General features: G+C 42.9%; 2 protein-coding genes and 1 long non-coding RNA gene across 7 annotated transcripts in view; all 3 read right to left on the reverse strand.

Moving 5' to 3' along the window:
* Window positions 1-748: 748 nt before the first annotated feature.
* trabd2a (TraB domain containing 2A) lies at window positions 749-49,908 on the reverse strand. The gene is made up of 7 exons (XM_052051257.1): window positions 49,249-49,908; window positions 46,184-46,744; window positions 19,740-19,886; window positions 19,069-19,243; window positions 6,772-6,862; window positions 5,500-5,772; window positions 749-2,573 (listed from the first exon to the last, which is right to left on the reverse strand). The coding sequence occupies exons 1-7, from the start codon at window positions 49,357-49,359 to the stop codon at window positions 2,384-2,386; spliced, it is 1,548 nt and encodes a 515-aa protein (XP_051907217.1). The 5' UTR covers window positions 49,360-49,908; the 3' UTR covers window positions 749-2,383.
* On the reverse strand, window positions 32,362-32,768 carry LOC127591298 (uncharacterized). Its single transcript, XR_007959846.1, has 2 exons — window positions 32,578-32,768; window positions 32,362-32,479 (listed from the first exon to the last, which is right to left on the reverse strand). It is a non-coding gene; the product is annotated as an uncharacterized LOC127591298 (long non-coding RNA).
* A 10,909-nt stretch (window positions 49,909-60,817) lies between the features above and the next one.
* hook3 (hook microtubule-tethering protein 3) overlaps window positions 60,818-71,632 on the reverse strand; it is a 14,824-nt gene continuing 4,009 nt past the window's right edge. For 2 of the 5 annotated variants that reach the window (XM_052051247.1, XM_052051245.1), the window contains exons 2-25: window positions 71,055-71,140; window positions 70,801-70,873; window positions 70,079-70,129; window positions 69,724-69,856; window positions 69,572-69,639; window positions 69,329-69,391; window positions 68,825-68,908; window positions 68,375-68,437; window positions 66,709-66,872; window positions 66,492-66,632; window positions 66,225-66,312; window positions 65,885-65,998; window positions 65,658-65,768; window positions 65,461-65,545; window positions 65,289-65,358; window positions 64,681-64,821; window positions 64,481-64,568; window positions 64,252-64,283; window positions 64,057-64,139; window positions 63,864-63,964; window positions 63,677-63,781; window positions 63,308-63,379; window positions 62,745-62,881; window positions 60,818-61,442 (exon numbers count right to left, since the gene is read on the reverse strand). In XM_052051247.1, coding sequence (XP_051907207.1) covers window positions 61,427-61,442; window positions 62,745-62,881; window positions 63,308-63,379; window positions 63,677-63,781; window positions 63,864-63,964; window positions 64,057-64,139; window positions 64,252-64,283; window positions 64,481-64,568; window positions 64,681-64,821; window positions 65,289-65,358; window positions 65,461-65,545; window positions 65,658-65,768; window positions 65,885-65,998; window positions 66,225-66,312; window positions 66,492-66,632; window positions 66,709-66,872; window positions 68,375-68,437; window positions 68,825-68,908; window positions 69,329-69,391; window positions 69,572-69,639; window positions 69,724-69,856; window positions 70,079-70,129; window positions 70,801-70,873; window positions 71,055-71,140 — 2,169 coding nt within the window. In that variant the 3' untranslated portion in view covers window positions 60,818-61,426. Of the gene's footprint in view, window positions 62,604-62,740; window positions 62,882-63,307; window positions 63,380-63,676; window positions 63,782-63,863; window positions 63,965-64,056; window positions 64,140-64,251; window positions 64,284-64,480; window positions 64,569-64,680; window positions 64,822-65,288; window positions 65,359-65,460; window positions 65,546-65,657; window positions 65,769-65,884; window positions 65,999-66,224; window positions 66,313-66,491; window positions 66,633-66,708; window positions 66,873-68,374; window positions 68,438-68,824; window positions 68,909-69,328; window positions 69,392-69,571; window positions 69,640-69,723; window positions 69,857-70,078; window positions 70,130-70,800; window positions 70,874-71,054; window positions 71,141-71,632 lie in introns of those variants that run through there. The other 3 variants (XM_052051246.1, XM_052051248.1, XM_052051249.1) reach the window with 3 other exon arrangements.

Here is a 71,632-nt window from a genome sequence, read left to right on the forward strand (position 1 = left end):
TTTCACTACTCAATCGCTTACTTTGCAAAAGAAAAAATATGGGCGACCACTAGCAAAAAAAAAAAAAAAGCCACCTATGAATCAAAGTGCAAACTAAAAATTGACGTTTTTTTCCTGTTGATATAACGAACCAATTAACGTTCATTTCCTGCACGTGTAAAGATCTCTATAGCTGCAGTTTCCTGTTTGTGTCTGACGGATGGACAAGCTGGCAGCAAGAGTTTGAGGCCGGCCACATGCACACATCAGAGGGCTTCTTATTGAGCTGCCTTATCACACCACATTAACCTCATATAAACATGGCATGAACCCGCCTCAGGCCACAGTGGTGGCTTGTGTGGGCAAAATTGCTGTATACCAGTGGTCCTGAACCTTCTTAAAGGTACCGAACCCAAACAGTTAATATGCGCATCCACCGAACAGTTCATTAGTGGAAAATAAATAAATATATACTGTATATATTTTTTACAAATTCAAGATATTAAAAAAAACACTGATGAAAACCTGAAAAAAGTAAATACAATTTCAAGAGACAAGTATACTTTTTTTTTCTAAATTGTACGACGTACAATTACGACTGAGCGGACTAAATTTCCGACAGCACTAATTGGACAAGCAATATCATGTGACACCTAAATTACATGCTTCGTTGAACCCCCTGAGACCGATTCACCGAACCGCTTGGGGTTCGATCGAACGCAAGTTAAGAACTACTGCCGTATACAGTACACGCGAAGGAAGAACAGAATTCAGTGTGGATCTAGATAAATACAGTATTTTATTCTGGACATGGTAACGCTATTACAAGCATCTTTTGCTGTAACCAAAATGCACTTTGGCTACTGTCATTACATTGTCTCAGATCACTGAAAAGCATGTTTCTCAAAATGTCATTATTTTTCTTTCTGACAAAAAGTCTTTCGGGGGTGGGGGAGAGGAGGGGTTACAAAAAAATGGGTACAAAACAACCTATTTGCCGTTTTGCACTCAGGCCAAATCACCAATTTTAAGATATAGTAATTGCTTTGGTACCGTCTTGTGGTACCTTGGTAGCAAGGAACTATGTTGAAGTGGGGGTTAAGCTTAGGCCATATCCCTGTCAAATACAAAAGTAGTATTTTGCCGGCATCTTGTTGCATTTATAAGCAATTATAAACCTTGGGGTTTTTTTGTTTTTTTGGAGGGGGGATTGGTCAATTACTCACAAAGTGTCGCGATTCATGGCACGGCTCTGCCCCCGCAAGTCTCGCAGGAACGAGTGTTAAGGCTAACTTTGGGCTGAGGTGTTTCCTGGGGGGTAACAGTACCGTAAACAAAACAGAATGAAGTATATTGTGATGATTTTTTCTTGCTACAAGCGGTGCCACAAAGTGATGTGAAGCTGCACACGACTGTGGTGAATGTTAATGAGACACTTTATTCCATTTGCACTCTATTAATGAGTTCTTACAAACGTTACCAGCATATCGTAATGATATCGGTTGACAGCATTCTAATAAAAGCAGCAACAAAGGCGAAACAATATGTCGCACCTTCATTTTGCTTTTGAGGGAGGTAACTTGTCATCTTTGTTTTCAACACAAAAAAACAAAACAAAAACATTTTAAGGATACATGCTCTTCACCTGGCGAGAAGTTATAACGATGGCAAAAAAAAAAATATGTGCCAGTAAGACCAGATACTATAAAAACACTTGGAATCTGTCACTCATCTTAAAAGCAAAACTAAGGTCGTTAAATAAATTAAACAAATACATAAAAAAATGTCAAATTGGACACATACACCCAATCAAGTGATTAACGCAGATACACAAAGTCCAATAATATCATCATGATTTGTGGTGGTTCATTCCAGACCCCGCCCCACCCCAAACAAACTGCATATCTATTTATATATCCATATAAACAACATGTGATATTCCTTTTTATTAATAATTCTAAAATACATCTATCATATGAGACAACATATACTGTACATATTTCCCCTGACATTGGCCGTTTGTAACATAGTGTAAGCACAAATTCAGATTCTTCTAAAATGGAAGAATATTTTAAAATCCGGAAACACTGCGAGGCCAGGGGACGTAAGAGCTGATCGATCACACACACACACGCACACACACACTCATGTTGCAGTTGGAACAAATTAGCAAATTTCAGTAAGTGATACGTATTTCTGTTTGTGCTGTCAATCAAAGAAAGAAGCTGATTTAGCATATTTCTGTTTGTTTCATTTTTTTGACAACAGAAACCGCTCAAACACTGAGTTATATTGCCCTCCCAATTCTACGATCCGCCGTTTTGATGACATCTCCTCCGCGCCTTCACCAAAGGAGCCCGTAAGATTTCTCTCGTGCTGTAGCGGGAGCGCAACGAACGCGACGCTAGAGCAACGTGGTCCACATGTGATGGGTGAGCGCCAGGGAGGCGCACAGCAGGAGGAGTGAGCATGAACACAGCGACGAGGCGGACGGCAAGTTGTAATAGTCGTAGTGGTTCAAGTCTCGACCGGGAGGCTTCGCTGTGATGTAACCGTCGATGACGCGGGGGGTTGGCAGCGACTGGGCCGCGGCGCTGTGGTAGCAACAAAGTAGAAGAGACACACAGATGGTTTCAGTTGAAACTCCAAAACGGGGATCCTGAAAATATTGGACCAAAACGTTGTCTGGATCAGTACTTTGAATGAATCCAAGTCTACTAAGCCTTACATATTGTTCATTCATAAAACTACTGATCTTTTCAGACTCGATCAATAGCTTGTTTGACACGACAACATGAACAATGGGTTCTTAAGGTTTCAGAAAAATGTTCCTAGCTAGCTACTAATTGAGACTTCAAGATTCATAAAACTCAACATTTCATGTAACTGCTACCAAAGTTTTTCCTATTGATTTTTGCAATTCGGTTTGAATGTTTAGACAGTGAACACACACAATTGTAAGAAGACCAGTATATGTTTTGAAAATATCGTACGTATTGACTATACATTTCAGTCTTTCTTGGTGAGCTCAATTTGACCTTCTCAAAACTTGGAATGTCAAATGATTGAATACTAAGCTACAAACTACACAAGAGGTATTCGATCCATGTACGGAACAATACACGGGGATGTAGAAAGAGGCACAGAAATGGCCGTCATGGGAATTTTTTGGATGTATTATTTTAATCAAAATTCAGGAGCTCTCAGTGAATGTTCTGAGCTACCATTTCAATGTCAGTGTCAAGTCTAACATGAGGTCGAAGTCGCATTGTACCTCTTTAGACAGCAAATGAGTTATAACTGAATCAACAGCGCCTCCTCTGACTGCAACCTAGTACTGCACTCCGACTGCCCTCACTCCCCTGTTATTTCAAGGCACGATTAATCAACACGGACTTATTATCACGGCCTATCCCTAAAAATGAGGCCCTTCATAAGACCAAAAAAAGTCCTTCAACATTTTTCCTCGATGTTGAAAGTGTTTTGCGTTTTGCTTTCTGTTACCTTAAAAGTGACTTCATTTAAATAAAGAAGAATATTCCAAGTTAACAAAGAAAAGGGTGTCGAAGAGCTAAATTGCATGACTTCATTGTCAATTTATTTTGGATCGACGTTGATCCAGAAAGCTTTTATTTTCATTTCATAAGACTTGTGATTTTTGTTGGACAACTTAGAGATGGCACTGGACATTGATGAAAGCTGGGTTCTGTTGCTGTTGAGTTTTGGACGACCTCTGCCTTTCCCGTTCAGGCACCTGGTCGGACATTCAAATATACAACGATGTCAACCTTTGGACGCTTTTGGCACACGTGGAAACAAACAGTTCCTTGCCTTGCCTTGCTGCCCAAAAAAGACAAGGTCTCTTAGAAAATGAGAGAACCTTTCTGCAGACGCGATGAAAAGAAGCGCTCTGAAATAAATAAACTGTGACATACTGGAGCTAAGTTTAAATTTACTGAATGTCACGAATATGGTGTGTGAAGGACAAAAAAGCAGGCAGGAGGGAGAGGCAGCAGGGGGAACTTGGCAAAATGAATGAATCAAACACTAAGAAACAAAGTCGTGAAAAAACAAAACAAAACCAAAAAAAAAATGACAGATGCAAAAACAAGGTGAAAGCAATACAAACAAAAATCCACGGCAGTCACGCACAGAAGCAACAACAAAAACCATGACCTGACACTGAGTGGTCAGGCCAGGGAGTCCTTTTAACAAACAAATCTCCTAATGACATAACGGCCAACAGGTGTGCCACTGCAGGAAGAGCCCTACAGTGCCACCTGTTGGTCACAAACAGATCTACGACACTGTGCAAGTTTTTGCAATAAAAAAATAATAAATAAAAATTGTGGCATATCATGTCTAAACCTTTTTGCCTTTCACCTTGATTTCATTGGATCATAATCCATTTTCCGCCATTTGTTTGGGAGATATCGTTTTGATGTGGTGAAACCACAGCTTCTTCTCAAAAACCAAAAAAGCCAGGAAAATGCTCCTAAAACATCTTAACTTTACTTATGGGGTAATCATAGAAACCTAAAATGATGGTGGGTTTTTTTCTGACTCCATTTAACATCAATCATCATCATCAGTTTTTAAGTGAGGTTTTGAAATTATTTGTCTTGGTGAAGTTTTTCACAATTACAAAAAACTGGCATTTGACAAGGAGGAGCATGTAGACTTATACTTGATAGATTGACCATTTGAATTGTACGGCCTGTTGTTAATCTACATTTACTCCTTATTTTTTTTTGGTATCATCGTTCCTGTTGACGCCATGAGTGAGAATGAATGTTTTTAGCCTGAGTGTACAACTATGTTTAATTCAAAAGTAAATTCTCACATGAATGGGGGTGAGGGGGACATGGTTCATATTTAATTTGATTTAATATAGCGCTTCAAACAAATGCAACTCAAATTCCTTCTCCCACCCGCGCGCATTGCCGGCATCAGCTCGACAAATGGCTAGATAGAATGTCAGCAAATTAACTTGCGGTGGCCACATGGCTAACCATTCACAAAATACGAGGGGACCACACCTGCGCAGTGGTCTCGTTGTCATCTGAAAGGTGAGCTTGTTATGTTGTCTGGTTAGTCCCTGCCTGAAGCTACGGAGAGAGCAAAACCGGATTCTTCCCAGGCAGCTATTTTCACCTTGAAGTCACCTATACCAGCCAGGAACTAGTCAGGACTCATTTGTCACTCCGGGGCATGTGTGTTCAGCTAGAGTGTGACTGGAGTGCATGAAGTATACGGCGATATGATATGTGGCCCGTTTGAGCCTCCGGCATCACAGCAGGAAGCGTCACTTTTATTCTATGGGGGTTGGGACCTTTCCCTCATTGACTCTCCCATATCAGTCATTTCCTTGACGACCATGATTACCTCTGAGGGAGGTATGTTTCATGGCGTTTGTTTCGCAGGGCACACATAAATAGGGCCCGGAATCGAACCCGTGCCCTATGCACTGTGAGACGGAGGATGGTATCCATGGATTTTTTTTTTTGGTTGGCATCTTACCTCTCTTCTATGCGGACCCAGAGATCATTGAAATGCCTGTGCCTCTGCTTCTTCTGCTTGTTTCTCCTTCTTTTCTTCAGCATCTTCTTCTCCGCTTTCTCCAGCAGTTCCAGGCTGTCCGAAGGCAAAAGCACGTGGGTCAACCGTTCGTCCTGCAGGTACCGGCCCTGATCCTGCTCCCGTTCTGGGAGTTCATGCAGAAAAGGCTCCAGGAAAGAAGACTCGTCATGTTGATCTTCTGGCTCAGTGAAATCTGATGTGAACGAGGATCTCCTTGATGGTTGGAACACAGATATGCGAAGATATGGGTGACAAGTAATGATGGCTATCATTCTCCGTCCTTTCACAAGATATTTTCTGCGATAGCTGCCTTGATACTATGCTATGCCAAACTGCAATAACATGCCTAAACATCAAAGTGGGGCGCTATGCTCAGTCAGGCCTTACCACAACACTCCTTAGGTGGTCGATGTAGCCACAGTGTTGTTAGAGTCTATGAGGTGGAAACAGGAGGGACTATAAATAGTCTGTTTTTATCACACACTTACAACCGTCCCGTCGACACCCGGGAACTTTCTGCATGAGCTGCACTGGCTTCATTTGGTTGAAATATTTACATCGGCCCAGCACGCGGGCCTTGAATAAGCCAAATCGCTGCCTTTGTTTTTTATATTCCATATTCAAAGGGGGGGAGGAACAAGTCTGACTTTTACTCTGTGCTGCTTAAATGTCAAAAAAAGTGTTTAACTTGCAACAAAAATTTGAAAATTTATATTTTACAATTGGACAACAGCTTTTAACTTTTAGCTTCCTCATCAGATTTAAGGCGCCGCAAACCCTTTTGGTATGAAATAAAACTCTCCGGAAATTGTGCACAAAAGACCCCCCCACCACTCTGGCATGATTTAAAGCTTTTTTTCCCCCTTTCTGACTGTTTATATAAACATAAAACATATTTGTAGATCCATGATTCATTTGTGCTGAGGAAAAAATTGCTAGTCATGTTTGAGCACATATGGAGGAAAAAAAACATGAGAATGAATCAGTGGATACAGGCCCGCAGCCGTTATGGGATTATTTGCAGGCAGCACATTTTGAAGAATTCCAGGACATCTGTTTCGGGTCTGGAATTGAGCATGAAAGTTGAAAATGATTCCTATTTGGAGGTCAATCCGCAGAAAATGTTGGAAGAAATATTACTGGCAGGAAGCTGAAACCCGTTGAAGTACGTGCGTACATATGACAGATGGGAAATCGTATAACAATCAGTACCTGTTTATGGACTGCCCGGCCGGGGTGTGCTCCACCTCGTATCCTTGACGACGAAGCACATCAATTACTGTATTGTTACCCAGGAAGTGACCTGCAATCAAAAGAGGAACACTCGTTCTTAACTCTCTTGATGACACTTGCAATTCAAATTACTGTTTAATCTCAAGAGAAAAAAAAGGAAACAGTATCACTGCTGACTTTGCGAGGGAACGGCGCGAGGGGGCATGGTCCACCCTGGATTGTTTACCAGCCAATCACAAGTCACGGAAAACAAACAAAAAATCACACCAAAGGACAAATTAATCTGCCGAACAAGCATGTTTTTGCAAACGTGGAAGGACGCAAACCCCGCAGAGGCCTGAGCTGAGATTTAAACCCAGGACTTTTAGACTATGTGACGGATGTGCTAACCACTAATGCACAGTGCTGCCCGTAGAGTCAATAATTATATGGTCATTTTACCGGTAACATTACTCAATCGCATCAATACACAATGTACGTAAAATATACAGGGTCAGGCAAAACGATTATAAAAGGCAAATAAAGTAAAGAAACAATTTTTCTTTTATTTTTTTGAAAGTACATATAATGCCATTTTTTTTCTTTTGATGCCATTTTGCTTTGTTTCTTTATAATGCCATTGTTTATCATTTTTTTCAGTTGCTGCCGAGAACTGCCAAAAATGCGACTTATACTCCAGTGCGACTTATTTGTTTTTTCCTTCTTAATATGCATTTTTTGGCTGGTGCGATTTATAATCGGTAGCGACGTATAATCCGAAAAATACGGTAAGTAGTAGAAATAAATAAGAATAATTCTCATTAGTCATCCATTTCCCATTCCACTCGTCCTCACTAATGAAGCGAAACAATAGCAAACCACTCGACAGCAATTCCATTTCATTCGTTTTCCAATTCTGTCCTCTTCCTTATCTCTCCTGGAAATCCTTGTCGCTCACCACCGGTACCGGCTCTTCCTTCTCGCTAGCTTCCCTCGTACTCCTTGTCTTTCGCTGACCCGCTCTCCACTAGGTGAAGTGGGACCATTGAGGCTTCAGGTTGCCGTGTCAAGAGGTCTCCATTCGTGACCAAGTGGGAGCCGGGAGCCATTGTTTGGGCCTGCTCAGCCGTGGCACCGGGGAGCTGTGCGAACAATGAGACCCGCCACTTTAATCTGGCCCACAGCTATTGTCAAGGAGTGGCTGTGCACAAGATGCACCACTGGTGCCATGATACTATCGTCCATCTCTAAAATGTATCCCGATGAACTTTTCCCCTTCGTTATTTGCACTAACTTTGATCTTAATGATGTTATTATTTGGATTGCATTTGGTATTGAATTGGTGTGAGCTTCACACCGCGTTCTTTTAAGCAGCGTTAATGGACTAGCCGGTAGCCCGTTTGACATTCTTTGGAAGTTGGAAAGTGGAGCGAGACGGCGCATTGAAGCTGTCCAGCCAGCCGGCGTTTAGAAACATCTCAATGTGATTTATGTGCGTTTACGTCAGGGGATTAAAGGTGGGACAAATGGAGCTGTTCGGCACAATGTCGAGCCTTCGGAAGGGTGGGCGGATTTCCAATCTTCAAAGGGGTAAACGCACGCACGCACGCACGCGCGCACACACACACGCACACACACACACACGCACACACACACACACAAATGTCAGCAGATGCAAATTCTTTGAATGTAACCATCAATTCTATCACCCTGCAAGGCCACAATGTGTTTTTCACGACTAAGGGTGGGAATGCAACAAGACATCATCAAATAAAGTCCTCCATGTCAGAAAAATCTAGTCGTAAAATAATAATAATCATCATATAATAATGAAATCACGATTAAAAGGTTACAGATGGCAGTTGGGTGTTTTTACACCCAGAGCCGTTAACTCTCCGTTCATAAAGAAAAGGCCAAAAGCCGATTGAATGTTTTGACCTTGAAATACTTGACCAATAGCACAGAATGAGGTGAATAAAAGCACAATTTGACATTTGAAAGAGTCGTTTTCCTTATTTTCTTTCTTTATCAATGAATGAATGTTTTTGGAAAAAAAGTGGGCGCCACTTGTCGGCCATTTTGAGAAGTCCACCAAAAGCTACCTGAACTTGGAAAGACCCTTGGAAAACTATCATCTCCCGCACGTGCTCTCATTTGAAAAGAAAAAAAAATAAGATTCAACTAAAACAAGAGTGATGACCACCTCGCACTAAACGATCAAGATGACAGGAGAGCACTGCGACTCCAGCGAAACTCTCAATCTCCCTTCTGACTTTCGGTTTGTAGTCCGGTGTAAGCGCAGCATGAACAAGAACATTCTTCACCCCCCCCCCACGAGATAAGTCAAACTTGGAGCCCTACGGTGCACTAAAGTCAAACAAACAAAACAAAAAAAATCTCAAGTCTTTGATTAGACATGATGGATCTCCCTGAAATCCAAAGCCTCGAAAGTATGCCTGGACTTCTTTCTAAAACGAAGGCCCCAAGAATGACGTCTGGCCTTTGGTGTAGATTTCAAACAGGACAAGTGACCTATGATGAAAGACGGCTCTCTCGTGATTGTAAACGTTTCCAAACTCTGACTTACGACTGCACTGTACTCATTTGTAACGGCAAATTTCTCTTTTGCCTTCTGGAACGTTTCTCGTTGACATCATCCTTTAAAGGACACATATTACAACTTCTTTGTTTCGATTTGTTTTTCACTTTTCCGGTCAGTCAAAATTATAAGACGATATCATTCATCCGTCTTTGTTTTCTCTTTAAAAGAAAGTGCACCGACAAGGATGAACCTGGTGGCATCCGTACCCCGAATCGGTCCTTTCTGCTACTTTTGAGGTCAAATCTAAAAATACAAATGTCGTACTGCAGTTACGCACTTGTGTTCTGCGCTGGCTGAAGTCTGACGTTTATTTCCAAGGGCTTATTTATATAGGCCGATTTCATACATTTCACCTTGCTGAAACGGGCCAAGAACGCGTAACAGTGTACAATAAGTTCACTGTACGTAGGCCGCAACCTTTTGAGAGGCAAAGATGGCTGAGATAAAGAGCAGCAGCGGGACTGAAAGCTCCTATTTTCAGCGTTCCTGCGCTGTCAGCTAAAACGGTACATCGGGGCCATTTACGAAGTCGGCGATGAGCTAATTCACGTTTATTCATAATTCGGCGATGGGACAGACTCATCTGACAGCGGCGAAATGAATTGCCACGACTGCTTGCGCTCGCATAGAAAGCCTTTCAACACAATGACAGGTAAAATATATTCGAACATGTGATAACCCCTTCATTCACCAATAATGCTAACCTGTAATCTGATAACACGATAAACTGTCCACTGTAGCGACCGCTGTCCCTGAAAGGGTTAAAGAGTATTCATTGTCCATATATTTACGTTACAACTTGTAAGCAGCGGACGGCGCTTCTCATAACATGACGACATGTTGGATAAACAAACGCAACAGGCGGCGCTGAGGCCATACTGCCCCGTTTAGCTTTTTCAAGCTGCGCTGAATACACACGTTCCCATCGTCAGTCGCTTCCGGCAGCCCGTTAGCACCATCGCCATGGTCATGTTGGGCAGGAATGTAAAAGTAAAAACATTTGGACTAAAAAGTATCCCACAACAGATTAAGCCACTGTTTTATCAATTGGTTTTTACTCTTGCGTTTCTAAAATTCGACAAAGATCGTTGAAGTCATACAAACCCTGTGAATCAAGGCGCTGACCTGGTTCGGCATGAGTGACAGAGTCGATGGCTTTAAAGATTTTTACCTCGGTGTAAAGACACCCATCGACGTTAACAGCTCTTTGCCAATTTCAGATGAAATCTTAGCGGTCGTTGAGATACTTTCTTCCAAAATTTACCGACGGAGATGCGGGCCCAGCCGCCGGTATAATGAAACGTATTCGATGACATGCGGGAAAGGCTGCGCAGATGAGTGGCTCATGTTAAGTGGTCTTAACCACAATTAAATTACTGTGCGTAAGCGGTAAAATATTATTTCAAGTACTGTAAGACTTTCATAACTTTGCGGTGGTGATCCTTAAGAGTCTCTTAATGTTAATCTCATCATCGTCCTGACAAGAAAATATTCTTTTCCGCTAAGTGGAGGGGGGGGAAAAATGGTTCAAAATATTGGATTTAGTTTAGTGTAGGTTCATGAAGCATTTTTTTTCAGTCATGGATATGCGATATATGCTCAAACTCACTGCCAGCCATTTACCGTAAGTCTTCTGTGGTAATGTACCATGCACTACAGTATATACACTGTATACTGGCCCCCGGATTTTTGACACTGCAGATTTTACTCAAGATAACTTGATTCATATTGCAGTCGTCAGTCCTGCGGTGCCGTCGATTCAAATGAAAATGCTCATTTAACCGCCACGCAGGGGAATGCCAGTCAACAAAATCCTCTTTTAATGCTATAAATTTGAATAGATTGTGTCGAGATGCTGATAAATAAATATATATATATATATATAAATATATATATATTTGAAGCATGGAAGCTCTTGCAACTTTATTGTCGTCATAATAATAACGTGTCAAATGTCTTGTGTAAGTCCGTCGTAACGAATCCAAATTCAACGGCCGTGTCTTTCATGTTAAAATAATAAAAGGAAATTGTACTCTCTTAAAACTACATATGACTCAGTCATCCACTTACGAGTACGGTAGAAGAGCGGAGGGTTGACGTAAAGTCGCCGTGAAGTCCAGTGCAAGGGTGATGGCGCAGATGGAGCCAAGCTAAATGGACTTGTGTTGTTTTAGTGCAAAGGGCCGCTCGGCGCTTCGTGGCAGGACCGCGTGAGCCTTGTTTCACCAAAGTGAAGTCATTATTTCCTCGCGAATTTGGGGCAGTTTCTTCCTTTTATGACTGCGAATCAGACGCAAGGTGCCTTTACAAATACGTGTGATCCTTTTGGTTTGTTTGTTTGTTTTTTTGCATGTCTACAACATGATTGAACTACAGCTGTTGATAAAAAAAACATTTCAGGGAAGAGGCATCATTGGGATTGAATCTGCTTCTTTTGGATTGATTTAGGGCCAAGTTATCTTCTGCTCAATCATCCCAAAGTTGATTTGATACAGATTATAGTTTAACTTCTGTATTTTCGGCACTATAAGGTGCATCTAAAAGCATTCAATTTTTTCAAAAGCTCACAGTGGGCCTCATATTCCGATGCGCCTTATATTTATACGGATCAATATCCTGATTTCTTGGATGCAGTAAAATGTTTCGTTACAGCGGCAGCAGTTGTAAAAGATCTAGATCAAGAAAGCTGTACTGTATTGTATTGTATTCCCTTTAGCGTAGCTCCATTTAGTGGGTGCATAATGCAACCGCAGCCACGATGTAGCTTCTATTCTGTGCGCCTTATGATGCGGCGCACCCTCTAAATGAAAACAGTTTTAAAATAGGCCATTCACTGAAGGTGCGCCTTGTACTACAAAGCGCCTTATATTGCGGAAAATACGGTAATTGTTCTTTGTAATGGATATGTGACATAAACAGTCTATAAAATCTACAAAACGTGATGAGTGATTGAGCAATTACTCAGGCTCTGCAAACCTAAAATTGTAATTAAAACACATTTCCAAACAAGTACTTTTTTTTCCTTGCTACATATTGAACTTCTTTATCAAGAGTTGACGGTCAACTGACAACCGACAGCAGAATCGCAATGCATCAAGGCTTTGTTGTGAACAATATAATTTAAAGTAGTTCCGACTGGTTTCATACTCATGTCCAATTTGTACAGCTCAGGATATTTAGTACCTTTCTGTTAACAACTGCGGAAGATCGGTGTTCTCTGAAAACAGTACAGCATGTGTGCGATGGAATAGTTTGTTTTCGCTTCAAAAAGCTTGAGTTATAAATTGGCGCGTCAACGGTGAAATGCGCAAACGCTTTTGGTTCCCCTGTGAAGGATAAAATAGACTGATCATTCAACTCGTCGAAATAATTTTTCACGGCCACACAGTGAGAAAAAGGCAGCAATGTTTGCTAGCGCTTTCTCGGGATCGGTCCGAATGACTCGCGTCAAATTCATGATGAGAATAAACGAGCACGCAAGAGGTCTGTGGCGCGAGGGTGTTTTCAAAATAAACTCTCGCGCTGAATTTGTGGCAGCGCACAGTCGTGTACGGAATTACATCTGTCAGGTCCGCTACGGTCTAGTCGTTCTCTATCCCTGGGCGAGCCTCACTTCTGCTCTCTTTGCCAACAACTTACGCTGCTCCAACACACCGACTCATTCAATGTGGCCCCAATATCTGATCAGAGGGACATTTTGGTACAGGCGAGCCCTTTGGTCTAAATCAACCAATGTGCTGCCAGCACTAAATGCTGCTGCTGCTGTTAGTCTAATTTTATGTGTAACTCTGCTCGACCACAAACACAAGACATCAAAACAAAATCAAAGAAAAAAAATCAATACATACATGAGTTCAGTGCAGTTCAAATATTCAAAGGGAGTAGGAAGAAATAGAAAAGCATATCTAGTCTTCCCTCTTGTTCTGGTTGAATTACCAAATTATTTCGCGAATACACAAATAGGTTATTCATAAATATATACTGGAACGCATATAAATATATGTTCCAGTATATATTCCAAATAAAACATAAAACAAAGCGCCTCTTTCCATATGTTCAAATAGCATGTGTGAGTGTGACGTGTCGACCCATTATTCAATGTACACGCTATAAATATATATATATATATTTTTAAAAACAAACAAAAAGAAAACACGAACAGACTTTATAAGGCCCTTTATACAGGTCAATATATAATAATATTCATAAACTGAAACCTAGAATAGATTGAGTGCAGTTTCTTATGCCCATCGTGTCTGATTAGCATTAGCATATAGCATAAACAAGCCAACATCAGACACAGCTGTGGGTAGCATGACACTCGTGTAATGGCGCGTTACTGTAACACTAAATGTTATCCTTTTGAAGTTTTATTTTGAGGTGTGGGGGAAATGTACAAAAATGAAAAACCAAAAAGAATTAATCAAGCTGTTACTAATTCAATGTCGCTTCTGAATCTGAAGCCTGGGGTGAATAAAACGCACCCGTGATAACATGTCCCCTCCAAAGTTACGTCTAAAAAGTTTTTTTTCTCTGTACTTTTGTAGAATACACTGCCTCGATTTGCTGGTATACTTTTTTTTTTTTCAGAGGGAAAAATATCGATGAGTAAAGATCCAAATCATACCAGTGAAGCGTAAATGCTTTGACATCCGGGTTAAAAAAAAAAAACAAAAAAAACGATGCTCTTTTGAAATCCTGTTTTTGGAAATCATGTTCTTCCGCTGTACGCACTTAGGAGTGTAATTTACATTGTTCATATATATCTTGACTCTATTGTAGAAGCATGGTGTGTCTTCTCCTAATAAAAGTACTAAGTCAGCGTCGCCGCTGGGCAAGCAGTGCTCATTCCAGGTGCAAAAGGAAATACTGCTTGGACTTGAACAGGGTCAAGGGTGAGAAGTTCAACTCCTACAATAAATCATCCCAAGCTGTAGTAACACGTTTCTATGACCAAAAAAGAAGTGTGCGCTACATAAAATATGTCTTTTAAGTCCATGGATCTTTGACCCCACGAGTTTAAATAAATGTCCATATTTTAGGTGCTGTTCAGTCTAGAGCTTTATAGCGCATTCGTTCTTCAGACGGGCTCATGGGTTTATCACTTCACGAGAATGACCGACATTGATGGTTTTCTTGATAAAATTATGATTTATTTATTATTCTGTGCGCAGCATTTGAAGGACAATTCAGCTTTCATTGTTGATGATCTGAATTGAAATTTGAAGCTACTTATTTATCACTAGGGCAGCCCGGTGGTCCAGTGGTTAGCACGTCGACCTCACAGTGCAAAGGTACCAGGTTCAATTTAGGCTCTGGCCTTCCTGTGTGTAGTTTGCATGTTCTCCCAGAGCCTGTGTGGGCTTTCTCCGGGTACTCCGATTTCCTCCCACATTCCAAAAACACATATGACAGGCTGTTTGACCACTCCAAACTGTCCCTAGGTGTGACTGTGAGCGTGGATGGTTGTTCGTCTCTTTGTGCCCTGCGATTGGCTGACAATCGGTTCAGGGTGTCCCCCACCTACTACCCGAAGACAGCTGGGATAGGCTCCAGCACCCTCCACGGCCCTTGTGAGGATAAAGCGGGTTGGGAAATGGATGGATGGTTGGATGGTTGGTTGACCTACCATGAGAGTTTTCCAAACCTCAAATTAACCTGCTGTGATTAATTTGTACAATTTATTTTATTCCCCCGCCTACTTCCCGAAGAGAGCTGGAATACACTCCAGCACCCCCCGTGACGCTTGTGAGGATAAAGCGGTTCAGAAAATGGATGGATGGATATTTATCACTACCAAACAGAACAGGCCCGGATTATTTTCCACGGGAAATGAAACCCAAGTGATTAAAGTCAAAGAAAATAATAAAATCAAAGTTAGGAATAAAAAATAATAGTAATAAAATGAAAAACAAACACACAAATGAAGTACAAATGTGGTTCAAATCTGATTCTGGGAGCTCAACCATGTTCACACTGTGTTTCAGCCCCAGCCGGTCAGCGTTGAAGCCAAGTGTGTGGTAGGTCGGGTCTGGATTTTTAATAGTCCACCGTGACATGTTTGTACTCATGTCAGCGTCTGCCCCAAACAGTTGTAAACTAGCTGTTTATGAGAGGGAGTTGCTGTGAAAAAAAATAAAGCTCGGTGTTTCTTGACTTTCACACCAGCTGGCGAAGGAGAATGCCGCCCCAGTGTTGTGGTGTTCTGCGTGAAATCACACACGAGGGATTTTTTTTTTTTGACGCGGGTATGTGTAAGGTTTGGCCACAGGATTTGGGAAATGTTGTCAAGGAATGTTCATCTTCATTCGTGAACAATATTTTCATTGTATTATTTGATTCTGCTTGATTGAACTTTTCATTTCTTACATTTGTGTGTTGAAAGAATATGCACATTTTGATCCCAACAGCTGGCCAACCACGTTTCACCTGCCAATTTTGTTTCTTAAGCTCCGCCCAGATTCCTGATTGTCCAAACAATCAAATGCTTCCCTGCTTTTGTACGTGTCTGTTCACATGATTTGTTTTGAGTTTAACTTAAGCGCCTGTTTCTAGTTTGATTTTGTCCTGGTAGAAAAAAAAAATGAATCTTTTTGCTTGAAAGAGATTTTTTTTTTTTTGGATTAATGATCACAAGAAGTATATCGCTCTTGAAAGTTGTCAAAAAATATTTGTAAAAAAATGAATGTTTTAAACATCATGACAATCATCCAAGGTTAATTTTTTTCTTCTTTTCTTTGCTGAGCACTTTTGCGACACACAGGCTTTATTTGAAGAGCAACTTTTTCATTTTTGGGGGGAGCTGGTTAATTTTACGGATCCGAAGCGGACGTTTTATTAAACAATAAGAACATGACAATATAACAAATGAACAATTGTTTTTTTTTATATATATCACCAAGAATTTGGACCCACTAAATGTTGTTTCATTAGGTCAACTACAATTCAAAACTGTTTGACACCCCAAAAAATATGCGTGTTTTAGTTTTTGGATTAGTTTTTTTGATAACTACGACAACCTTATTCATGAAACAAAATTTCTCATGGAATATGCCTGTTGCCGTGTTACAAACTATAGTGACCTGTTGTTTCGGTCAGATTTTAGTTGGTGAAAGTCTTCAACATTCTTGGTTTAAAATGTTCTTGTTACAGGAGGGTAACATTTTTTTTTTATGAGAGTAGAACGATGATGTGTGATGAATAAGACACACTGGATCCAGTTTGGCAAGACGTGCCATGAGAACCATTCATCCCGCCTCCTTCAGAAACCTCAGCATGTGAATATTTCTTTCCAGTCGACTCAGATAGCATCTAGGCAGCAACAGTTGGTCCACTTCCCTCCGCTGCTGCATCACTCATCGCGCGGCGTTGCGATTTTGCCGCAACTGGAGCGTGAAGATGAAGTTTTAGATTGTGGTTCTCCAAGGAGCATTTTGTTGCCAAATATATTTCATTTGTCACTTTAACTGTTGCACAGCTGTCATTGGGTGGTACTACTGCACACTTACATTACGGAAAGATACTTAGATGTCATGTCTTTGTTTATCGTAGTTACTTGTATTTGCGATACTAATGTAGCCTGTACGACAAACACACTTGACCAATAAAGGGGATTCTCATTCTGATTCTGAAATGCACTTGGAAATTCTGTCCATGTTACCAAAGGCTATTTTTTCAAAAATCTCTTTACTTTGTTATGGGTGTGAATTAAAAAAATGGAAGCAATTTTCACAATAAAACAATTTGAATAATCCACAGCCTAAAACTGTGGTGATCAGGGACGTGGTCACGGATAACTGGTGAGACCTGTCCCTCAACTGATTGTAACAAGGACGTTGAGCATGCCGTTATAATGATCTCCGTTGTGGTGTGTGTGTGTGGGGGGGGGGGGGGGGGGCGCGAGTGTGTGCGTGTGTCCTTTGACCCCTCTCGCTATAATTAAGGACACATTTTATCCTAGTTTGTCTTCGGTGTGGCTTGGGGGAGGGGTGGGGGGTGGGGGCTGAGGTGCATGAATATGCTTGCATGCGAATGTGTGTGTGCGTGTGTGTGCGTGTGTAAGTAAGTGAGTGAATGCACCCTAATGTGCCCCCATCCAGTTTCTACTCCACACTGACCCAAGCTGCCCTCCATTTGTCTAAAACTAGTGCTTCTGGGCTGATTGGTCATATCACTTTCACTCACCAGTTCTCTCTCTCTCTCTCTCTCTCTCTCTCTCTCTCACACACACACACACACATGCACGCACACATGGTGAGGCAGAACCCTTGGAAAGGTGCATCCTTGGGGACTCGTCGTGAAATGAGCTCTCGTGCATGTGTGTGCGCGCGCGCGTCTGCTTTTGCTCAGCTGTTTCCTGCCAGCAGCCTGCGAAGGCCTCTCGCTTACGCTTTCGACTCAGTTTGAAAGCTGTTTTCTTGACGACGGGAATGACCTAGTGAGAAACTCCGAAACTGTGGACGATGTCATGAGGAGAGGAAAAAGTGACAGCAAAATGGATGGCACTAAAATCCGATCCTCTCCCTACCACCGAGCGTACGGCACCTTTAGAACAAACAACATGTTGAAACGTTCTCTCCATTGCCTTCCAGTGCGACTTTCTAATTGCCGTGTAAGTGAAAAATGTTCAGGTATAATTTCATTTCATGTTGAATAAACATGACTTTTACACGTGTGATGTTTTTTTTTCCGCGCGCGTCGTTTGACTCTGAATGCTGCCTTTTTCAATGCTTACGATGTGGAGCCGCAATGATTGATGAATTTGAGAGTGAGAATTTAAACATACTTTGCTCCAGTACACACCTTATTAAAAACAATAATAATAAATCCATAATAATCTCTGCACTTGACGACCACATTTTATGACAATATAGCGAATCCCAAATTATTCATACCCTGGACAAATTTGTGTTCATGAAATGAAAGTGAAAAAAAAATTCTAACATATCATCAGATTTTTGAGGATCTCTTGCATACTCAATTTAGATTAAATTTCTAAAACTGGGCAGCAGGTGGATTTTTTTTTTTTGGTCATAGCTAAAAATTACATTGCATGGTAAAAGCGCTCATGAGTCCAACCTCAGAATTTTTTTTAAATAAAATAAAATCTCAAAATAGCACATCTTGACCTGAAACTTGTCCATGGAGCAGGCAGCCCGAAAACCTGCATTCGTAAATGATTACAACCCTGCGTTGTCCACTTTACTAGGCGGGATCAATACTTTTGCAACCAAAGCAACAGGTCTGCTCACAGGACAAAGGCAGTCTAGTTTAGATACACATCAGCCAATCAAGGAACATGGGTGTAAACACCAACTTGAGCTTTTATCTTCTGTCTTTCTACATCCTGACTCACATCTTGTCTCTTATCAGACTTAACAGCTTGTTGTGTAGTTACGCAGCAATTCAAAGAATTGAAGTGACGTTTCTGAAGCATTGCAAAAGACTTCAAACAGCCACTGAGCACAGTTCATTGGGGGGATGAAAATGGTTTAATGGCGCTTCTGCTTTCAAGAAAGGACAAATACACTTTGAATTTATTTGGACTCTCAATATTTCTCTTCGTCAAAGTGTGCTTTGCAAAAATATGGAAGTGATGCCGACGGTATGTTGAACCTAGTTGAGCCTCTGGTATTTTTGGTTTGATATTAAATCCAGAACACTAGCATTGGTTCGATCATCCAAATGACACCAACCTGCTCCAAAGGCAAAGAAGAAGATCTTGTCCGTGTTCTCTTCCAGCAGGGCTTTCACCCTTTTGCCCATCCGCTCGTTCCGCTTGTAGATGAGTTCCTGCCTGAAGTAGCTGTCTATTTCCTGGGCGGTCACCTGCTCGCTGGGCGGCAACGTTACATTATTGAAGTTTGGGACCTGCCATTGACAAGGTATTGATTGAGAACTTATTTTTTTTGAAGATGCCAAGTGTCAAACAATGAATCACATTGCACTCAATTTTTGAAATAAACTGTGTGATTATTCAAGATAACGAAACTGCCCAAAAATATGGCGCTCAGAAAATCTGGCTGAAATGCAGCTTTAGAAGGAGATTGGGGGGGGGGGGGGGGGGGGTCAAAGTAGGAGGTTTGGTGGGATGGAAAGGTCGGGCAAAGGGGTTAAGGGTTACTACCAAAGGTCAAGGGCCGTGTCATTGCAACACTCCATGGGGTGAAAGGGTCAAAATGACTCTTAGCCTATTAGCGAGAGGGAACGTCGCTTGACGATCATATCCGAGCAGTGATCCTGAATCCGAAACCAAACTTCTTTCTTGGTTAATGCATCCCCCCGCCCCCTCCCACTCCACAAAAAGAATGGATTACCTCATCATTAACATAGAAGCAACTTCATTGGTCAGGGAAACAAGAGTCACCTGTGAGGTGTCACGGTTGAAGATGATGGAGTTGAGGTCTCCGCAGTTGTAGTGCCTGATGAGGTCTTCTGTCGTATATGGGACCTGAAGGCTACCGGCCCTTAAAGACTCCTGCTGTAATAAAGTCTGGTTGAGGGCAAAGATCACCTAAAATGAGAGGAAGAACAACAATATGCTTAGGTTGTTCATTTCCACCCGTACAGATTTGTAGAATATGAGAGATTCCAAATAGTGGATGATGAAGAAGAAAATGAGCAAGTATGATCTTGATGTTCTTAGACCAACATGAATGAGAGCACTTGCCTTTGCCATTTTCCATTATATGACTTCAAAACTCCCAATTTTGTGCAGCCATCGCACAGCAGGCTACAGAAAATCACTTTAAAAGTTTCGAAATGCTAGAAGTCGCTATTAGGTACGCTAGTCAATCATGACCTCCTCTGGAAAAACGACAACAGAAAAGTCCGAATTTCACTACAGCACAACCTAAACCAGTGAGGTTGCATTATTTGACATTTAACCAAAAGTCCCCCCCCCAAAAAAAAATTGTTTTTGAAGTCACACAAAGCTTTGCAGTAAAACTAATGAGAGAGCGTGGCAGCCTTTACAGCAGCTCCTATACTTTTTGTTCTTCCACTTTCTTCCTTTCATAACTTTGCTGCTGTAAATCGGGAATTTCTCCATTGTGAGACGAATAAAGCTTATTTTTCTTAATCTTTGGCCTGCTATTGCGCAAGACCTCAGGGTCGCTCATATGACCTCACATCAGGGAGCATCAGATGATTAAATCTGCGCACGCTTTGTTTGCTCTTGATCTTTTTGTGGTACTGTTATGACACTGAATCTAGTAAAAAAAAAAAATCTAGACTCAGCAAGTGGTGTTAAAAGATGAGCCACAAGAGAGAAGAATAAACACCTTGCGGGATATGTGGTCCCATTCCATTCAAACGAATAATGAATGTCAGGCATTTGACTGTACTGTAGTTTTATTAGATTCTGATCACGATTATAGGGTCAGTGCGAGAGATTTGTAATGGTAAACCAATCGCCCCCAAACCGGATATTCAGTGAGAACCAGACAGCCCGTAACCTCAACATTATGAGCTGCTAGTGAGCGATGGCAGTCAACCAAATCTGGAGAATTATACCGAGGAATGAAAAGCCATGTTGATGAGGTGATGGCAAGTGGTGATTCTGATCAACCCCGAAGATTTACTTAACAACTTCTTCGTACGACAGGAGCAGTTTGTCCTGCGAGCGCCTTCACACTCGATTGCCACAGAGAGTCAGCTTTTGTGTGAGCGTGAAATCGGCCAGTGCTTGGTGAGAGGACCCTGGCGAGCCCGTCACCCTCTGATCCGCGCTGCGGGGAAACGCACAAAAAAACCCAGGCACAAACACTGAAGGTTCGCGGGGGGGGGGTGGGGGGTGCGTCCCAGCCCCCCCGTCTTAGATCGACCGAAGCCACCACTCACCTCTGCGCGTGGTCTCTGAGCGCATCAATGTATCAAACTCTCAGAAAGAACAGGAAAGGGACGTTGGTAGGAACGGCTCTTCAAAGTGAAGATGTGTGTATGGAATTAATACTGTATTGGCCCGAATATAAGACTGTGTTTCTTGCATTGAAATAAGACTGAAAAAGTGGGGGTGGTCTTATATTCGGGGTCTAGACATTATACCCATTTACGACGCGAGATGGCGCCAGATACCATTGAAGCGAATGCTGAACTTGACTCCCCAGGCCAAAGCGAACTCCTGTCAACTCCGTCTTATATTCGGGCCAATACGGTAATAATAATAACCTGGAACCTGATAAGATGATCAGCTGTCCACTGTGGTGACCGCTGTCCCTAAAAGGGGTCATACGATGTGTCCACAGTATGAATGAATGCTGATGCAATTCACTGCACTGTGCATACCCTTACGCCAAGCAGGCCGACCCCAGCGTCTGTTTTGTTCGTGTTACGGCCCCCGAGGTCCTCCGATGACACTTTTCCCGCTCGGCCGCCCAATTGTGGGAGCCTTGGTATAGCGGCGTTGAGGAGGGTAAGCATGGAGCAGATGCCTTCTTGTCAAGGGACAAAGAACCCCTCCATCACCCTGTCCTCTCCTCTCCTTTGCGCTCGCTTTAGGCTTTCATCAGCCGCGCATCAAAGTGGAGCTCTGCATATGAAAAGGGCCCCCCGTTTTTATGCCACGCAAATTAGCCTATCGCCGCCCCTCCCCGACTTTCACAATAACACCCTCACATCTGTGCCCCGTCCGTGAAGGAAGGCCCTCATCTGCGGCGTTTCCACTCTCTTTTTCTCAGCTCTCTCCTCTTTTCTCCACTCGCCGTGCCTTTCAGCCCCTTAAATTACGGCTGTGAAGGGAGAAGGAGGGCGGCAAGAGGGGGTAACCGGGAGGGGTAGGGGGGCTCAATCTTGGCCAGATAAAAAGGATGGCAGCTAAAAACAGGGGGACGTTTAGAGAAGGACTGAGATGCAGAGGGGAAGCAAACAAACATGAAAGTGAAGACGGATACAGAATCCGAAAGAAAAGCTGAACGAATGATGTCTTTGTTTCTGCCGGTGATTCTTCTTCTTGTTTTGGTGCACTCTGGGTCAGTGGGTGCACTTTCCCACTCCCGCTCCTTTCATCAGGTCCCCCCACCGTTTCTTCTTCTCATCCGCGTTTGCCCCCCCCCCAGCCCGCGCCCCTCCGGCATCCACACACAGACACACCCCTTGCTGATATCAAAGCTAACGGAGCCAATGAAAGTCAATAATTGTCCATTGTCATGGAAATGCTCCCTCTTGTTGAGATTGAGTGGGGTGGGGAGTGTGCATGCACCGCAAACATTATCACACTCGGATTCCCACATGTGGAGATTTGGAGTGCTCAGTAGTTTAAAAAATATATCAAATAAAATTGGACTCTTGCCACTCTGTCTCTAGAGTGTTATGATTTACTTTTTCTTGAGAAGAGATTAGCTCCCAGTCTTCATTCTTCAGTCGGGAGTTACAACTATATTCCTTCATAGCATCTTAGGCTTCCGTTTATCTTCGTATAAAGATCTACAGCCTTTCTCCGGGGAGATGAAATACAGCCTGCGAGAACCTGAACCGATTTTGCAACATTTTTAACTCGTCATCCTTTTCAAGGTTCTGAGCGATCTAAAAGCTGTGCCGACGGCTTCTAGCGGGAGGCAAGATACATCCTGAACTGGTCGTCAGTCAACAGACCACACAAATAGACAACAATGCAAATGCGACACTGAAAGGTCAGAGGCAGTGTTAAGCACACAACCATAGGAATGCACTCATCAGATGTTCCGAGACATTCCCTGGAAAAGGCTTTTGCCAATACCGAGCACTAAACCGGTGTTCGTGGGTAGCTGGTCTTGGACTGTTGAAACCATACTTGCCGTTGATGGTAATTTGGAGATGGGGCGCTCGATCAGGCAAGAGAATACAGGAAGACTCCTTTGAGCGTTACCAAGAATTAGGCATTTTGGCTGTCTTTTGTAGGGTATGCCCTCTTCCATGACATAAAAGAGCCATTTCCCAATGACAAATGATTTTCCTTCCGATTCTGATCTCATCAGATGAACTGTAACCCTACTACAGAAGGTTCAGGAAAGTATCTGAGACGAAATCACAAGAGCGAGAAATGACTTCAACTCGGTTACAAAAAAGATACAAGCGCTACGGAATATCAGATAAGGATCGGCGTTTTGGCTCCAGACATACCTCTGAGTGATATCATCAGTAAATTATTAGTTGGTCCGCTCGGCTCTAAAACATGAAGTACTGTATGGTATCATCAATTAAGCAATGGGACTGAGGTTTCCACAGCAGTGGCCTTAAGACTTCTTTGTGGTTTCTCGAACCACGCGCTGCGATCGCTGTGATTTTAAGAAGTGGATTAAGTCATCATGTCCCATAGTCCGAATCCACTTGGACTATGGGACTTCAACCCTTCCGGAGACAGCGGTTACTACAGTGGACTGCTTACCGTGTTATCAGGTTACAGGGTGCATGAAAGGGTCGTATTTGTCTGGATGGTTCGGTGGAAGGTAGTCAAAAACAATATTTCTCCCTTTTAGGTAGTTTGGCCAATTCTGCCCGTATATTCTCGTATTTACACATTCACTGTCATGTAAATGTATTCCAAAGAGCCCCAAGATATATTTTGAGTTCCTCAAAAGTTGATCAATCATCCTCGTGTCATGCAATTTCCACACTGATGATACTGTGGGTGAATATGTGGTTTGCCGTGAGCTTCAGCTCCTCATTTATCACGGTTTCTTCGACGGATTGACTGTGGCAAGAGAAGCTAACGGCGATCCCGGGTCCAAGTTTCATTCAGCAGCTTTTTAACCGACACCGTGCACTTAAACGCACACCCATCCATCACCGCGGCGCAAGTAAGCTTTCGCTTTTCCGCTGAAACCTCAGCTTTTAAACACTCACCCGTATGTAAACACACACACTTGTCTGTTTAACTTTGCGATACTGTTTCCACACTTTATCCAACATCCTTTCTAATCTCGCTGCCTCGCCTCCCCCTCCGCTCTGACCAACACGTTCCCGCGATGATTTCATTCCTCCCCTCCTCTACACCCTGCCCCCCCCCTTTGATCGAGCACGTTCCCTCTCTTCCCGCTCGTCATATGCCTCTTTCCATCCATCTCTCCCCCTCCCGCCTCGACGCTTTGATCCTCAACATCCCCTCTATCAGCCAGCTCTCTTAAAGACGTGACCCCTGCATTCCTCGGGTCACTAATGACCTCCTTGCCGTGCTTGCGTGCGTGTGTGTGTATTTGGGTGCGCAAATGTGTGTACACCTGTGTGAGATTAGCTCTTTGCTCCAAGTGTACATGTAGTCCACCCGCATATATGTTACAGCTTGTGTATGTGTGTCTTTTTAAATGTTTCAATATTGCGGATGATTGGCTGACCCCCGCGGAGCCAAAGGTGGACCTGCTTTTTTGTATTTAGCTACAGTATATTAACTTTTCACTAAGGAAAAACTTGTTTCCGTGACAGTAGATTATGCACAACTCTTGAGCAACTCTGAGATCCCTGAGCAACAGAGTTTTTGTGATTTTAATTTTGGGAAACTGATGGTCCAGTTAAAATGCATATTTCAGGAACCTAAAATGTCCATCTGTCCATTCATTAACCGAGTTGCTGATCCTCACGAGAGTCGAGCGCACGCTAGAGCCTATCCTCGCTGTCTCTAGGCAGTAGGCTGAACTGGTCGCCGGCCAATCGCAGGGGTGCACATAGATGAACGACCATTCGTGCTCACAATCACACAATTCATCATAATTCAGAGAGCTCTGTAACCTACCGTGCATGTTTTTGTAACGTGGGAGGAAACCGGAATACCCGGAGAAAACCCACTCGCAGAGAAGGCGTGAAAGCAACCTGATGCTAACACACAGGTGAATGCTGAGACAAGCATTCACACAATTGCTCTTGTGGCTAGATATAGAAAGAAAGAAAAAATAATTCTGATCTTACATGAGAAAAATGAACTTTATGGAAGGCAATAAATACTTAATTGACTTCAATATCTTGTTTGATTATTAGGTCAACAAACTTTAGGTTTTTTTTTGTCCACGACTACGCTGTACAATAAATAACATATAATAACAACACATTCACCATATTAATGGATCTGTCCCAGAACTGTGACTCGCCTGTCGATTTTAACCATCCGCGTCAATAAACATGAATGTCAGCGTAAACTCCCTCGCCAGTCTGTTTTGCCTTCAATGAAGGGGAACATTTTAGCCCCTGTTCAAAAGTGACCCCTGGGCCCTCAGTCAAATATACAAAGAGTCCAGTCGTCCTTTTTGCCTTCTCCCTGTTACCATTTCTTTCCCTTCATCCAAAACCTAAATTCTCTCTCTTTCTTTCTCTCCCTCTCCCATTCTCGCTCTCTGCCTAAGTCTCTCACCCTGTAAAAACATTCTCGCAGGGTGCATTTACCTTGGTGCCCTGACGCAGCCAAAATATTTAGGCTGTCACGGGGAATCAGCCTCAACCCAAATGGCTTGGAGGTCCGTGTGTGTGTGTGTGTGCGTGTGTGTGTGTGTGGGTGGGTGTATTGGGGTTTGTGTTAATTGAAATGCCAAAGCCCCAAACCAGCCTCTCAACACAATCGTCCCTCACTTGCACCCCAAAAAAGCAAAAAGTTTCCAGTCTTTCAAATATAAAACATTTCCGATGTGACGGTTTGTGCATTATTTTTGTTTTTTATTTTGTTGGTCACACTCACTAAAAATGTTGAATAAGGCACTTTTGAGGCGAGAAAGAACACTCTTCTGACCTCTTAGACTAAACAACGGAGGACCGGCAAGTTAATGACAGGGACACTAATAGTCATGGCTCGACTCATACTGTGGTCTCCTGATATTGCGCTGAAGTCTCGTATTCGTAATATAGTTGAACCCGCGATGTGAAAAGTCAGTCTCGAAAAATCACACACAACCTTGGCACCTGTCATCACTATCGTGGAAGAGACTCGCTTAAACCACAGAAACCGATTTATTCCTCAATGCGTATAATTCCCGTGCTGGTTCACATCAGAGCACCGAGACGCGGTGCACACGTGTCCGCTGAGCATGCGAGCGACAAAAGCTGTCAGTAGAAACGGTGTGCCTTTGTGTCTCGCTCCATAATTTTGTGAATGGCAAGATTTCACAATCTTGCTATTTTTGTTTCACTTCAAGAGTCCAAAATGCTCTTTTCAATAATATTCTGATTTACAGTACATTGTTTGTCGATTAAGCGGTAAAATCCAACTGTTTTAATCCATCGCAAGGGGCGGTGCATCGCGCCACTTGCAGTTGACTGAAAAATGTTATCACAGTGCCCAAAGGCTTACCTTGTCAACGTCACAAGACAAGACCCAGAAAACAGGTGAGCCATAATTGGTCGTCACCGGAGATATGAGGCATTGTGATGTCATTTTCAGTGGACGGCAAGTGGCCAAACATACGGTCACCGACTGCCAACGGCTGTATTTTATTACAATGATGGTCGACACGATAGCATATTAAGTCTTTTTTCTGGTATCAGATGCGCCACAGCCTGAGCAAAACTGTGTGTGCCCTTGGTTTGGTTACAGTGTCAGAAAATAGCACAAACCTTTTTTTGACTGACAACCCAACTTCATGAGTGTGAGTATTCAAAACACCCATGAGCCGACATAAATACAGGGAAATTTTAAAAAGGCCAAAAGTGATACATTTGGGTTTAAATTCGCAAAAGACAAACTTTGGAGGCATTTGCGTGGTCTAAATTTTCACAAGTTGTGAATTACAGTTATTTGAGATTTTTACCGGCTAAAAAGAGTGAGAAAAGCTGTCATCAGCGATATAATAACATATTATAAAAGGGAAATGTGTGCCTTTTAGATGTGCACGCCTCATAAAACGAGTGTTAGGATCCCCATATTATTTGTGTGCAGCAACACCAATTGACTGGCATAACGTCGCAAACGCCAACAATTTTTCAGAAAGGCCCAACACAAAGAGCGCTACCCGAAATAAACGTGCAACCTTTGGCTCTGCAGAACAGATAGAGACAGAAATAATCATAGCACAAAGCCAGACTGCATAAACCGCTTGGCCGCACTTGGAACAATCCAAGCTTAATCAACTGCACACGCACCAAAACACGTCACTCCAACATGCATGCAAGCATGTTCCATCAAAAAAAAAAAAAAAAAACACTGACTGTTTTTTGTCGATGCACAGCTTTCCGCCACTGACCACAACCTCTTAACCGCACACTCGCAAAATGGGACAAACACCCAAAAATGTTAAATTGGTCTGGTTGAACAAAATGTCTCATCGCAATCACTGATGAAGCAAAAAGGACTGCCAAAACCGTGTCACCTCCTTGCTTGGGAATTTAGTTGGCAACGCAAGATACACTTTCGGAATAAAGCATTGCGAGCGAGCGAAAAATCTAACTCGTCGTAACGTGAAATTGTGGGCCGATAATCGGTGCTGTGAACCAAAAAAAACCTCCATATTCTCGTTTCACTGGGTGCATTTTTTTTGTTGCTTTTTTTTTTTTTTTTAACGACAGCCCCAACACAGTCATGAAAACTGAAAAATACTTTTAACGTTCACGGTTCAGCAAGACTAACCGGTCATTTTACAGTTTTTTACCATGACTTCAACATTCTCACTGACCTGGACTAAGGAACACAAACCATATCACAAAACATGGTACCGTATTTTTCTGATGTTAATTGGCAGTTTTTTTGCCCGGAATTTCCGTCCGGGGGTAGCGAGTTATGTGTGAAATTATGAACATATTATTATATCATTACCCATGTTGTTTTGACATTCAATCGCAAGAGGGCGCTCTATGCCTTTGTCAATAAATCGACGATGCGTCTGGCTGAATCGATTTAGAAGATGAAGCGCCGCATCTTCGAGTGGGCGGAGCTGTTTAAAAGTGACACAGTGGATGAAGATTTCATTGGATTTTGTGATTTGGAGTGACACTGATGGTTTGGAAAACTTGTTAGCATGTTCTTTATGCTATAGATATCTGAATAAGTCTTGATATGCTACGTGAACAACCTCCCCTAGTTCTCAGTTCGCTGTTGATACGTCATATAAGGTTAGCATATCGTACACTTATTCAGCCTGTTGTTCTCTGTTATTTTTATTTTAAATTGCCTTTCAAGATGACATGTCTGTTCTTGGTCCTGATTTGATCAAATAAATCTCCTCCAAAAATGCGATTTATACTCCAGTGCGATTTATATGGATTTTTTTCTTCTTTATTATGTTCCGGAGCAATTTATAATCCGGAAAATACGATACTCACTGTATAAGAGGTCAAATGTTTTCACAGAAACATGCAGAAGTTTGCAGATATCTGAGAATTCACAGTTGTGCATCCACTAATATCTGTCAGTCTAGCGCTAGACTACTGTCAGGGATCTTATCTCAGGAAGTTAAAAATGTGTGGCCTTTACAGCTTCTTCTCAAGGATTTGTAAGTAATTGTTTGGTTGTTGTTTGTTTGTTTGTTTGTTCTTTTTAAAGGTGATTTGTTGGCAATGGGAATAGTCTGACACAAAAATGCGAAAAGCTATTCATGTCTAATGTAAGCTACCCGCTTGGCCGAGTGAGCTAACTTACAGATAAGCAGCCCAGGTGCAACTTTGCAGTTTACGGTTAAAAAGAAAACATCATCCTAAATAGAAGATGATGCTTAAGGCAACGGTGGATTTTACTCTTAAAGATAAGGAAAATTGTGCAAACATTTCCAAGTCTGGTCCAAAACATCTGCGGCAATGCAACAAACGTCTTCCTGTGTGGTGCTCCCATGTGAAATTCCACAAAAGCCACCAAAAATGTGCACTGAACACATAGGAGGTTTATGGTTAGTTAAGTGCAAATACCATCGTGCAGCTAAACATATTTACATACACTCACACTTCAGCATAATTCAATGGGAGCCAAGAGAAGAGCTGGAGCAACAACAACAAAAAAAGAAGAAAAGTGAATTATATTGAAAAATTTGTAAAATTTGACCCTGGTAGATTGTCATTCAAATAATAGTCATGATTAACTTTTGCTCAACCTCATAAAGTATGAAATTCTAAAACAGCATTGAGAATAAAATAAACAATGTTACCCCCAACTAGAATAGAAACAATATTTTCTGTTTAAACAAATTACAAAAAAGGGCTGCTGCCACCACAATTAAACAAACAAACAATCAAAAAATCGACCAAATTAATCAAACCAGGTGAGTTTACACAAGGCAGCAGAAACTGTTCAAGCACTGTGTCGGTCGCTTGCGGACAACTTTGGCTCAGGGTCCCTCGGCTCAAATCCAGCGAGGTTTGGCTCCTTACCGCTAAGAGCTGAAGAAGCTGGATGTAAACCAGACCGGCAACAAACAAGGCCAGTATGGAGCGGTCCGAGCAGACGTGGAGACATTTATAGATTCAAACCGCAGTGTCAGGTTAATGCTCATTTGAAAACGAAAACCTGTCAAAGAACAATCCTCAACAAATATATTTTTTGGGTACATGTTGAGCAATTGGGGAAGCTCTTTATCTAAAAACAAAAAAACAAAACAGCTTTGGTTTGCCGATTAATTTTGGTTTGTGCGCTTCTTATTTAGGGATTTAACCAGAAGCGGATACTAGAAGATGCCACGTGTCGCTTCACCACTTTCTTTTGTTGCCGCGGAATCTTTGAGCCCTTTTTCATAAAGACGTCTCGCTTTCCAGCATTTGTGGAAATTGCCTTTGATTAAAGAATCCAGCAAAATGACACACTGTACTCCCCAAACTATGTGTACTTTGACACAATCAATCACACGACAGATAATTAGATGTGTAGGTGACGTCAAGGCTAGCATGTGGTGTGAAAAATCTTGAGGGCAGTGGCAATTGTTTTCAAAACAATTCTCTCTCTCACAAGAGGCTTACTAGACAGATTTTTAAAAAATACACATCATTTGATCATATCGAACTTTATCAGGTGGCCTTTGATCAACAATTCTGACATCTGATTCCTTACTCCAAATTGTAAATTATGCTAGTTTACATCTTTAGCCTCAGTTCTGTGCGTACACCGCAGATTGCTTCTTCTACCTTTCAACGGCGAGTAACCAAGAGCTTAAACAGCCCTGAGTAGGTCGGAGGAAGCGAAATTTGCACTCGCGTGTCGGAGATCCTATTCTGTTTTTCAAATTCCAATTGGAGTTCTTGTAGGCTAAAATATCCCCCAAAAAAATTAGGCGGACAGAGATGAAACTCTTGAGATGTTCTTTTCTCAGTCGATCCTTTCGTTTTTACATATTCTCAATCAGGTTGCTTGACAGGTCGTTTTGCAAATGCAGAGCTAGTGTCCAGTCATGTGACAGCCTGGCTCTGTTCTGATTGGTCCACGGGAGTCAAATCTCCCAAATTGCTCCACTGAATTGGTGAAATGTTGACTGACCAACCACAGAAGATTTTGTAGACAATAACAACTAGCCGAACATTAATAAATAAATAAATAAATATGAGTAGCATACCGCGTGAAATGTCACAAACTTTCATGATCCGGGGTTACCATGGCAAAGACGGGAGAACACTACTTGCCGAATGATAAGCCTGCGTTCAATGAAAATGATTTAGAGGACAAATTATTACAATGCTGCTTTACGACAGTCATGTTCTAATACTGTGTACTCAGCTTTTATGTTGCACAACTCATAAGAATTGTTTGTTGCCTTTTTGTCCTCAAGTAATCATTTCATGGAGCTTTGATGACAGGAAGTATAAACTTTCCATCTTTAATTAGAGCACAGCCTGTGTTTGTCCACCGTGTCCGTAATTGCGAGTGTGTGTTTATTATTGTTTGTGTCTGGGCAGGCATGCTTGTTTGTGCACGTGCGCATTAATGTGCAGTTTTTCATCTCGGGTTGGGGTAATTACACATGGGTGGGTATGTGTTAGGAAATGCTTTCCACGGTGCCCCCTCACAGTTTGCTTAGAGCCACTGGTATCATGTCACATGACGGTGCTTGATTTCCTCCTTTCTGTTGACCAAACATTCCCATATTAGATGTCAGCCACTTCCTCTGACATATCTGCCCATCACTCAGGATACCCGACACCAAATTCGTATTTTTCTTATCCTTTTCCTACCTAAAATAAAAACAAGAAACAACAATCATTGATTTGTTTGCACCTTTGCATACTGATAATTGCTTCATTTTATGCCCAAATTCAACAACGCAATTTTGAGTACATACAAATACAGTGGATAAAAAAAGTCTACACCACCTCCTGTTCAAATGCCAGATTTTTGCGCTACAAAAAAATGCGACCAAGACAAGTGATATCAAAACTGTTTCCACCATTCATGTGATTTGTACAACTTTAACAATTGTGATATGACTGCTTTCAGAATTAACCAATCACATCTAAACTCATGTTAAATGGGAGTCAGCACAAACCCTTCACTATTTCAGCTGCCTCTGGTGAACCCCAAAATTAAACTCAGCTGTTCTAGTAGGATTTTCATGACATTGTTTTTCTTTTGAACAGAATCCTGAAGTTTTGGGGGCTAACACTGACTTTCTATTTTGAACTGTTCACAATTTGTTCCACCCTGTCCACGGTTCCAGCGGAAGAAAACCAGCCCCTGTTCATGATGCTGTAACCAACATACTCAACTCTTTTTTTGGTCATGAGCAGTGTTGGGATTTTATCTTTTATACCAGTTAAGGCCATAAAGTTCAACCTTGGATTTTGTTATCTACAGCATAATGTATAAGAGAAAAAGGCCCGCATGATAGACCTCCTTACGACGCATTTGATCGATACCGATCTCTAAAATGAATTGATGCTCTGGCTTGTTCGTGATCTGTTCATATTTCAAAAAGCAACATATTAAACATATTATTTTACAACTACAGTGAAACTCCTCTATAACAAAATCATGTTTGCAGCAATACATTTTTTCACAACAGGGGGTTTTTCACTGTAGCAAATTTGAACTCAGATGTAAACACACACACACATACACACACACAAGCATCTAAAAGCAGCCAATACAATCGGAAATCTACAGTGAGGTAAAATCTTACAATTTCCGATGAATGTAGAGATTCATCTGTGCTCATTTGAAATAAATTTAAATTCAAAGACTGCCTCCAGACCGACAACATGGATGCACGGTTCCATACTGGGACTACATTCCTTTAACACCGCCACCTTTCAAACGTTATTTTTGATCAAGCCAGTCCCATGATGTATTGTTATAATTATTTTGTATTTAACTGATTCAATGGCAAACATTTTCACTAAGTCACTACAATTTTAGAGCATTTCTGACTGATTTTTCCAAGACCCACCGAACATTTTGTTCTACGATGACACTGTTCAACAGAAAATTGTAATCATAGAGAGGCATTTATGTGTCCCTTCATGTATTTTTTATTCATCTAAAAGTGTCTTATTTTTTTCCATATTTTTAAGATTTTTTTTTTATTTTTCTGTTAAGTTGAATCAATACCAGCGAATTTTACCATGCATTGTAATGTATAGCTACGAGGTCAAAGAAAAAAAATTTCGCCTGCGGTTGAACCCAACCCTTGAAGGAATGCATAAAGATTTTTTTACACTAAGGGGTATTTTCGCCCATGTAGGTTTCGTTGTAGAGGAGTTTTACTGTACAATCTGTATCTGTCAATACTGATTTGAAAGGGGGATGACAATCATCAAAATAATATCTGATCAACCAATAAGCAAAAAAAGGATTATACAAGCTGCTTTCAGTGCAATTCTGCCGACTTCATGTTAGTCTTGTCAGAGGACACAAACCAACCTAGTGAGGCTTTTACAAGCGCTTGACAGTAAACAAACCCACCAACCTGACTTTGGCATCGTTTTGGCATTTCTGCTCGGTAAACTGCAGAAATCCATACAGTTTATACATGATACTGTGTAAATAAATGTTTGTTTGTGTTGAAATAGAGCAAGGAACAAACTCTTCGTATGTGTTTGCTTTGAGATTAGTGCTAATTTTCTTTCCAGTGCATGTCCGCTGCAGCGACTGCAGCATGTTTTGTAAATGTTTTCTGTGTATTACTGTAATTGCCCGTCATGGCAGAGTAGATGTCTTGCGTTTGAACGAAATAAGATGCGTCAGTAGGGAAACTGGCTTTGACTTGACTACATAAATTAAACTAATCCAGGAAAATTGATGACAAAGCAGATGCAACATTTTAAGTAGCCCGTTTACCGGCTCATGAAAAAAATCCTCCCAAGGGCAAACAGGTGCAGGAAGAAGTGTGCAACATTGCAGGATATTTGAGGCCTTGCCATTAAAATACGAAAAGCTGAGCGTCAACAAATGTATTTAAGAGTCACTGTCAGAGCGACCCTCCTCATATTTAATTTTTTGCAAATGAGTGTCTGTTACAACGTAAGAGGCCATTGGAGTCGTGACGATGCTCATTTCAATGTGTTTGTGGCCCATCAGTCCTCTATTGTTATGTAAGTTAAGATTTTTACAAGCTGAATGTGACCAAGAGCCTGGGGAACAATTGTTATGACCAAGTGAAGGCTAATCAGCCGAGAATTAGCATGTGACAGAACAAATTACATCCTTAATGTAAACAAACAAAAAAATACATTGTTAAAGTTTCATTTAATTCTACTTGGAAGAGATGTTTACATAAGACAACAGGATTTAACCTTGTTTTAATGATAGGCTGGAGGGAACAGTTCTATGGTGTTATTAAATAAATTATTTTACAAAAAGTTGAAATCATCTACCCCTCCGTGAGTCGTCACCCCTCCGTGAGTCGTCACCTTACCGTGGTGGAGGGGTTTGTGTGTCCCAATGATCCTAGAAGCTAAGTTGTCTGGGGCTTTATGCCCCTGGCAGGGTCACCCATGGCAAACAGGTTCTAGGTGAGGGGCCAGACAAAGCACGGCTCAAAAGACCCCAATGACGACAAAAATAAATGGATCTAGGTTTCCCTTGCCCGGACGCGGGTCACCGGGGCCCCCCTCTGGAGCCAGGCCTGGAGGTGGGGCTCGTTGGCAGGCGCCTGGTGGCCGGGCTTACACCCATGGGGCCCGGCCGGGCACAGCCCGAAGAGGCAACGTGGGTCCCCCTTCCCATGGGCTCACCACCCATGAGAGGGGCCAAAGGGGTCGGGTGCAATGCGAGCTGGGCGGCAGCCAAAGGCGGGGACCCTGGCGGTCCGATCCTCGGCTGCAGAAGCTAGCTCTTGGGACATGGAATGTCACCTCTCTGGCAGGGAAGGAGCCCGAGCTGGTGTGTGAGGCAGAGAATTTCCGACTGGATATAGTCGGACTTGCCTCCACACACAGCCTGGGTTCTGGTACCAGTTCTCTCGAGAGGGGTTGGACTCTCTTCCACTCTGGAGTTGCTCACGGTGAGAGGCGCAGAGCAGGTGTGGGCATACTCATTGCCCCCCGGCTCAGTGCCTGTACATTGGGGTTCACACCGGTAGACGAGAGGGTTGCCTCCCTCCGCCTTCGGGTGGGTGGACGGGTCCTGACTGTTGTTTGTGCATATGCACCAAACAGCAGCTCAGCATACCCACCCTTTTTGGAGTCCTTGGAGGGTGTGCTGGAGAGTACTCCTGCTGGGGACTCCATTGTTCTGCTGGGGGACTTCAATGCTCACGTGGGCAATGACAGTGATACCTGGAGGGGCGTGATTGGGAGGAACGGCCCCCCCGATCAAAACCCGAGTGGTGTTTTGTTATTGGACTTCTGTGCTCGCCACGGATTGTCCATAACGAACACCTTGTTCAAACATAAGGGTGTCCATATGTGCACTTGGCACCAGGACACCCTAGGCCGCAGTTCGATGATCGACTTTGTAGTTGTATCATCGGATTTGCGGCCGCATGTTCTGGACACTCGGGTGAAGAGAGGGGCGGAGCTGTCAACTGATCACCACCTGGTGGTGAGTAGGCTCCGATGGTGGGGGAAGATGCCGGTCCGTCCTGGCAGACCCAAACGTATAGTGAGGGTTTGTTGGGAGCGTCTGGCGGAATCCCCTGTCAGAAGGAGTTTCAACTCCCACCTCCGACAGAGCTTTTCCCATGTTCCGGGGGAGACGGGGGACATTGAGTCCGAGTGGACCATGTTCCGTGCCTCTATTGTTGAGGCGGCCAATCTGAGTTGTGGCCGTAAGGTGGTTGGTGCCTGTCGTGGCGGCAATACTCGTACTCGCTGGTGGACACCAGCAGTAAGGGATGCCGTCAAGCTGAAGAAGGAGTCCTATCGAGCCTTTATGGCCTGTGGGACCCCAGAGGCAGCTGACGGGTATCGACTGGCCAAGCGGACCGCGGCTTCGGTGGTTGCCGAGGCAAAAACCCGAGCGTGGGAAGAGTTCGGTGAGGCCATGGAAGCCGACTTCCGGACGGCTTCGAGGAAATTCTGGTCCACCATCCGACGTCTCAGGAGGGGGAAGCAGTGCACCACTAACACTGTGTACAGTGGGGATGGGGCGCTGCTGACTTCGACTCGGGACGTTGTGAACCGGTGGGCAGAGTACTTCGAAGACCTCCTCAACTCCACCAACACGCCTTCCTTTGAGGAAGCAGAGCCCGGGGACTCTGAGGTGGGCTCTCCTATCTCTGTGGTTGAAGTCACCGATGTGGTTAAAAAGCTCCTCGGTGGCAAGGCCCCAGGGGTGGATGAGATCCGCCCGGAGTTCCTCAAGGCTCTGGATGTTGTGGGGCTGTCCTGGTTGACACGCCTCTACAACATCGCGTGGTCAACAGGGAGAGTGCCTCTGGATTGGCAGACCGGGGTGGTAGTCCCTCTTTTTAAAAAGGGGGACCGGAGGGTGTGTTCCAACTACAGAGGGATCACACTCCTCAGCCTCCCTGGTAAGGTCTATTCAGGGGTGCTGGAGAGGAGGGTCCGTCAGGAAGTCGAGCCTCAGATTGAGGAGGAGCAGTGTGGTTTTCGTCCCGGCCGTGGAACAGTGGACCAGCTCTACACCCTTAGCAGGGTCCTTGAGGGTATGTGGGAATTCGCCCAACCAGTCTACATGTGTTTTGTGGACTTGGAGAAGGCGTTTGACCGTGTCCCTCGGGGAGTTCTGTGGGGGGTGCTTCGTGGGTATGGCGTACCGAACCCCCTGATACGGGCTGTTCGGTCACTATACCACCGATGTCAGAGTTTGGTTCGCATTGCCGGCAGTAAGTCGGAACCGTTTCCAGTGGGGGTAGGACTCCGCCAAGGCTGCCCTTTGTCGCCGATTCTGTTCATAACCTTTATGGACAGAATTTCTAGGCGCAGCCGAAGCGTTGAGGGAGTCTGTTTTGGGGGCCTCAGTATTACATCCCTGCTTTTTGCAGATGATGTGGTGCTGTTGGCTCCTTCAAACGGGGCTCTACAACTCTCACTGGAGCGTTTCGCAGCCGAGTGTGAAGCGGTTGGGATGAAAATCAGCACCTCCAAATCTGAAACCATGGTCCTCAGTCGGAAAAGGGTGGATTGCCCCCTCCGGGTCGGGGAGGAGATATTACCCCAAGTGGAGGAGTTTAAGTATCTTGGGGTCTTGTTCACGAGTGAGGGCAGGAGGGAGCGAGAGATCGACAGGCGGATCGGTGCAGCGTCTGCTGTGATGCGGACGTTGTATCGGTCTGTCGTGGTAAAGAAGGAGCTGAGCCAAAGGGCGAAGCTCTCAATTTACCGGTCGATCTACGTCCCAACCCTCATCTATGGCCACGAGCTATGGGTCGTGACCGAAAGAACGAGATCCCGGATACAAGCGGCCGAAATGAGTTTTCTCCGCAGGGTGTCCGGGCTCTCCCTTAGAGATAAGGTGAGGAGCTCGGTCATCCGGGAGGGGCTCAGAGTCGAGCCGCTTCTCCTCCACATCGAGAGGAGCCAGATGAGGTGGCTTGGGCATCTGATTCGGATGCCTCCTGAGCGCCTCCCCGGTGAGGTGTTCCGGGCATGTCCCACCGGGAGGAGACCCCGAGGAAGACCCAGGACACGCTGGAGAGACTACATCACCCAGCTGGCTTGGGAACGCCTCGGAATCCCCCGGGAAGAGCTGGAAGAAGTAGCTAGGGAGAGGGAAGTCTGGGCTTCCCTGCTAAAGCTGTTGCCCCCGCGACCCGGCCCCGGATAAGCGGTAGATGATGGATGGATGGATGGATGGATGGATGAAATCATCTTTTGTGAGCCCATCCTTAAGTGAGTTACTGAGTGAGCGAGCGAGTTAGTTGGTTAGTCAGTCAGCTAGCGAGCTAAGTTAGCTAACTAGCTAACCGACTAGCTAGTTAGCCCCTTCGTGATTCATGGTGAGTTCATAGTGAACGACATGAATTGTGTTTTAGTTGATGCGGTTTTGATTGTTCTTAGTTTTGTCATGCTTTCGCTGTTCCCACGTGCCTATTTGAGTTTTCTCTGGGTAATTCAGTTTCCTCTCACATTGCATAAACATGCAACAATACTACAACATAAAATTTCCATTTACCGGTATCTTATTCCCCTTAAATTCTTCACATTGCCAAATTTTCCCATTATTTCCCAGTTGGAACTTTTCCAACCCCTGAGTTTTTACGAATGATGTCATCGTATTATCCTGCAGATGACTTTTGTTTGTGCAAGGGGAGTTTTAATCTTTACTGTGGCACGAAGAATAAATATGTCTAAGCACAAAAACTGTGCATGTTGAAGGATTTTGCTGCAGTTCATCTCAATACGCAAACTTCAGAGTGAAAATAAAGTTGCTCACTGAAGATGACAAGAGCAGAGACAATGATCTGGCCAATTTGTCACATCCCACTTAAATTCCAGTGGCTTTGCTTTTGGCTGCATGCGCAAATATGAGCCGTTGGGCCATTGTGCCATCACAGACTGGAACAGGATGTGATTCTTTTCAGTGAGATGCAATCACTTTGGCTGCCCGTGTGTTACAGTGAGATACTGTCATCGTGCCAGCATCACTGTAGATCTACAGCACGCTCTTCCGGACACACACACACACACACACACACACACACACACACACACACACAGGAGTTCACACGCTCACTATTTGCTGAGGGGTACTTTGCTCTGTCGGACAGCAATTGTGGAGAGAAGGAAATCGTCTAGTACACCTGCACAAATGAACATTTGCCCAAATGTTGTGAGCTATTTGAATGTGTTTCGCTCTCATGTAATGATTATACACTAAGTCCATTTTGATTGTGAGGTATAAATATGACTAAATCTTCATACTTCACACAGGATAGCCTAAACCCCGAATTTGAACTCCAAACTGCAGAACTTTGAGGCTGACATGCAAACCGCTAGATGACATGCTAACCGCTAGGCACCAATACTTCATTGTTGTCTCGAATGTAACTGGGGTTTTTTTCTTTACAAATGTCACTGATAATGTTACCCATAACATCAGTTGTTCATGTTTGTCCTAAATGCCACAGGGTTTTGCTGCTCATTTGTATGCATGAGAAAAAGGTATGTCTTGCCTTGCTGTTTGGCAAAATTCAAGTATAGAAGAAAAGAAAACATTATAAAAAATGTTTCTTTTGGCTAAAACTTGAGCAAAAGAAGGAAGATGTTTGTACTAAACTTAACTGGAATGTCATTGATAACACTCCTCTATGTCCTACTGGTTGCTATTTTACAATGTCAAAATAACTGACTGCTGTGTAATAGCGTCAGGACAACAGCCAAGCTAGTTGACATTAACAGCAGCGCTGCACTTGGAAAATAAGCAATGAGAGCAGTAAAGGGATCTCAATTGCTCCATCACATGTGCGCTACATTCGTGAATGATGCATTATTTTCAGCCAACCGACCTTGTATTACTCACAAGTTATGAATCTGGGTTTTGTTTGGATTTCATCAGACCTTACTTTGTGAAAAGATCCAAAGCTGTGAAGCGTAACCTCATGTCAGAATCGAGCAAGTAACATCATGACGCCTTTTAAAGACGCTGATGGAGTCACGCCTTCCCTCGTTAATGACTCTTCTTTAGATCCAAGACCACATCTCAGTTTTCTGTGCCAGTCCCTAGTAGTCATGAATGGACCAAATGGGCTTCAATCATTCCTCATAGAACTGCATTCATTCCGGCACCATGTCCCATTGCTCCCAATGATGGTAGGAAACAAACAACACTTTCATTAGCAGGTCTGCTTCAGTGAAACGTGGAATGTTCCGTGGCTTTCCAACAACACGGACACAGAAAGGAGGCCTTCATGCGCCCATTGTTGTCGTCAACAAGCTCACTTAGTGTAATGGGTTTGGTGGAGCCCACTCTTCGAAAGACAAGGGGCACAGTGCACAAATAAAGGGCAGTCATGCTTACACAGATTAGAGATCTGGGAAAAGAGAGGATCATTTGTTGTGGTTCAAAGTGCGAGCGCTCAGCGGATTTTGTTGATTTTCAGTAGACCAACTCAAAAATAGAAACAAAGATGGAGCAACAACGAATAAAATGTCATTAGGGATCATTTGGGTCTTAAAGAGCAGCGCAAATAGACTGTAGGCCAGTGAAAGGGTTGTTCTTATGTCAACTGTCTTTGGGTCGCTGGTTGATGTCAAATCAAGAAGCTATTCTAATAATTGTTAAGCTGTAGCACTTTGTAGAAAAATGGCTTTTTGTTGTACTATTGTATATTTATAATTATACTTGTAATTTGTATCTCCATGGTAGCTTCCAGAAGTGCAATTATTATGATGCTATATGTGGATTTAAGTGCAGTGATCGATCCGGTCAATCATGGTTGGCAGCACCAGGTGGCCATTGAGTGGTTCATATCCTATTTGGCAAGGAGATTTATTTTAAGCTATCCTTGTTTGCACCGAGTTTAGCGCAGCTCCACTGCCGTAAGGTGTTCCACAGGGTTCAATTCTGGGGCCTCTTCTGTTTTCATTGTCTCTGCTCCCTTTGGGTTCCATCTTAATGAAACATGGTACAGTGCACTCCGCTTAATAGAACACGGTTAATAGAGTAATCCGCTTAATAGAGCAAAAGGCTCTGGAACGGATTTGCCTAATGCAATTTCCTATAAAGATACTCCGCTTAATAGAACAGGCCGTAAGCAATGAACATTGTAAACTAGTGGTTTTCGAAGTGTAGCTATCGCGATACTGTACCACTATCGCGAGAAAACGCGGTAGTTCTAGCCGTATACAGTAACAGGTAGCACGCGTCACTCCACACATAGACACACGCACGTCACAATGGCTTCAACTTCATTCAAGAGACGAGAGAGAGACGAAGTGTAGCTATTGCGATACTGTACCACTATCGAGAGAAAACGCGGTAGTTCTAGCCGTATACAGTAACAGGTGGCACGCGTCACTCCACACATAGGCACACGCACGTCACAATGGCTTCAACTTCATTCAAGAGACGAGGGCTATCACCTGCGGATAAGAAGGACATACTCAGACGATGCGATGCATTGCCGGATTCTCAGAAGGTACGCCCACGGTTTCCAGGACTTCCCTCTTATCCAGCGCATTGAGAGGGAAGTCAACCGCAAAATTACGGACTCCTGTTTATAGACAAAAGTAACGAAATTTTTCTCGTGATTTGAGATGTTTGACTGAAGTTGATTAAAGTTGTTGTTTTGTTGTTTGATTAAAGATATGGACGTCCACAGTCGAAATATCTCTTCTAACTCGTCAGCAGGGGTTTTTCTGCGTGCATAACTTGGTCGTCGACGTGTCTGAAGGTGTACCTAATAAAGTGTCTCCGGTTAATAGAAACTCCGCTTAGTAGAACAGAAGCGCTTCGGCCCAATGGTGTTCTATTAATCGGAGTGCACTGTACTTCCTTCCACTGCTATGCAGATGACTATCAGATCGATGTTCCGCTGGGCAAAAAAGATGCTTTCTCATTGAGGCCTTTTTTATCCTGTCTGTAGGAAACAAAGGGCTGGATGGTACTGAATTTCTAGAATTTCAATGAAAGGAAAACTGAAATATTAAGCTGGCCCCTTGAAGTCAGATGGGCCTGGGCTTACATCAGACCGCCGCTGATTAGCCTAAAACAACGAGTGGAAGGCAGTGCCAAGTTGTGTGGTGTGTTTTCGTGTTGTCAGCTCAGCATGGAGGTTATTTAAAGGACACGAGAATTCATTGTTTACTCTTCAGGAGATTTTGTGGGTTTAAATGCAATGAAGGCTGTGATTACACAGGGTTTCAAATCACCCTGCAGTGAGTGTTACTGTAACATAATTATTAGCAGAGAGTTTTATTGTCATGTAATTAGGGTTCTGTAGCTTGTTAACTAGATTGAGGTGGAAAATTGGTTACAGGAGAAGGCATGTGTGTTTCATTGGTTTTCATATGGGTCAGTTGGACACGTTTGTACTATATATCCGATGAATGTGAACTCACGAAAGTGTCGTAGGAAATTGTAAAAAGAGAAACAATGTTCAACATCATTATTTTAAACACAACAAAGTGAACTTCCTGTGCTAAAACATTTGACTTACTGCTATTTGAAAAAGTGGTTTCACTGAGGTGGGTCATGCGTATATTTGTTAGTGTTTGAGGAGTCGTGTAGTTTTTTTTCAATTATTGGTCACACTTTGCCTGAAAATTGACTCACAATACAGGTTATGCCAAGTACATATCTTATATACAAAACTGCTTCTTGATCTGTTGGTTCTGGTTTTTAATGTCCAGGATGAGTCAGGTCCCTGAGGATGTCATTTGCCTTCCTAAGTCAGGGAGAACTGAAGGGTTCCACCAAGGAAAGGAGCAGCCAGTAATCATCTGGGCTGTGGTGAAAGGCTGTCTGCCAAATATTTGATAATATGTGCCCCTTTTCATCTAAGTGAAGAAGTAGATCTTCATCATCGTCGAAAACGAGACGCTAAACTAAATAGCTGAAATGATAAAAATCTTTCCAGAGCTACAATGAACTTTCAAGTACATCTCCTCCAAAAGTGATCTCCACGCAGGCGCCACATGTTGACCACAAAGGCTGTCATTGGCTGCTTCTGCTTTCTTTTACAAGTTCCTGAGATTGTTGTGGAGATTGTTGATGAAAACAAAGTTGAGGAAGTGGAAGGAAAGACCAGCGGTCTGCTCCATTTGTGTAACACGCGTCTCCGGAGCAATCTGCGCTGTAAACCATCTGACCCAACAATCTAATTTGAGGGAAAACAGCCATTATTGCACGGGGGGAGTCTGAGTATGGAGGTTGTTATTGAGTTAGCATTCAGCAGCATGTCACAAAGTGAAATAAAACAGTTACAGCAGGGATGGGGAACAGGCCCATGGGCCGCATGCACATTTTTTAACAAACCCCAAAAATTATTATTATTAAGAATACTGCTATACATTATATATGCATTTTTCCATGAGACAGGGAGAAATGGGGTAGGGGGTGGGGGTCCTGTAAAAACTGTGATAAATCAAAAATATTAAAACAAAATATTTTTTTAAAGATCCATATTTATGTACAACCTGGGTGAGTTGATTTTGCGAAAAATGTACAATATGAGTCCTAATCTTGGTTTCTTGTTCAGCAGTTTTATGCCGTCCTTGAATTGTATTTTTTCATGCAAGAGACCCCTTTACACAGGGGGCGCGGAATGGTTGCTTTATCCAAAACAGTCGACATGGATTTGAAAGAAGATAAGCACAAGATATATACTGCTGCAAAATATGAGACACATGTAAAAGCGGTGAGGGCGAAGACTTCAAAAAGGCTGCATATACATGCTTTTCATTCATTGGCACTTTTAACACAACATGCAAAGCACATTATCGAGCTGTGGTCTCTTTCAAAGACGCTACAACATGTTGCATACATCCCAGAGATAAATGGTGATCCGGCTAAAATAGTGGAAGCTTAACATAAAAGATGCAGTTCAATTGCAAATGATGTAATATAATGTAACATTTACTCATTGCTTGTTGCCACCAAGGATCAACAATCAAATGCTGCCAGGTGGTTTGGCGAGGAGAATTATATAGTGAGGGGCTAGAAAAGCCCGCTTTAAAATAACAACACTTAAAGCTTCTGGGTGTTAGCGTAAATGGTTGTGTATAATCCCCTCAGCTCCCAACCAGCATTAGCTGAAATTCCTCAATAATAGGCAGCACGACTCTGGGGGGACTCATGCCTTAGTGAGATGTTTGTAATACTGGAAAGGGTCAGTGAAGGGCGCAGACAGACAGGCAGGCGGACAAGGAGGCTCAAGTGTGCTTCTGGTTTGGGGAACAAGGTGCCTCTTCTTTTTTTTTTTAGAGTGATTTCAGACCTGAACCATTTAGGATCCATTTTTCCATCATAACAAAGGACGTGGTGGAGCGGGGCTGAATGTTTGCACAGCTGATTATTAACACCGCACCTCGTTCCACTCAAACAAGCCAACGGGAGCAAGAGGGGGAAAGTGGCAACTCCAATCCTGTTGCGGCTTAATCCGTGTATTTGGTCTTTGTCAATTATATTGAAAGTCCTCAGGCGATATCGATTTGTGAGCGAGGCCTCGCCTGCAAAGACATGTCGTCATGTGTGAAAACGTAACAAATCTAGAGAGTATAATAATATTCCCTTCATTCATTTCTAATCCATTTATCCTCACCAGGGTCGTGGCTGCACTGGAGAATATCCCAGCCGTCTTCGGGCAGTAGGCGGGGTACACTCTGAACTGGTTGCCAATCGCAGGGCACACAGTGATGAACAACCATTCGCACTCACACTTACACCGAGGGACAATTTACGGTGTTCACTTAGCCTGCTATGCATGTTTTTGGAATGTGGGAGGAAAATCCACGCAGGCACGGGCGAGAACATTCAAACTCCACACAGGAAGGCCAGAGCAGGAATCAAACCCTGCACCTCGACACTGTGATATGATCATCACTCCACAACCGTGCCGCCCTCTGGTGATAATGTTGATAATGTATTAATTATGAATTTTTCCACCAATCTAGACATTAAAAAGATGAGACAGCAGTTTATCTCAAGTGCCAAGTTGCCCGGTTTGAAGCTATTAGATATTAAACACCAGGACACCTGAACAATGCCTAACACCTCAAAATATGGAATCCCCCCCCCCCCTCAACCCCCCTACTCAAGTCAAGAGAGAGTCTGATCAAGACCTGACGATTGGGTGCACTCAACTCCCTCAACAAGTGAACCCGTAACATTAGTTCTCCTCACCTCGGTTTTCAGTCTAATTGTTTTGGAGTGATGAATCCTGATCAGACTTGTTACCAATGGTCGGCTTGATGGAAATAGCTGCAGCTAGCTTAATAGCGTGACACGATGGCAGTGAGATACTGTCACTCTCTACCGACCAATTACAGAAGTTAAAAAGGAAGGTGTAAAATCCTCCCATCTGAACCCACTGTATTGTTTGAAAGGAGTGATTTTCTTTCTGTCTACTTTACAATATTTACCGTATTTTCACGACTATTCGATGCACCGTACTGATGGCCGCAGTCTCATTAATGGGTGACATTTCTGTATTTTACACATACACAGGACGCACCGTACTAATGGCCGCAGTTTTACAGTGGTAAAACATACGCCAGCTTAAACATACGGCATGCATGCGCGCACTCTAACACGTTAGCTTGAAGCATACGGTAGCATGCCAAGACATACAGATAAGCTAAAAACACGTTGTTAAAAAGGCAACGAAAGCAGAACTGAGTTCGGGTGTATTTTATTTTGCCATCGTACAATGTTCTCACGTTTTTCGATCAATCATCACCCAGAAATCCATCAAAGTCCTCATCCTCTGTATCAGAAGCAGAGGACTGCACATCTCAGTTGTCAATGAATGCATCACATGCTAGTGTGAGTTGCTACGCATTGCCGAGCGGAAAGAAGGAGTAGCAACAGCAAAGTCAACATTTCTCTCGTGTGAAGCTTTCCCACATTTGAAAGTAAAGAACAGAGCGAAACATGGTGGCAGCGCGTGTGTGTGTAGAAAGAATTGAACAATTGTGCAAGTACCGTAATCCATCAAAAACGCTGCGTTCCCTCTCGTTGTTGCGTATTGTGGCGTAACTCGCCAAGCGCTGCCTCTCACTCTTTGTAAAGTTGTGTTTGCCACCGATCATCCATTGATCCAATGCCGTTCGCAACTTTACTTTGAACGCCCGGTTGATGCCAATGTCCAGCGGTTGGAGTTCTTTAGTCAAGCCTCCGGGAATAACGGCAAGCTCAGAGTTCATTTGCGTGACTTGTTTTTTCACCGCTGCTGTGAGATGGGCACGCATGCCAAAAGCATAACCGGTGGCTTTAAGTTTGAACTGAGCTTCGTAGGCGTGTCTTTTTGTGGAATTTATTTTCAGGGGTTCTTAGAAACCAAAACCGGAGTTGTTTTGCAACAATGCACATTGCCACACTCTATACAAGTGTTGGTACTGGCTTGAGGCGTCCCTTTAGCATCCACTTACACGCCCACCCTTCACCATTGGCGGACTAGCTTGCCTGTCCTCTATCTCCCTCTCTCTCTCTCTCTCCCTCTCCATATATGTATATATACAAGCCCACCCTTCCCTGATTGGCCGACTTCTTTCCCGCATGCCTGGCCACAGTCACTTCCGCTTTTTCTCTATATAAACAGCGTGTCGGCTGTCAGTCAGATTTTGGAACTCAGCGCATATAAAGGACGCTCCGCACTATAAGGCGTCCTGTCTATTTTGGAGAAAATTTAAGACTTTTAATGGCGCCTTATAGTCGTGAAAATACGGTATTTATTTCCCCATTGGGTCTAGCGCCACACTACACAAGCTAACCAGACTGCGCTGTGACTCATTACCAGCAAAACAGTGCTGTGCAAGTAAACAGTGAGACAGAGAGATCATGTACCAAACTGGTCTCAATCCTACTTCTTGGTTGAAAGAGTGACTTATCTAGGCAAGGATTTAATATCGCAGAGGAACCGCTCCAAGCGGCTGCTCTTTCACACTCACCTGGGAGAAATTGAGGCCGTTGAGGGGATGACACTGTTCCTCCACCTTCTCCACAGCTCCTGTCCTTTTCCTCATCCTCTCTGCTTCCTGTGCCAGGTACAAGTCCAGCACCGGCACGCCTCGAGTCTTAATGTCCGCCTCAGTGAGCGAGTTAACCATCAGCATGACCCAGACAGGCCGCTTCCTCTCCCAGTTTCCAGCGATGGCGTTGAAGAGGTAGTCCGCGTAGAGTCCCTTCCCTCTCTGATCTGGCGTCATCCATGAGGGCATCATGAGTTTGACATACTCCAGGTGCCTCTTGAGTCTGCGATAGATGTCTCTGGGTAGAACGTCCTGCAGGTTCTCGCCCTGAGGAAGCAGCTGGCAGCTGGTCAGGGCCGAGATGGTGTAAGGATCAGTCAGGTCGAGCTCAAAGTAGACTATGTTGCTCTCCTGGAAGGCCTGCTTGGAGTTCTCGGGGATGAAGTCCCACACACGAGTGTAGGGAACGTGGATAGTGCCGTAGAAATACGAAGGAGGGTCCCGTTTGATAGTCCACAAGAAGGAGTTTAAGTCAGTTTGCTGCAGGGGAAAAAACAAATATTTACCTGGATGGGATAATACTTGCAAACATTGGTAGTGTCGTGGTTCACCTCACCTTTCACAATTAACAATTGCCATGAGATTCATCAAGTCATCTTAATGTCATCACAAAACAGCGGTCCTGGACCATTTTTGCCCCACGGACCGGTTTAATGTCAGACAATATTTTTAGGGACCGGCCTTTAAGGCCCGTTAAGGCCCGTTAAATACAACAAAAAAATATGATATGACCTGCATGAAAACTGATATTCCAGTGGTTAGCACGTCGGCTTCACAGTGCAGAGGTACTGGGTTCGATTCCAGCTCCGGCCTCCCTGTGTGGAGTTTGCATGTTCTCCCCGGGCCTGCGTGGGTTATCTCCGGGTGCTCCGGTTTCCTCCCACATTCCAAAAACATGCGTGGCTGGCTGACTGAACACTCTAAATTGTCCCTAGGTGTGAGTGTGAGCGTGGATGGTTGTTCGTCTCTGTGTGCCCTGTGATTGGCTGGCAACCAATTCAGGGTGTCCCCCGCCTACTGCCCGAAGACAGCTGGGATAGGCTCCAGCACCCCCTGCGACCCTAGTGAGGATCAAGCGGCTCGGAAGATGAATGAATGAATAATAAACACGAATTATGACACGAGGAACGTCCTATCTGGCCACAACGCCCTCTCGTCGCTATGGTAACGTTTACACGTTCCTTCAATATAAGACACCGTAAATACAAAGTGTATATAAAATACGACTGACCGCCGCTGCATCTTATGCAGAGTGGGCTTGGTACGCGGGAATCTCCCGTTGAGACAAATCTGTATTTTATCAAGTCAAGTCAGCTTTTATTGTCAAATATGCCCTATGTGTAACATACAGCACTATTTTAAGTAGAATTCTTGATACTGTCGATTAAATGTAGCCTTCATTCTCTTGAAAGTCTCCTGTCTAGGCCTTTTCCCCTTCCCAAAGACGTTTGTTTTCGACTCACTATGCTAACTCGACTCACTTTGCTAGCTTCGGGGTTTTTGGTATAACCTATCACGTGACCGAGAAGCGCGCCTTGCCCACCATCAAGAGTGACATTCTGTAAATGGATGTAACAGAATCCGGTAATTTTTCAAAATAAAATATCTTCCAAATTCCGAAATGAATAAAACGGAAGTAATGTAAGTTATTTATTCTTTCTGTGCAGCCCGGTACCAAATGACCCACGGATCGGTACCGGTTGGGGACCGTCGCTCAAAAAGACCCCCTCAGAAAGATGGGGCTCGTGGTGGGAAATTAAACAGGGACAGGTCAAATGAATTGGGAAGGTGACTTTGGCACAATGTTGTTCATCTCAGCCAGGAAGTCCCAGATGATCAGGGTATTTTGAACAGGCATATTGTAATGGTGAAGCAGCCACAAGTTTTCCCATCATAATTCCAGTCTGCTCGCACACTCGTCCGGCCTGCACCTTGACAAGGGAGAACTCATAGTTTGTAGCTTGGATTTAAAATCTAGTTTTTGTGACACTAGTCCTTGAACTTTTCTGACACAGCCCAAACATATTTTGGGATTGTAAGAGGAATACGGGGAAAAAAACAAAACAAACAATACAAGACAGGGAGAACATGCAAACTCCACATGGCAGCTGGAATTCCAATCCCAGACCGCAGCGTTGTACTGCAGATGTGATAACCACTAACAATATGCCTAGAAGTTCTTCAAAAATTCTGATGCGACAAAAATTAAAGTTCTGAACATAACTTTCACTTCTCAGCGTGCTTGTTGTTTAGTGACATTTCAATCAACAATCGAATTACCATTAGAGCAAGCCAGCAGTTTAAAAAGAGAAGTTATTTCACGCCTTGCACATCAAACACCAGAACTGTCTGACACTTACCCCAAGAGACTGTTTATTAGCCGAGTGCTAACAGAGCCATAATGACTTATTAACAGGCCACTTGGGAGCAAAGTGTCAAACAAACAATACACGTGATGTCACATGATCAGACTGCGGATTAGCCGTCTTCATGTTTCTGGATGGATCTGACTTGCAATAATAAACTTGAGACTGATAGTAGTCTGAATGTGTATACAGTAATTGATGGCTTTCTTACTTGTTGAGCAAGTATTGCCGTTGTGGCTAAAAGTTCCTGGAGTGATGTATTTTTTATGAGTCTCAGCTCTTTAAAAATAAAAAAAATCTGAGACATTTGTGGGGAAAATTAAACACATTTGAGGAAAAGGTCATTATTTATATTGCTGACCTAGCAAGTCAAGCCTTTTTGGAAATGTAGATAAATTGCGGGTTCGTGACACTATCGAAATTATAAATCAAGCATGAAAACAGAAGCAACAAAGTTGGTGAGTCAGTACACAAACACAACTGCAGTGCTGAAAATGAATTATATTCTGCATCCTATATTCATTAATCATAATAATAACAATCAATTAGGTGTATGTTTTGCTCATCTTCTATCGATCTATTTATCTGTCTATCGATCGGGCGGTAAATCGGACTTACTTTCTTGTTGAGCTCACAGTTGCTTGAGTCCGGTCTGATCCTCCACGGGTCGCCTCGGACCATCAGAACCAAGCGGCAAAGGATCAGTGCGCTCAGGGTGCCGCGCATCATCCTGACTTCCTCCTCCCCCCAAAAAAGAAGTATTCCGAACTATGCCACTGAAGGCATGGGTGAGTTGGACCGTGCACGGCTCCAAGCGGCCACGCCAAACAGAGCGGTCACGCTCACCCGTTGAGCCCGCAGTGGTACTCGGGTGGCGCAGTGATGGTCATTTGGAGAGCTTTTTCTTTTGCTTCCACGTAGGGGGGTAGGGGGCTCACATCACATCGTCTGCTTGTCGGGAGCTCCCTCCTTGCTCCTCTTCTCTCCGCGTGGCCTCCTCCTGCGATCCAAAGTTGGTGCGTAAAAACAGGCAGAATCACGCGTGCGTCACAGTGGACCAAAGAAAAGTTCGTGAATGAAGGCACAACCCCCCCAAAAAAAGTCTCACTACGGCTTCACTGATTTTATTTGCATCTGTGTGAGTGTGTCCACATCTCCGCTGAGTACGTGTGTGCGCGCACACACATCTCTGCTGTCAGGGGTCTACCCCCCGTGTCGTTCTGCAATCCGCCCACTAAACCCCCTTACGCACACGCAAACACACGAACACACCCGCTAACCTTACTTTAACCCAAGTTCTCAGACCCCTAAAATTTAATGATTAACGTGATAGGGACGGTGTGCAAACAGATGTATGCCCCCCCCACCCCACCCACCGCACGTCCCGCCAACCTGGAAACTTTCTCTCCCGTCAATGAAGAAAAGATGAGAACGGATCAATCAGAACACACGGAACAGACGCAATCGTGTGATGCATAAATGCATATTTGGTGTCACTTGTATGAAGTCGCAGGATGCCTCGCAGGCAAAGACGAGCGGTGCCAGTTGAGATGCGGAGGTCCGATTACCATCGTGTCGGACAAAGTGAGCGACATTAACATGAGAAAACGTGCAATAACGAGGCGCTTTGCACTGCAAATTCATGAAGACGGTGGCAGACACTCAATTATTGCGCATTCTGTAATGCAGTGACACTCACAAAATAAAATTAAAGAGGCTGGCAATTCTAGAAAAACAAATTCGCAAGAACTTGCATTTCCTTCCATGGATGTTATTTTTTCTTGTCATCCGTTATACGTGGCTGACGCATTTTGCAACTTGACAAAGGATATAAGTGCCAGGTGAAGTCTAATTAGGGCAACTTTTTAAACGCTTAAAATGAGAATTTAAAGGTTGCAGTGGACCGCAATTTGCCATGTCTGCTTAAAGCTCCCCCTTGTGGACAGTTACTTAATGCGAGTGACGTTTTCTTCGCCCCAGGGAACTTTGGAGCTTATCAACTACTCTACTTGATACAACTGTTGATTGTATCCATTTTCATTAAAGGAGGGAGAACGTTTGAGCATGGGAGCAGTATCAAAATGACAGAAAAGAGACATTCAAACTGCTTGTAGTGGCATATTTGCAAGATGTATAACACATCGGCCAAGCTCGGCTCTATAAAGAAGAATTTCCATTATATATTATTTGGCCTGGTTTCATCTTCCCAATTTAATTCCCTTTAAATCAAAGACCTGGTTCAGCAACTAGTTTTCATAAGTACACGACTATTGGCAACTGCTTTTGTTAAGATTCAAAATTCGAGTAGCTGGTGAAAGGCACCGCAACATCACAGCTGGAACAGACAATCAAAAATGCCCTTTTGCAAACAAAAATTTTTAAATTAATTTTTTAAAGCTTTTCAAGCATACTCTAGACCCAGTCAATGCAGGATACACAGTCTATAGTGTCTTTTACAACATTTACAATTTCGTGTGAACTGTATTTGTGGCTACAAAGCAAAGCGTGGAGAGTCCCTGTCACTGTCAGGTAATGCGTGATCAATCATTGCTAAGAGTCTCTCAAAAGAGCCACATAGTTTACTTATTTCGTGTGTTCAAATAATTATTTTCCCCTCCTTGAGCTGCTTGGAAAACTGTCATGCCAGGTTCATGATTGGTGACACAATCATGAACCTGGCATTTTCAGCGTTGTGACATTAACAATGAAAAGAAAATGTTTTTTGGGGGGTCCCTCCAGCTACAAGGACAAACAGGCTTTGATTCATGTCATACAAATTGTATAGCAGTCATGCATATTTTACATTCATGATCGATGCAAATTTCACGAGCAGGTCAGGGATTGCGAGGAAATCCAGAAGCTGCGAACCCACTCTAAGGTGAACAATTCAGTAAATTCACATGTTTCATGTCAAAACTCAGGCTCGCTTGCTTGTGGGTGATTACAGCAGACAAAATGTCACTTTGGGCTTTGACCGAAAGTCACATGGAACAGCTGCATCAGAGGGTAATTATAGCAAGGCGCTGGCTGTGCAAAAACACTGTCAACGTATCACTACCGACGGTCCAAACGGTAGCATATGAAAAGTAAAATGAGCACCCATCTGAAAATGTAGCCCCAAAAGCTTCAAAATCATATCCATCTCAAGTCTTTCAGCTGAATTGGAGGCAGTGTGTTCAAAAGTCCACCTTGGCTTTTATGACATGACTGCTACGGAGACCATCTGCACATTTCCACATTAAAGTGACTGTCCTATAAGCAAAGATCAAATGGAGCTTCAGAGGAAACCAGCGCAAATATCTCCTTCTGCCTGCCTCCATGGGAGAGATCTTCAAAAGGCTCGCACGAGATGGAAACTGGCACACGTTTCATTTTATACGGGCCGGGAAGTGGACCTATTTGATCCCGTCAGACACAGGTGACCCCCCCTGCCCCCCGCAGCATTCGATGCCATGACAACACAAACTCTTGATGCTTAATAAGTGAATAGTTTCCTTACATCAGCTAATGAAATGAAAGAAAGTGGCCCGGTGGCAGCGTGTCGGCCTGCGTGGGTTTTCTCCGGGTATTCCGGTTTCTTCCCGCATTCCCAAACCATGCATGGCAGGTTGATGGAAGACTTGAAATTGTCCCTGGGTGTGATTATTAGCGCGAACGGTTGTTCGTCTGAGTGTGCCCTGCGATTGGCTGGCAACCAGTTCAGTGTGTCCCCCCCTCCTACTGCCCCAAAGACATCTGAGATAGGCCACGTGAACTTTTTGAAGATAAGCGCATCCGAAAATGGTTGGATGGATGAAATGAAAGAAATGTGCCATACCAATCTGTGGCTGCCATCCTCGTGGACTAGTTTGTAGGACTTACATATAATATTTATTCATATTCATAAAAGTGCCTCACATTGTTTGACAGCATTCCATTTCAGACAGCGTTCAATTTAGGACCAAATATGGAGTTTTCTATCTTTGCATGCTTGTCATTTTTGTGGTAGGACTCCATCCAACATATTTTGATGTTGTTTTTAACATCTTTGTAAAAAAATAAAACGGTCTAAAACAAAAGCAGCTTTCCAACTACAGTCATGTTAAATTTAACTCTTTGAGGGACAGCGGTCACTACAGTGGACAGCTTCTCATGTTATCAGGTTACAGGGTGCATGAAAGGCTTAATGGAAAATTTAGCTTTGATTTCTGTTTCAAAATAACAGTTTCCTTGTTTGTGGTCAGATTGTGAAAATAATCATAATAAGAATAAAATTGATTTTTTTTTTAATAAGCAAGATGTCCAAGGTGTTATTTGTGGTAGAACTCAAGCGCCTTGAAAAAATGTCATTAAAAAAATTCCAAACCTCACACGCGGAAAAATTATGCAAATCAGGAAATGTTTCGTGGCAGCATAGTGAACCAGCGATTTGCACATCTGCCACGCAGTTCTGATATTCTGGGTTCGAATCTCTCTGGCTTTCCTGTGTGGAGTTGTTTTTAAAGATTCTTTGTCACGTTGCGAGGTGGTGGTGGACCCCAAAAAGCAGACAGGAGGAAGGAGCAGGGTGTGCTTGACAAATTGTATTAAACATAGAGCAAACAAAATCCAAAACCAACAAAGTCCAAAGTATCAAACAAAAATCATGACTGAAGATAAAACATAACAGCAACCAAAGCATGACTGAAACAAACCTGATTGGCGATTGCAGCAAACAAACATGACAGTAGCGCAAGAGCAAACAATGACCCAACACTGAGCGTTCGGGCTGGGAGTCCTTTTAAAGCCGCTAATTATCTAACGACCAACAGGTGTGCAGCTGCAGGGAAAAGCCCCACAGTGCCACCTGTTGGTCACAAACCGAAACATGACATTCTTCAATCCTCCATAGGCGTGAATTGCCATTTGTCTATACGTGCGACGGACTCCACGGCATTCCGGATGGTTTTACTCTCCAAACCTGAAACTAGTCAAGTTCAAAGAATTTCCTGTTCGTTCCTCCTGTGAAATGATGAAATAATTTTTTCTTGACATATTTTTTTTCAATGTTGATTAATCGCCCCCCACCCCAAAGCAGAGTACCCAGAATAGCAGTCAAACAAAGCGAGAGATGACTGAATGTGTTTCTGTGGGCAAGAACCTAAGATTCCTATCTCTTGATAACACTGTTGATATGTCTGTACGCACTCCCGTTTGCGCATTCCTAGTTTGCTTTTTATGATCCTTACAAGTGACCACATGACGACATGACTTGAGCAACGAGAACAAGTCTCTTTCCAGTAACAACAGCTCCACATCTTACGAGTCAGTCCATTATAGCTGCTTACATTTTATCGAGCGTGTCCCGCTTCTTTCACGGTGCATTAAACTCTGATTGAGAAGCCCGTAGCTGGGGTGCGCGCGGTTGCTTGGCCGCCCCAGAATACCCACAAATTTGAAATCAAGAGGTCCCCAAGCTATTGTCCAAATGTATCACATTAGCAGGGGGAAGACGGCGAATTACAATCCGGATAGTTTTGGAGGACGCAAAATGAATACACACATTTGGGAATGATGAGACATGAATTCTTGGCAGCATTACTGATGGAATGAAATGAAGGCAAAATGCCAAATGTATGGGTCAAAGAGTGAGCCTTTGCGGCATAACCCTTGCTGGAAAAACTCGGCTTGTCATCATTGGCGACAATTTCCGCGCAAGCAACCCGCAATGAGAATCAGCAATAGATACAAGATGAAGAATGAGATGACATCCTACAAAAAGTGCGTGATGCGGCTGGTTCGGTTTCGTATTCCGATGTGTCTTTCTTGATTTAAAAACAAACGTGACAGTAAGAACCAGAAACCAGACGCTTCACAGTCAGCTGCGATGGAAGTGGTTGGGTGACTACAGTGTTATTCACGGCATCAATGGCAGGGTGGTGTTCACGATATTTAAAAAAAAAAAACATTTACGGGAACCCACCATATCCCTGAGGCTTTGTGGTCTGATGCACGTGTGCCACATACGCTAGGCATACAATGGTTTGATCCGGGCTTATGTAGTTAATTAGAGCAACCTACTAGAGCTAACATGGCAACCCCCTTCAATCTGTGTTTTGTTGTCGCTCTTAAAAAACATCCACATTAAATTGTGTTTCTGCGCCGATGGGCAAAACAATTCAAAAATCAACATCAGAAGAAACCTCATTCAGATCAGGCTGAGCGCCACCTCACGGAAATCCTTTGGGAGAGTGCGAGCTCCCAAATCGCATCCGATCTGGCTCTTGTTCCGCTCCACATCGCAATCAGAGTCTGTAGCTTTGCCCACAAGTGATGACCACACATGTCAAGATTTACAAGCAAATATTGAACAGGTTTAACATTTACTGTTGTCGGTTCTAATTATTTTCGGAGCAGTCATTGGTCAGTGTAACGGCTCACTCTTTAAGAGACCTTTTCTGTGTGTCTGTGTGTGTGTGTGTTGATTCCACTTTGAAAGGCTGGAGCCAATTAAAGCCAATATCAACCCAATCAATCCGGGCCGTTCTCGCAGATGATTGCCTGCCCTTTGCCATCTTGAGCTACGTATCCTGAATTTAGCGCAGATGACTTTCAACGTGCTTGCAGTCAGTCAGGCCTAAAAACAAAACACACGGGCTTTATCCCCTAATCAAAGATTATTATTGTGCCCACGTGTAAACTAAACGTTCATCAAACCGTAGATAAAACCCCCCACAGTGGCTCGATGAAGAGTTTCACGTTGGTCTTCAAGTACGACAAAGAACAATCCATTTAAAGCCAGCGTTTTGGTGGTTGAAGCGGACAAGCCCTTTCCAATCAAAACCTCTTTAGTCTTGCCACAAAATGCGCTCATATATTATGATTGGCACTAGAGTCTGCTCGTCCCTACGTTAGCTGTTGTTAATCAGTTTTTTCGACCAAATGTTTGCTCCGTGGCTCCTGTTTAAAAGTCTTGGACAGATGATGACTTAATATCGGGTTTTATCATTGCAAAGCATGCAGTGCACTTTGGCTTTTATGTTTCTGCACAAGCCATTTGTAGGTGCAATTATAAATTCCACCGGTCATGTCAAGCATTTCAACCAGAATATGCAAAATGATTTTAATAAACCGTCAACATTGTTTAGAAGATGGACCGGTCTATCCAATCTATTGAAAAAAGAAAGTTTATTCCCTCGCAAAAATTGCGAGATGACGATTTTTTTTCATGCGCGCACTTCCGGGTTATTTTCCGGGTAACAGAAAGCAATAAAGTTCGAACGTCTTCACCCATGGGCGAGTTTAATTTAATTTAACTTTGAAATTGTCTTGAAATACAAAGAAATAAAAACTGCTTTTGATCTAATGCACCATTTCCAAGTAAACGAAAGAAATCTGAAGCGTACTTACGTCTCTCAAACAAAGCTGCTCTAGCCAATTTGACCCGGAAGTACATAAACGCGCATTTTAAAAAAAGCATTGCCGTACAAAAACAAAACAAAAACGGCGTTATCTCGCATATTTTGCAAGGGAACTCAAAACTTTGCTAGAGAAGTACAATATATTTTTCCTCCACGTCACCTTTAGTGCTCGGTTGAAGAATAAACAAAAAAATCCACATTAGAACAGTAGACTGCATTGTGGTTCCACCACATACTGTAATATTGTGTAAGTGCATTGAAGAGTGTGATTGGATGTGACACAGAACACACTTAGCCATGAACCCGAAATGTGTTGAAAGGGCGCATGAATCATTCATGTTATCTTTGTTTTTGTTTCTTGCCCTCGTGCTTTTAATGGCGAATTTATCAGCGTACCATAGGGATGCGAACGTGGCAGCTGCGCCTCACTTTGGAAAAATCGTACCGCTTGTTCTTTGTCAGATCATCATATCCCATCAACACCTTTGCTCGAATGTGTTTGCACAACGGGAGGGATCGAGAGAGCGAGAAAAAAAATGAAAGGGATTCTTGTCATGAAAAGAACATCTTATCCCAACTCGACCTGAGCGCGCCTTGTCGTCCCCGGCGGTTGTCAGTCACGTCCTCCTGCTTGGCTTGTGCTCTCGGAGGTCAGTAGAATCCGAAGAGGCGCGCCTGTCTTCCGCCGTGACTCCGACTGTGTCAACAAACCGGGCGCGAGGTTTAAATTTCCCTCACCTGCACCTCTGTGAAGCTGCGCCAAAAAGTATTCACGAGCGGCGGCGGTGGCTTGATTCACGACCGGAGTGTTTGTGTTGGAGGCAAAGCTTTTTTTTTGCGATCAAATGTGTGAGTACGTGTCAGATGCAAAGTGCTGAAACATCATTTCTGGGACTATCTTGATTGTGTGCATCAGTTGAGAGCGTTGTGTGATCACGCCACGAAGGCCACGTCGTCGGCCAAATGTTGCGTTGAAATAATAGAAGGCTCTCGTTTGCTCTGATTTTCTTCCCCGCGGAATGTTTCAGTAATTACTTTGATATTTGGAAAGAGGAGTGTTGAAAAAACAAGAACATCTGGCATCCACCCTACTTTTGTCTGAACGATCAAAGCCGAGATTCGGAACGCGACAGTTTTCTGGGTGTTTATGTTCGATACGTCGGTCAAAAGTGTCAACGCTTTTTTTCCTTCTCAAGATGGATTTTGCAGTATTTGTTCACACCTTTTCATGATTGTTTTTTTTTTTTTGCTATTTTTCTTGGTTCATCAGAACTGCTCAAAATTCCACAGGTGGGGCATTCCCAAGATGCTTCTTTTCTATAAGGCTATGCAATAAGATGTTTTTCGGATGCATTTAAGTTACCTTTTATTGACAAAGATGTTTTACGTCGCAAAAAGCCTTGCTTACACGTTTAGTATTATAAAACCCATTTCTACGGAAGGTTTCCCTTTTGAAATTTTTCAGAAATTGGGCAACCCAAGTTTGCGGGAGTAATTTTGGGAAGAGCCGTTTCTCGTCCAGCATGATTGAACTCATGTGCACAAAGCAAGACCCCTAGAAGCCTTGTAAATGTTCTTCTGAATGATACAAAAATAATTCTCAGAGAAGAGTCAACTGTTAGACCAGCTCCATATTGGCACCCGCAGCGGCTCCTCTTGTTGTCAGGTTGAGAGGGAAGAAATTTCATCCGACAATAAAGTTGTACTTGACTTGATGTTGTCTATCATTTTCGCTTTCTGTTAGATTATTGGTGCAGTGTCCCAATACTTTTGTCCATTTTCAAGCATTTGGGCAGATATCTGGCAGTAGTGAAGTGACAATGGAACACACAGACTTTTGTGGTACTTCCAGTAGCCACTTAAAAAAAAAAAATTAAATGAGAGGCCTTGAAGGAAACGTGGCAGCGGTTCTGGTCACTTTATTTATATTTGTTCCTGTCTGCCTGTGGTGTCTTCACGCGCTCAATAATTGTCTCTCGCTGTCATTTTTTTTTCTTCTTCTGATGAATATGCTGATTCTCTGTGGCCTAAACGCATTTGGAAATGAGACAAACTGTAAAAAGATGAGGCCTTTAAGGTTTCCGTTATTGGATGGAGTCAGGCATCATTTCATGCGTCACTTGATATCCTATTTTGGGGGGAAAAGAAAAAAAAACTCCATTGCCTGAATTATGCCATCTTCCATCTTGGTTTGTATGACTTCTCTTTAGTCGTAAAACAAAACAATGGATAAGATGGAGTTTTGTGAACTCTCAAATATTTCATTTTTAAATGCATATTTTAAGTACCGGTATATTCAACTGTATTTCAAATATATTGCTATCACAAAATAAATATGTGGCAATTAAAAAAAAATATACTAATTATTAAGCCTTGTATATGCATACCAATTTTCAAGTTCCAGGGAAACCACACATGCTGAGAAACAATGGGACCAAGTGAAAAAAATGAACTTATCTGGTATACACATCCTCTTTTAAATACATATGGTACATCGCTAAACTCTCCAACTTTAGCCGATCAGCTAAAGGGGAGTTTGTGAATGAATATGTGAAGTAAGACCCATAACAGACAAGCACGTTATATTTTAATATAAGCTTTATTTTACAACGTCGTCTTCAAAGTTGATGGTATCTGAAGCACATTATCAGACCACTTTTATCGCCCTCCCTAAAAAAAAAAAACAGCCTCTGAGGCCCCTCTGTCTTCAGTTGCAAGATGTGACTGTGCACACAGTTGCGTTTGCATATGAGCAATAGAAAACTTGGCAAATGGAAAGTTAATTTCAACTTAATTTTCCAAATGAGTAACACGCGCACACACACACACACACAAATAAAAACACAGCATAAATGTTCTACAGTCTGACGGGGCAAAAGGACATTTCTTCTCTGTACACAGTTTGCAGTTCAGTAACATGGAAAACCACACCGGGTGCTTATTTAGCTTGTAATTATTTTGTCATCTGCTACGTTAGCTCAATTCCTAAATTGAGACAAAGAATTGGATTATCAAGCACCAAAGATTGCCTCACTTATAGCCCGGTCGGCCAAATTAAGTTGCTGAGGTCTGATTGCGTCATGTAACATCTTTCCCTCTGTATCATTATAAAGGTGCATACAAACAAGGAGACGAAACTGATCGTTTTAAAACAATCCGCCTGATCTTCTTTAACTCAGCTAAATCAAAACCGATCTCGGTAGATGGAACCTGCAAAGTCAAACACCCCAAAAGTGGCGCAACGTGGGCTTCAAACCAAACTATTCTGGAAAAAAAATATGCCACAAGGCAAATGTACCAAAATGGTGACGATAACCTTAGAAAAAAATGGCCTGGCTGTCTAATAAAATAGCAGGATTACAATGATTCAAATCAAACCACAAGTAGAACACAAACTAATTCCGGCGATAGAACACCACACACGGTCGTATAATGAACAGGAAGGCACTATTCATTATGTATCTTGTCAAAAAAAGTTTTATTTTACAGAGGTAAAAATGTTTTTGATGTTAGAACGTTGTTCAAAACACTTTCAAAGAAATGAACCACATTAAGGGTGAGAATGCGTTTTAGACTTTGGACGTTCCACTGCATTTTCTTGAATCCACTTCCTCTTGACTGCAAAAATGACTGTTTAGCGCTAATACCGCAAAAGACCATTTATTAAATTCCCACGGGAGGGGAGAGAAAAAAAAAGCCACACGAGTATGAAAGCGTTTCATTTGGAGAATAAGGGTGAATCCAAAACAAGTTCATCAGAGGTTTAAAATGTGCTTTTCTTGTTACAAGATTGATTTTTTTAAGACCTGAGACTGTGTCCTCCCGGTCAAGAAATAAAAGGGACACACTGTTCGTTGGGTCTGACAGTTCAGTTTCGTGTCACGCCATAAAACGAAGACCAAGGACTGCAGGAGACCGCCTCTTTGCTTTGTAATTTAACGTTATACGAATTCTTTATCAGTGTAACGTAATACTAACACTTCTGCACAAGACACCAAAGAATAAATAACCTTTGCAGATTTTAAAATGAAAAAATAAAAAAATAAAACAAAATGCACTGCATAAGAGAAACCGTTTTCACATGATTGAGTAAAATAAGGAAAAGGCCATCATCCACCTTTGCTTATAATCAACGATGAATCCGGAGGCGGTTAATGGTCATTTCCTATAATTTTCTTTTCCAAAATGACCCAATAAAAACTGATGTCTCAGGTCGGCTTGCACACCGCCTTCAAAAAAAATCAGCGCACCAGTAACAAAAGGCACTCAAGTGGAGGATTCACCCATCTCAAAGTATGCATTGATGCTCATAACGTGCATGTAACCAACCACTTTAAATATGCTGACATATCAAGCCCCGCAAATAAAAATATAAATACGCATTCAAAATGCTACGCAAAATGTATAATATGAAGCTGCGTGATAAAAGTTGACTTATGCTCATTTTGTCATTATTACTGTATTGTAATAAATTGAACAGTCGAAAAAAAAGAAAACTCACCCAAGGTGTTTGTGAACAGAGATTTTCATCTGTTCAGCATTTTGTAATAAAAAAAAAAGGACTGTTCATTAGCCAACGATAGCTAATTTACTTTTCTCCATTTTCCACAGGTGTGTGAATACTTTTGGCTCAATACTGGTTCTTATTTCCTTGGACATCTCCTGTAGCACGCATTTATGTTCAAATCCGCTATGTACATATGTATCAAATCAACATTACATCACAAAGTACACCCTAATTATGTTCTAGTTTAGAAAAATACTTAAAAGGTGGACTTGTGATTTTTTTTTTTAAATGTTGTATACAAACGTTTTCCCATCCTATGCCTATCTGCTAAAACTTGAGCTCAAAACCCAGCTAGCATGCCCTTGGGTCACCTGTTAAGGAGTTTTTTTTTCTTTTACACAATGTCAGTGTCCAAAAGGGGAGAGGAACGATCTCGAAAAAAGGAGTCTATTTTTTCCCCCGCATTTGGATTACCGGTATTTTCCTCTCACATAACTGACATTAATTCACGACAGAACATATGGGGAAAAAATGCCGTTGAGGTATTCAGGATAGATGTCACTGTGCTGTTCTGGCCTTGGCTGAGGAGTTCGTAACAGAACTGATGCAGTTAGGGAAACACAGGCAGGCATGTCCGTGATGAGCAAGAGAGGAAAACAAGAGATGACTAAATGAACTGGTCGAGGAGAGGAGTCAAGTGTTTCCTTTACCCACGGCCCCCCCTACTGGCGCGCTTTTGGATTGCAACGCTGCAGAGGGTTGTTAGTGCTCATGCTGTATGCCGGGTTAACTCACAGTCAACGCAAAGTCATGCAAAGAGTCTGCAGGCAGGGATTTCATGCATCGTGCGCCTCGGGTTTCGGACCACAGACGGGCCAGACCATATCGAGCCGGGTCTCTGGTGTGCCGATCATGCTGGAATATTGCTGTCGGGGATGGGGAGGGGTAGGGAGGAGAACAGGAGATTTGCGGTCAGATAGCAGGGAATGTTAGCAGCAAATTTTGGCCCTGATTCAAGCGGATGACTGCTGTGTCTCAGACGTGATGCGGGGAAAATATAATTTTGAAACTGTGGCCACAGTTTTGATGCAAGTCGCGCACAAAGTGATCATTTGTGGCCATGGAATGGGTATAACATGCATAAAATATCGCAATTACTACCGTCGTTTTGTGTGATGAAGCATACTTTGAGTTAGTAACAGCAACACAAAAAGTCATCTATCTCACTTTATAGCTTTAAGAGAAAGTCTGAGCAATTTTTCTCAGGAATGATATTCATTTGTATTTTGTGGGAAGATTGAAGCTGGCCACCGGTTCGTATTTTGTGCACACATTAGACCTCATTTGTACTTCTTGGCCACGGTAAATAATAATAAAAAAAAATCAAACATCTCCCCACATCAGATCTGGTGTCTGCAAAGATGACAAATTCATAACATTCCTTTTTGAAAGTCGGAGAGTAGAAAAGGTTTGGAAATGAAAATTGTGAGCCATGAATGTTGTTCTGGGTAAAAGGCATGACATTGAGAGAAAAAAAATGAACGGGATGCTCCAATCTATTCTTTCTTCAATTTCCACTTCCAGGAGATGCAGGTGTACCAACCCTTTTGTCTTTATAGTGTATTCAATATTCCATTTTGGCACTAAATGTTTGATGAAAGAACCAATATACGCTGGTGAAGCTTTTGACCCTTCTGAAATTGTTTTTTTCCAACCCTCCGAGTCAACATATTGTACTCATGAGCCCGGTTAGGAATTACAGTACTGAAAAAAAAGATGTCTGCGTGGTTCTTTCCTGAGGATGGTCATCATGAACTGATTATATGAAGTATTATATTAATATGAGTAGTTAGAGGTAGCAAAAAAAATGTTTAAGACTGATATAGGTAGAATTGTGCATGAGTACTGCCTGTAGAGGTTGACATTAAGTGGAGAGCAATGCGTTTCGGGAGATTAATAATGCCTGATGATATAGAACAATGCTGGGATGTGTGGGGTCCGCCATCAGGAAAAATAAGTTTAGACGGGAATAAAAGTGGTGAAAAGTTTTTTTTGGCAGTCTTGCCTGGCATCGCTACCTCACGGATCTGATCGGGAAGAAGGGTGGAAAAACAAAAAAAAAAAGAAAATCACTAGGCGGGAAATTGAAATGAACAGTTCAAGGGCTTTGTAAAGTAGTTTTGCTGTGGCGTTTTTTTTTTTTTTTTGTCCCCCCCATGCCTTTCTACCTTCCGGTAGCTGGTTGGACGTGGCCTGGGTAGGCACGACGCGAATTGGTGGCTTGCCTCTGGCGGGCCAGGAAAGACTGACTCGAGCCCGTGTTGGCCAATCTGTCTTCGGCCGCCTTCTTCTGGAAAGTCATTCCCTGGGAAAACAAATGGGGCGATGAGAATGAAACAGAATCAGCGCAATCTAATTGTAGTTTATACATTTTCAAATGGACGACACAGCAGGAATCACCAGTGTGCTAATGTTGATGTATTGGGGGGAATAAAACCAAACAAACAAAAGAGGGGAAAAAAGTGTTTAGCTGTTAGGCTTAGCCTTATACTGCCATCTAGCGATGTGGTTTTCAAACAAAATGAGTCACTGAAATCAGTTTTGCATTAAAAAAAATTGTGACTTGCCCATTATATAACAGTTATAAATCTAAAATGAACATTTGAAAACTAAATCTATGCATGTGTGTATGTGTGATCAAATGTTCAGAGTTTATGGGGCTCATGTGTGAATTGATTATTTCAAAGGCCTGTTTTTTTTTTTTTTTTTAAACTGTTGATGTCAGTCTTACCATATTGTACCAGGCCGACACGATTAGCTTCTCCTCGTAATCCCTCTGGCTCTTCGTCTTATCCATCTCTTTCTGTGGCCGCAAAAAAAAAAAACCAAACAAACTCTTTGAAACATGAAACAAATGTTCCAAATTCTATACAGTATAACTTAAGAACAGAATCACACAGTCCTGCCTAGGGTCACCGAGTCACTCGGCAAAACGGCTCCTCTCTTACAGTAAGAAAACTGGCGGCCATATTGGAGGGCTGTTATAAACAAGCCATACACGAAGACTTCGCGTCTGGCTTGTTTATAACAGCCCTCCAATATGGCCGCCAGTAGTGCATTGTGGGTAATTTCTAAAAGGACGGAGCCCTCTATTGCTTACCTCCAATGAGTGCAACATTCGCTCTTTCTCCTGCAGCTGGTTTTTCAAGGCCTGAACTTCTGGACCCGAGCCCTGGTTCTGCTTAGGATCCAGAGTACGAATCACCTGCGAAGCCAATATAATCAGTCACAAGTGTTCTGCTGTTCATTGTTCCAAAGGTTACAAAAAAATTTTTTTTAATCCTCACGCTCTTAGCTTTCTCCAGATATTTCTTATACCGCTCCTCCATTTGTTTCATCTCGTCATCTTTCTTTTTCAAGGCCTCCTCCAGTTCATCCACTCGTTGAGCTAACAAACACAGACATAGCCACAGCTCCGTAAATAACATTCAAAGATGACAAGCGGTCGCGAGTGAAGGTGCACTCTTGCTACTAACTCACAGCTGGCCGCGTATTTGGGCTCCATCTCATCTATGAAGGCGTTCTTCTTGAGCAACTCGTTGTTCACCTCTTGGAGCTTCTCCCTGGTGAGGAGAGAACAATGAAATGAATCGAGCCTGTACTGCCACGATGGCCTGGTTTTAATGACAAAAATCTTTTGGAAGGAACAGCACAGAGTGGTCGGTTCGTACTTACATGTGCTCTGCGTATTTTTTCTTCAAGGAGGACTGAAAGGCAAAAGAGAGAATCGGGGTTGAAAACGCACGTAACATTTTCACGTGTGGCTTCAGTCTTTTGGATGAATGTAGAAACTGCGCCAGGCTAAATGACCGAACTCATCATCAGTGAGCCTCTTTCAACTTTTTTTTTGTAGAACTTTCGAGTCTCTTGAATTCAGTGACACGCAGACGGGGATTAAACGTACATCATCCGCTTTGGAACCTTGTTCCTGAAGATTCTTCTGTAGCTCTTCTATCTGACTTTGCTCCTCCATCAAGCGCTGATTGGTTAATCTGCACAGCGTGGAACGCACAGAGACCAGTTGGACAACATAGCTTTAAACACAGCACGGCGCTTGCAGTCTGACAGATGAGATTCAATATCACGGAGGTAGCTACGCTTGACCTGTTTTCGGTCTCCAGTTCACTGTTCCTTCGATTCGAGTCTTCCAGCAGACTCTGGAGAAGTGCGATCTTCTCGTTATCGGAGCCCTCTTGAGCCAGCTTCAGCATTTTGTTCTCATGCTGAAGGCGAATTAAATGCTCCCTGTGTGAAAACACATTCGTGAAAGGGAATTATTCATCAAGTTAAGAACTCTCTCTGTTCATGACCCAAGCAGCCACGATGTTTGATTCAAACAGAAAGCAACAATTGCTATTAAGTTCGGTTTGCAGGTGGAGGACCAAGCTACATTTTCTAAGAGCAGGAATTAAAAAAAAAATATAAGAAAAAAAAAATACATCAGCCAGCCAGCGCAATAATCAAACCCTCTTGGAAAGCAGCAGTCAGGCTGATGTAACTCGTATGCTGCGATTACATAACTCAGTTAGGGAGTACCGCTTTTTAAGCCAAACTCATAAAACAGCAGGGGTGGAAAGCAGAATGAGCTACAAAGCATGTGGCGGCAAAATGAACCAGCAGCTCAGACCAAATGTCCCACTTGAAGAAAATCTTTGCAGTTGGATTTTTGATCGCTACTGAGGCGCACAAGCCGTGCAGTGCAGAAAACATACCGAATTTCTGGCGTTGTGATCTCAGCCGCCAACGAATCAGAGCCATCAGCGCCAGTTAGAGGGAGAAGACCTTTGCAAAAAGATGGTTGTTGTTAGTGTCCATTATTGAGGTTAAAACGAAGCTTACTATTCAAATCGACTCCAAACGTGGACACATTTTTTATCATTGCACCTGACGTAAGTTGCCCCTCCTGAGCTTGGACGCAATGCAGCTCCTCAATGGTCTCCTTCAAAGAGTCTCTCTCCGTTCGCATCCGCTATAGGAAAAAGCAGAAAAGCGAATTGTTTGGGTGTCAGTTAGTAAATGCAACAGTGACAGAATATACCGTTTTAGGATTTTTTAAAACAAATGTTGAATACTGTACATACGTCTTTTTCTTTCTGGAGCGAGTCGACTTTCTCTTTGACGCGTTTGTACTCAAACTCCATCTTGTCGGCCTTTTTCGATTCCTCGGACAGCCTGTTCTGAAGTTCGACCACCTACGGCCGAGCGAAAGGGAGATGATCATCATTACCAGAGTAAGGTGGTGTAAGTTACATATACAGCTACATGTGTAAGGAGTAACAGGGGGTGTGGGAGTGGCCTTTGGAGTTACCTGTCTTTTGTATGTCTCCAACTGACCCTTGGTAGCATTCGCCTTTCGAATCTCTTCTTCTAAACCGATGTTGGTCTGCATTAACGCCGTGTTCTTTTCCTCCAAAAGCTTAGTCTGCCAAAATGGAAACAGGAAGTTGACTATTTCGCCCATGTGTGCATGTCTGTGAGTGTTTCTTCTTTTTTTTATTGCGTAGAACATGATGCAAATAAAATTAAATCGCAGCTTGATGAAAACAAAATATGTCATTTGGGGGATTCACATTTCCACCAAGCAGTTGAGGATGATGCTTTTGGGAATGGTTGACTCTGATTTGGCATTTATTCCTTTTGCAACTTACCTGTCTCCTAAGAAGTCCCATGTCCTCAAGTTTCTTCTTGTAGTGTTCGACTGTGCCCTCAAGCTTTGACACTTTGTCTGAGGAATGCCTGGTTGAAAAACAAGATGTGGTTTATTCTCCATCGGGTTCACGTGTACAGGGAATATAAAAAGTCAAAACACCCTCCGTTTTTTTGTGATGGAACAAAATGAGATCAAGATAAATTATTTCTAAACTCCCCCCCCCCCCCTTCCAAATCTTGTCGACACATCCGACAAGATTGCTTACCTAAGCACATCCATCTCATCCTTCAGTGACTGGGCTTCATCTGCCAGAGATGTGAGGTCTTCGTTCTGCGACCTAACCTCCAAGAGTTCTTTTTCAAGCTCCTCACAACGGATCCGGTAGTCGTCTTTTGATGCTTCCAACCTGGAAACAGTTACCGTAATTCATATATAACATCTTCCAATCTCCATATCCTTTCTCCTGTCTCGTAAATCCAGACCTGAACGTTTCTTCCTGGAGCTGCTCCAGTTGTGTCTGGAGCTGGAGGTGTCTGCGGCCAGCTGGGCTGTTTATATCCTCAATGGAGTCCGACTGGTTGAGCCTCTCCATTAAAAGCTGGTTTTCTGCAAGCAAACTACTCTTTTCCTCCTGCAGGGCCGCAACCTGAAGTTCAAGAGGTGAAATTAATGCCATTAAAGCGAAAGACATTCAAGATAGATGACACTAGGGCTGGGGGATGAATAAAGTGTATCGATACATTCAAGTATTTTTTTCCCTACGACTGTTCTTTGCGGTTTCCATCTTTCAAAGTGCGTCCCGAATGATGCTACTTAGATACTTTACTGTAAACAACAGCGATGCAAACGCTAACGAGCTAGCTTAGTGACTTCTGCCACTCCTTAAAGGACAAATTTTCACAAAAGTAACAAGCAACTTTCTTCCCCCCCCCCCCCCCGCCCCGACTGTTCTTTGCGGCTTCCATCTTTCAAAGTGCGTCCCGACTGATGATACTTACACACATTACTGTAAACAACAGCGATGCAAATGCTAACGAGCTAGCTTAGTGACTTCTGCCTCTCCTTAAATGAGTAATTTTCACAAAAGTAACAACTTTCTTTCTTCTGATAGGAAACACACAAAATGAGCGGAATCCCTTTCACACTGTTTCCCATACAAAGAGAAAACAGCCCAAGAGGAAGGCATTGGGGTGAAAAAACAGCTGTGGGGGAAAATGGTTTAAAGCTGGTTTGGGACAAGGAGAGTTCCGCTTGTTTTGAATAACTGCCATAGGCTTTTTCTGTGAGGTAGGATTTTTGTGAAAACAAAATAGACATAATTTTAAGGCTACATCACCCAGCCCTAGGTGACACCTAAAAGAGTCGCTTCACTGCAACATCAGTTCGAGTAAGAAGACAAACGCATGGCAAATCCTCAACAAGGCAAACTATCATAGAAGGCTACATATGGTTTGATGTTGTCTCGTCTGTGTGATAGACAGGGTATCAAACTCCACACAAAGCAAAGCAAAAGCCGCACCCTAAATCTTTTATTGCACGTCCCTAAATATAGATTTATCTTGGAAGTTACTCCTGACCATCATATCATTGCACAAAAAAATACAAAACAGTGGGACAAGTTTAGTCAACCAGAAATACTGCTTGGTTTGGTCAAATGGAAACAGTTATTTAGAACACACATACCGTATTTATTAAGACTTTCGGGTACAGCGGTTGCAACAGTGGACATCTTATCATGTTATCAGGTTAGGTTAAACTACTAAAATATTTTTTTCAAATATACTGCACACTAGAGATATGAATTCTAAACACCTGAGGTTATTTAGAGATGCATATTTGTACGCAATACCATTAAAAAAAAACTATTCCTGGTCTAAGGAGCCAGTATTTCAATCTACCGTTGCAGCTGGGATGCGCGATACAGGGGAAAAGACAGGAGATTAGTTGTGGCAGGCTAACACATGACACAAAATTGCAGTTTTGGTCAGTATATCGCAAGGTGTGTGCATAGTTCCACACTAGCATTACACATATCGATAACACGGAAGGGGTCATTAATGCAAGCAAACTGAAAAAGCCCGGACTGTTATTAAGACACACCACACAGAATGAATGGAAGACAGTGGCAGAAATAAAGTTTGAATTTACCCTCTCTTCTAGCTCATTAAACTCTAATCTCAGTCTATCACGCTCCTCTTGAACATGGAGGGCCTTCAAAGCAAGGCACAAAGTAATTGAAATAGTCAGGAAATTAGAAGGAAACAGACTGAACACAACAGGAGATTAGATAATCCTTTAAACCGGGCTCATTTCTGGCGCTGGTGGCAAATGCATGCATACAAAAAAAAGTTAATGTTCATCATTGGCCAGGATGGCACAGGACGTCCTGAAGCCATACCAACATTTTAAGAACCAGTAGGAAAAAGCAAGGGAAGATACCATGTAGCTGTATTTACACAAAATAGAGGGGATGGGGGGGGGGCGCCAATCCATCATTTTATGGTAGATGTGAAAAGGCTCACTGAGATTTCCAAATACAAAAGGTAAAATAAAAAGTAAAATAATAATAATATGGGATTAAAATTACACGAAACCAACCTGCATGTCTAGCTCTCGACACCTCTGGGAAATCTCCTCCTTTGTGGCCAAAGCTTCATTCAGCTCCTCAACAGACTTCTTCAGCTAGCGTAAAAATGAAAGTGAAATTCAATGACAAACACAAGGTTTCTACTGGACAGCAACAATCTATTAAAGGGGAAGTTAACCCCCCTAAATTTTCTTGACAAGAATATATTCTTTGCGACCCCGCGAGGGGCTCAACATGCCCTTCGGATTGTGATTTGTGGAGGATGAATGAAGAGGCAAAATCCACCCATTTTGATTCAGCTCAAATGAGCGGCCATTTTGCCACTTTGCCGTTATCTGAAAATGACATTACAATTGCTCAGGGCTCAGGTAAAGACCAATCACGGCTCAGTTATTTTCTGAGTTTGGTCGTGTGACGTTAAGATACAGATTTCATAAATATGCAAGGACAATCATTCGGTACATTGTTTTGCCAGCAGGTCGTGAAAACGATCAAGTCAATGCAGGCGTGTCTACCTGTCTGTCGAGATCCACGTAGGAGTCATTTCCGCCTGTCACTGGAGTCTCTTTACTCATCAGCTATCATAAACACAAAAACAAGTCGATTAACGATATGACTCCATAGAGCAACATGTATCTGGAAAGTTGACCGAAGAGATCGAGGTGCAATTGAGGGGAAGTCTGAATGTCTAAAATCCACAAAATCTTGACCAAACCGTTTTTCACAAAGGCATCAAAGGCCTGATAATGAAATTCTACCTCTTGGATGGCTGTCATGACAACGTGCTGGACTGATTCCTCCATCATCATGATGGTTTGGATATATTCTAGAGGAAGAAACAAAACGACGAGGTAAGCTTTGAGCATGGTCAGAAGGAAGAAAATGTCATCGGACGCAATTTGGTGTGCACCTTGCTTCTGTTCACAGTTGACAGCGCAGCCTAGAATGAGTTGAAGCATCCTCCCGAGCTCTGCCGGGTCGGAGTGCTCTCCAATGAGACTGACGTCAGGTAGCGTGAAGTCGTTTATGTGTTGGCCGAGAATCTTGAGAGGGAGAGCGGACTATTCATTGCAATGTTTCCTTATAAGTCAACTCAATCATCAGCAACAGGAGAACACTTTTTCAATGTTAAAACAACACAAGCAGCGACACCGAGCAATTGTGCCCATTGAACTTTAGGTGACGTGTCTAAGCAATATAATTCTTGAGGCAGCCAGACTGGCAACTGATGAGAAGAAAAACTGGTCAAAAGAGATCTGTCTTACCTCCTGGTTGTAGTCTAGGATACCTTTGAGAATTTTCTTTAGATTGCTGACCTGAAAGTAAGAGGAATCGACCGCGTCACATTTTTTTTCGAAATATGATGCAAAGAAAACAGTTGAGTCTCACACCCGAATTTCAAACAAGAGTGCAATATTTCTTCTTATACTAGCAACATTTGGTTGGAATCACGATATGCTTTTCAACACAAACAAATGCCTTAGACATCTGTTTTTTCCTCAGGTATAAAAAGGGGGTGTTTTTTTTCATGTATTTTAAGAAGCTAGGCTTTTATTTGCTCGAGCGGAGGATGCAACCGAGGCACTGTATTAGAGCAGAAGTCAGTATTTGAGGAAATAACATAATAATGATTCAAATGTGTGGGGTTCGGATGTTCTCCCCGTGCCTCTGTGGGTTTTCTCCGGGTACTCCGGTTTCCTCCCATATTCCAAAAACAAACACGGTAGGTTATTTGAACACTCTGAGATGTCGCTGGGTGTGGCTGTGAGTGCGAATGGTTGTTTGTCGATGTGTGCCCTGTGATTGGCTGGCAGTTCAGAGTTTACTCCGCCTACTGCCAGAAGGCAGCTGCGATATGCGATAGTCTTTTATAATCTTACACTACTATACTTTGAGACAATGTCATGATTAAATGGGTAGAAAACTAAGCAGGCACCATACGAAAACACGACACTGAGCATGCAGCATCACTCCGAATTCTCCTTACCTTTAACCTCCAGTTGTCACCCACATCTGGCTTGATTCGACTAATCCATGCATCATTGAAATATACTTCATCTCTGCAAAATGAACATGGAAAATGTGTCATTCAGGTAACCCATGCGCGTCCCAGTAAGATTCATTGAATATTGAGCTCAGTTTGCAACGCAAATGAGGCAAAGCACCCCGAGGATGCCACCAGATATGTGAAGACGGTCACAAAATCCAGTCATTGCCACACTTCTCAAATCCTCAACTTACATTTTCTGTAGAGCCTGCGCCATAACAACACCATTCGTCATATCCTCGACAGTCTTGCATTGAGCCTCCACGCCGAATGTTTGAACCTAAACAAACAAATCATTGAGATGGTAACCAACAGTGTTTAATCATCTTTGTACAAAGAGCGGTAAGGCTATAAATAACAGCCATTTCAATATACTGTAGGATCATTTAACCTGACAGCTTATAAAAATATGGAGGATGATTTGATTTAAACTAAAGCAAGTTCAAATGTAAAAGGGTGCATTGCCATCGGTTCTTAAAGAGGAGTGTCAAGAAATGTTCAAACCTATTTCAGTCATTCAATGAATTATGTTGTCTCTACTTCTACTTAGAGCTGAAAGAAATCTACTTGCTCAGAATGGCAAATCGACATGGCAACAATTCATGTGACAGAGGTGGTGAAATTGAGAGCAGGAATGTTGGAATTTGACAGGAAGGAAATGAAACCATTGAACTCTTGCTTACGTATCACTAGCTCTTATTTTTTTTTTTTAATAACAGGACTTAAAAGTCCATGAAGTCTCAAGAGGCGTCTCAAAAAAAAAAAAAAAAAG

The sequence above is a fragment of the Hippocampus zosterae genome, chromosome 18 (genome assembly GCF_025434085.1).
Source record: "Hippocampus zosterae strain Florida chromosome 18, ASM2543408v3, whole genome shotgun sequence".
Taxonomy (NCBI): domain Eukaryota; kingdom Metazoa; phylum Chordata; class Actinopteri; order Syngnathiformes; family Syngnathidae; genus Hippocampus; species Hippocampus zosterae.

Excerpts from the sequence above, each read along its gene's own strand:
- trabd2a (XM_052051257.1), bottom strand. The coding sequence starts at position 49,359 with ATGATGCGCGGCACCCTGAGCGCACTGATCCTTTGCCGCTTGGTTCTG. Across the intron at positions 46,745-49,248 it reads ACTGTGAGCTCAACAAGAAA|CAAACTGACTTAAACTCCTT; the intron begins GTAAGTCCGATT and ends TTTCCCCTGCAG. Across the intron at positions 2,574-5,499 it reads TGGGTCCGCATAGAAGAGAG|CGCCGCGGCCCAGTCGCTGC; the intron begins GTAAGATGCCAA and ends TTGCTACCACAG.